Source organism: Mytilus galloprovincialis, chromosome 2, assembly GCF_965363235.1.
Source record: "Mytilus galloprovincialis chromosome 2, xbMytGall1.hap1.1, whole genome shotgun sequence".
Taxonomy (NCBI): domain Eukaryota; kingdom Metazoa; phylum Mollusca; class Bivalvia; order Mytilida; family Mytilidae; genus Mytilus; species Mytilus galloprovincialis.
In genome coordinates this window covers 76,946,358-77,018,446 of record NC_134839.1, presented here as the reverse complement: position 1 = coordinate 77,018,446, position 72,089 = coordinate 76,946,358, and the positions used below count along the sequence as shown (strand labels likewise).

At 31.9% G+C, this 72,089-nt stretch overlaps 1 long non-coding RNA gene across 1 annotated transcript; it reads right to left on the bottom strand.

Annotated features, from left to right (window-relative positions):
* Positions 1-20,843: 20,843 nt before the first annotated feature.
* LOC143062417 (uncharacterized) lies at positions 20,844-24,727 on the bottom strand. The gene is made up of 3 exons (XR_012974741.1): positions 24,510-24,727; positions 22,417-22,512; positions 20,844-20,975 (listed from the first exon to the last, which is right to left on the bottom strand). It is a non-coding gene; the product is annotated as an uncharacterized LOC143062417 (long non-coding RNA).
* Between the last annotated feature and the right edge of the window lie 47,362 nt (positions 24,728-72,089).

Sequence of the window (72,089 nt, the reverse complement as noted above, 5' to 3'; positions counted from 1 at the left end):
CTTCACCAATGAGTTAAACCCATACCGCATATTCAGTTATAAAAATGGCCCTGCAATGACAAATGTAAAAACAAAACAATCAAGAAAACTAACGGCCTGATCAATGTACAAATTAATGAACCAAAAGCAAATATGGTATACAACAATAAGCGACAATCTCTAAATTACAGGCTTCAGAATTGGGACAGACACATACAGAATTAGGCAAAGTTAATCACGTTAGCGGACACCTACCCATCCCTTAACCATGGGCATTGAAAAAACTAAAAGCAAAACAATTGAAAGGGCCTAACCAATCACAATGATACAAATCAATTTTGCATTGTGACGTTTACATCACCACTCATTCATAAATATCAAATTTGATTTTTAACAAATTTGAATTTTAACAAATTTGATTTTTAACAAAATTGATTTTAAACAAATTTGATTTTTAACAAATTTGATTTTTAACAAAATTGATTTTTAACAAATTTGATTTTTAACAAAATTGATTTTTAACAAATTTGATTTTTAACAAATTTGATTTTTAACAAAATTGATTTTAAACAAATTTGATTTTTAACAAATTTGATTTTTAACAAATTTGATTTTTAACAAACTTGATTTTTAACAAATTTGATACTACATTAAGAAGTATGTCTTTCAAAAGGTAGCAGTCAAATTAAAAAAACATTTTAATTATATTTGTACATACCATTCACTTTCTTGTGTGTATTAAGAAACAACATCCACAAGAAAATTACTTGAATGAATCTGCTGTTCATTTTCGCCATCTTCTTTCTTCCAGTTCTTTACTACTGATAACTTGATGTTACCCGTACAGAGCTTATATATGTATATGGTGCGTAAATGCATTATGGTTATTATCCAGTTCAATATGTTTTCAGCGACAATCAACTGAAATTATGCTGACAAGAATGCTGTTTACAAGAAGATGCTCTTTTTGTTTAGAATGAAACATAATGCATAAATACTTGTACCTAATGCAACCCTCTAAAAATCAATATCATGGATTTATTTTTATAAAAATTCAAAAGGTAACATGTTTGAAATATTTGTTTTTGTATCTTCATAGTTGCATAAGTCTTTGTGTAGGTGTAGAGAGATGTTATTAAGTAACATTTCAAAGATTTAAACGATAGGTATAAAAAGGGGAAGTAATGCATTTGTGTTGTCAAACATTTTAAAGCACTTCTCCCTGTTCATCCCTGTTCAAACTTTTAGCTAGAACACTGCTTAATTCAAGGCTTGGACCAAATAAAATAGTATGTGTGGTTCCAGTTACATCTAAAAAAAAATTAGGGTACGTAGGTAGGGATTTTTTTTATTTTATGTTATTGTTTTACATTGAATCATTTGGAGCAACATTCTGACTTTAACAGTGCTTCATGGAAAATGACAAAAAAATCCTTAGGGTAGGCTATTTTTACGACTAAAAAGTAGGGTAGGTAGGGTAACTGGAACCACACATATATTTTTATTTGGCCTTACATGTATAACATTAAATAATGAAAGAAATGCTTAATTTATTATTCAGGTACATGTTCAAGTACAATATTTTGGTCGTTATTTTTAAGGCAGATTTAAAACTTCAATACCTATGCACGTTTCGTTTAAAATTGGTGGCATTTATTTCGGCGATTATGTTGTGTCTGCGAACATTAAGGGGAAATTTTCACCCTGTGAAAATAACCCCCTATATACAGTATTTGTAGTGAGCTTTAACACCAAATAATGGAATGTTTTTTAATTTTTTTTTCTTATATTGGCCACATGTGTGCATGCAACCTTTGTTTACATGAAACAACAATATAACGACTGAAATACTGTAAGACCAAATTAGTTTTGCCCTGCGTTAGGGTTCCTCAGATAAGTCTGAAATGATCAGGTTAGGGAATCGGGGAAGTACATGTATTGCTCAAATTTATTGGCAACAATGCAATATGTGAAATGTTCCTTTTTTATGCCATCTATTAGTTTTACACAAGTTGTAGATGCTTGCAGGTAAAGGAAGGGCATACATTTGTATTGGTACAGAAGTACATTGTGATTGTTTAAAAAAATATTAACAAGCTAAATCCTTCTTCCTTGAGAGACTGATTTTGTGGTTTGGGAAATTCTATTTGCAGCCTTTCATTTAAGTAACATTATATTGTCTCATACAATCCAGGACTATATAAAAGAAGATGTGGCGTGAATGCAATGAGACAAATCTCTACATGAGACCAAATGCAACAGAAATTAACAACTATAGGTCACCATTCTGCTTTCAAAAATAAGCAAAACCCATACTGCATAGTCAGCTATAAGAGGCACACCAAATATAAAACAATTCAAATCAGAAAACTGAAGGCCTAATTAGTGTACAAAAAACATGAATGAAAAACAAATATAAATATGTATGGCAACAACAAACAACAACTTGCTCCTGACTTGGAACAGGCACATACATACAGAATGTGGCGAGGTTGAACAAGTCCTGTTAGTTGGATCCCAACCCTCAAGCCCCCTATCCAATGGGACAGTGGTGTGACAGTAACAACATAAAAACAAGTTATAAAAATCGATTAACAAAAGGCCTAACTCATCAGATTGATACAATTAAAAATAAATCTAACAAAACTGGGCACTTACAGTTACACATTCAAGCAAGAAAAAGAACATGTATATACAGAGGTGTTATGGTTGTTGTTTATTTTAATAAGAGGTTAGTCTTATAACCGCTATCAGTATTTGGCTAACCTCTACAAATACTGATGTTAAATTAATATTTTATTCGAAGACACATGTGCATAAGTTAACAATTTTGACATATATGTTATTTTTTTAATTATCATGATTATAGGTAATATCCTCTCTTTTCTTCTTTTTTTTTGTTCTAATTCAAACTTTTCCAAGGATTAATGGTCGGTCCCTAATTGCTTGTATTCTTATTGCCAGATTAAGCTATTTTTGAACCGAAATACAGTTACAATCACTTCAGTTGTGTTCTTTGAGGGAATAATTTTCAGCAATATTGAAGTAATGAAGATGATGTATTTTACCAAAATTACATTTTCTCCAGTTACTGAAGAAGTCAAAACGACGATGTATACATAACATAATCATGTGCTTTGCATCCCATTACTTCTCACCTAAATCTACAGAGATTTTCATGTTGATTTCTGTTGTTGTCTGCTGTCATCTGTCAATCGTCTGCTTGTCATCTGTTTACTTCCGGTACATAATTTACAAAACTGACACGGATTTTTTACAACAAAAAACGTCGATTTTGTTATTTTTCACTGTGGCTGCATGCGAGTTACAAAAGGAAACTTCGCCAATATCTTCCAAATAAAATTCAAAAACTCTCCATCAAATATTATTCTGTAACTTGCATGCGGCCAAATTCAAATCGGTTGAAATCATGGTAAAATTTCCGGATAAGAACGCATTCCGGCTACAAATGCACAGTTAATTTCGAGTTATCTCGCTTGGTACAGGTTTGCATATCACGATTAACGTAATTTTTGACGTGACGGATATATAATCTAAAACTTTGTAACATTGTTTTTACTCATAACGCTTATTAATTGTGAAGGAATCATTGGGCCTACAGAACCCTCTAATGACACTTCTCCTTTAAATTTATCGGAGGGTCAATACCTAGTCTACATCTGTGATATGTTGATATTCAAGAGCCTGCAGCTGCTACTAAGACTTTGAAAATCGTCACCAGTGTCTGAGCAGAAAGGTTTTTTTTATCAGGAGTATGTATAAAACCGTCTCCTCTTTTTTCTAAAAAGGTTCATCAATACCTTGTTGATTAATATTCCGTATCAACGTCATAAATAATGCATGATGGTTTATACAGATTAAGTACTGACGGTGTTTATTTATTTTAATAACGTGTTATTCATGTACGAAAATTATTAACTCATTAGCCGCTGAGTATCGCCGTGTGAATTATTCGAAATACCAAGGATTTTCTTATTCCAAACATAGATAAATTAAGTAGTATTTGGCACAACTATTTTGAATTTAGGTTCCTATATGTTATTTATCTTTATACTTGTCTGGCTTTCTAACTGTTTTGAGCATCACTGATCAGTTTTATGTAGACAAAACGCGCCTATCAAAGAGGGATGAAAGATACCAGAGGGACAGTCAAACTCATATATCGAAAATAAACTGACAACGCCATATTATAAGCCTGGTACCTTCAATAACAAATTATAGTATTCTTGTATTTGTCTTTGTAAATTACTACTTTTACTTAGTATTTTTGGTAGTGTCTATTTTACGTGGCTCGGTACTTGTACATCCCGTTCCTGTTTTGATTTTCCCTCGGAGTTCAGTATTTTTGTTGTTTTACTAATTCGTTAAAAGACATAATTTAAATAAAATGTTATTAATATTTATATTTGCAACTAAATTTATAAATTTCGTATTGTATTTGCATTCTGTATGTCGTTCTTTCAAATATTACCCCTGTTATTTCATTCCAGGTAAATCATATGTGCCTTTATCATCTACAATTGATTAAAAATATAATCAAGAAATCGAATAAAAAGTATTATCTATTAATTCAGTGTAGCAGAGAATATTTTCAGCTCAATATTGTAAGCAACAGCATAATACTGTATTGTATAAATGTCATATCGAGAACATAACAATATGCAAGCGTCTTCTAGAACTATTTCCGGACCGGCATGGTGATGTGAATTTTTCATGTGCTGTTTCACAAAAAACAGAACAAGTCATTAAATATATCTCAATTAAATGCTGGCGATTTGTCTAAACAGGACTGATTTTACCGTAGTGGGTCATAATAAAATAAGACGCTGTGGTATAATTTCCAATGAGACAATTCCCCACTAGTCGAAATTACATAGACAAAAACAACTGTAGGTCACTGTACGAACTTCAACTATGAGCATACTGCTTTTGCAGATATAATAGGCCCAGAAATGACATAGGTTAAACTTTTCTGTTTTTAGGAGAGGATCTAAATATTATTTTAATGTCCTTTATTGTCATAAAGGTCTAAATTGCTAACGCATTTTAAGTTAAAGAAATTCCACATTATTAGGTTTGAGAGTTCGGTAAATTCTAAAGAGTGTCGGACACTTCAAATTTATATTTTCTTTAAAGATAAAACTTGTTCGATACAACTTTTAGTGTCTGTTATCTCTTTTTTGTAATGTATCGTGTTTTTGTTTTAGATATCCGTGGATTTCAATTATTTTGCTTTGAGCATTCCTAATAAAGGTTAAACAAGAAAAGCGCTTTGGACATATACTTTTTATAGTGTCTTTTTTAAGACCATAACAACAACTCAGATTGCTGACTTTTTTGTTGATAAGAATATAACTAGACAAGAAAGTTTCAACTCTTCAAGGCAAACATTTTATGAGGAAAGCAAAGAATTCAAAGTTTAATTCAAAAAAGGAAATCCATAAACAAAACAAAACCCAGTGTATTCAAAGGATAAATTAGATTTATAGGGGGAGGGTTGTGATATAAAAAAAAATCATGTTTAACCCCGCCATTTTTTTTGTGCGTGTCCCAAGTCAGTAGCCTCTTAGTCTTGTATGATTTTGAATCCTTTTATAGGCAACTAACTATACACTAAGACTGTACGGTAGCCTTTTAATGATTATACTCACTTCATTTGAACTGTTGTTAATAAAGGCAACAGTAGTATACCGCTGTTCAAAACTTGTAAATCTATGGACAAAAAGACAAAATCGGGGTAACAAACTAAAACTGAGGGAAACGCATTAAATATAAGAGGAGAACAACGACACAACATTAAAATGTAACACACACATCAACGGACTAAGCATTAGACAAAATCCGATGAGAATAACCAATATTACATCAAAACCAAATACATGAATTTGGAATAGTTGTTTCATTGGCAATCATACCATATCTTATGTTTATATAAATTGTATATGGTCTATCCTTATGTCTGGTGCCATATGATAGGTACTTTTCATTGTATTCATCAAACTTTGAATTATTCAATGAGAGAAGATCATCTTTAAAGCGGCTGTAAAGTAAAAGGATAATGCTGGCTTCTCGTTTGTCCTTATAAACTTTTTATATGAAGTCTGTATGCCAAACGAGGAGCACATTTAGTTTCCATTGGCATGCTGATTGTGTACGTTTAAGATGAAGACATAATCTTTCAATCAGTTTAAATTAAGGCCTGGAGTTGACATGTCAGTAACTGCTAGTAGTCCTTTGTTAATCTATGTCTCATTGTCATTTTGTTTAGTCTCTTTTGATATCTTTTCTGACTTCGAACCCGGACTGAGTTTAACTTTGCGTATTGTTTTGTGTTTGTTTTTTCTACATTTGTTAGATTATAGGGGGAGGGTTGTGATCTCAAAGAACATGTTTAACCCCGCCATTTTTTTTTGCGCGTGTCCCAAGTCAGGAGCCTCTTAGTCTTGTATGATTTTTAATTTGTTTCTTTTATATATGTCGGAGTTTAGTATGACGTCCATCATCACTGAATTAGTGGCCCTCGGCTGCCATCTGCTCTTTGGTCGGAATGTTTTCTCTTTGACACATGCCCCATTTCCATTCTCAATTCTAAGATGGTCATATCAAATTCCATTTAAATGTGAAATAGATTTGGGAAAGTCCATAGTTATTTATCTAAAGTGTTAGGCATTCACTGTTAAAACCATTTTATTTTTGCTGCTACACAAAAAGTGTTGCTTTGCTAACAATTTAGAAGTAAAGCGAATGATGGTGTGGTATAAGAAAGTAATAATGTTTTGTGAAGCAATGGCTTTGAACTTACCGGTATTTGCGAACTTTTTTTCTGTCTTTTTTTGTTAGTATTGTTTCACATGTAAAACCTTTTAGAAATTGTTGTATGTGACTCGGACATGACAGCGTATTTATAGTCTAGAAGATGTGATATGATTGCCAATGAGACAACTCTCCACAATAGACCAAAGCACACATACTTTTACCAATATATGTCACCATGCGCGGCCTTCAACAATGAGCAAAGCACATACCGCATAGTCAGCTATAAAAAGCCCCGATATGACAAATGTAAAACAATTCAAACAAGAAAACTCACGGCATAATTTATGAACAACCAACAAACGACAACCATTGAATTACAGGCTCCTGACTTGGGACAGGTACATACATACAGAATGTGGCGGGGTTGAACATGTAAGTGGGACCCGCCCCTTCCTCCATACGTGGGACAGTGATGTAACAGTACAACATAAGAACGAACTATAAAAAGGAGTTTGGTTTAAACTCATAGTAATTGAGTATTCATGTATCTAACCCATGTAAAGGTAAATGTGGTAATTTGGTTTATTTTTGTGATACATCACATTAATTCTATTTCCGGAATTAAATTTCATTCTGTAACTGGTGAACCTGCATTGCTTACTGTCAAATAATCGCTCGACATAATTAGTTTATTTTAGAAAAAAACATTTTGCTATAAAATCTCAATTACTTTATTAAAATTGAAAGAAAAACTTAAATCTGATAAGGTTTACTTTCTTTTGATATATTCCAGCAGGAATAAAGTATCTTTTGATAAGGGTGCATGTTTATAATATGTTGATGGTAGTCATTGACAATACATGTGTATATGGGACGCCGAAACTGTCTTGTTATGACCATTTTTCATTATATGATGTGCACTTGTCATTATATGATATACACTTAACTTTATATGATGTGCACTTGTCATTATATGATGTGAAAACACCTTTATATGACGTGCAAATATGCTTATATTATGTGCAAGTATCTTTAGATGATGTCCAAACATCTTTATATGATGTGCAACTACACTTATATGATGTGCATACCTACTTATATGATGTGCATACATACTTATATGATGTGCATACATACTTATATGATGTGCAAATGTACTTATACGATGTGCAAATATCCTTATATGATGTGCAAATGTACTTATACAATGTGCAAACATCCTTATATGATGTGCAAATGTCCTTATATGATGTGGAAATGTACTTATATAGTGTGCAAATGTCCTTATATGATGTGCAAATATTCTTATATGATGTGCAAATATCCTTATATGATGTGCATTTTCCTTTATATTATGTGCAAACATCTTTATATGATGTGGTTGTGTCATTATATTATGTGCTTGTAATCTTACATCATGTGGTTCGGTTAACTTCATTATATGATATCAAAACGTCATTATATGATGTGATTTCATCGTCGTTATGGTCAATGAACATGATTACGATTAGAATGACAACTGTCTACGTCATAACTGATTCCGATCTGCTTCTGCAGAATTGATATAAACCCGGATCAAATCTTAAGTTATTTAAAAAGAGAAAAACCTTGACATGTTTGTTCCTCGATTTAAGATGAAAAAAAATCACACCAAATATTGATGGAAAATTGTCAAATTATGAATTTTAATCGATGGGTCTACAATAATGAACATACGGGATCTACAATAATGAGCATACAGTTAACTCATTACGTTTTAGAAATAAATCTTTAATCTTTTAAGCAAAAGTGCATTTTTAAGATAAAGTGAGACAGTGCATTTTAACAAAAATTAACGTTTTATACATTTCGGCGGAAGATTAGATCAATTAATGCAGGAAGTAGTTGAAGAATTTCCCGGCAGCGGCGAAAATAAGATAAAACAAATGGTGTGGCTCTTATTTATAGCTTGCTGTTCGGTTTGAGTAAAAGCTCCGTGTTGAAGGCCGTAATTAAACCTATAATTTATTACTTTTTACGCATTATGACTTAGATGTAGAGTTGCCTCACTGGCACTCATATCATATCTTCCTAGTTCTATTCATTGCAAAAGACACCAATGAACTCAGTCAATTTTAAAAATATTGTGTAACGATAGCTACAAAATTATCCTCTCTTACATATATATAATTATACCGGTATGGATGACTGGTTGATTAATTTGTTGATTTATTGCTTTTTAACGCCACTTTCAATACTATCATGCTAATTCGTGGTGGTGAGTTTATATTGATGGAGGAAGCCGAAGTCCTCGGAAAGAAACACCGACTTACGGTAGGAAAAACTAATAATTCTATTCAATTGAGATTGGAGTCGAGCTTACTTGCCACGTGTGGGATTCGAACTCACAACCTACATGTAAGTGTTGACAGACTAGATACTTGGACCACTCGGCCACCGAGCCCCCCCCCTAGAATAAAAAAGGGAATGAAAAGAGATATGGGATGACCTTCAACTCGGTGCATGACATTTGCTTGCATCTTTTTTATTATGTTTTCATGCATTCATTGCACACTTACATGATTATGAATGTATGCTTGACGTCCAACGGAAAATTTATGTATAAAAGACACGTGGTATGATTGCCAATGAGACAACTCTCCACAAGACGCAGAAATTAATAACTATAGGTCACCGTACGCCTTCAACAATGAGCAAAGCCCATATCGCATAATCAGCTATTAAAGGCCCCGAAATGACAAATGTTAAACAATCCAAACGAGAAAACTAACGGCATAATTTATGTACAAAAAATGAACGAAGAACAAATACCGGTATGTAACACATCAACAGACGACAACCACTGAATTACAGTCTCCTGATTTGGGACAGGTGCATATTCGTACGGGAACATATTAATGTGAAATGAATATTAACCCTGTTTTGTAATAGACCGACACCCTGAGTCGGATTTTTAACATGCTACTTCGTAGAAATGATTAATCCATTTCACCTTACGGTGATACCCAGACAGATTATTCTAATTCCGATCCGAACAAGTCTTTGATTTTACTCCTTAATTTAGCAGGGAAGCAGCAAATACCAATTTTAAATTCTTTGGTTTTGAACTGGCCCGAATTCGAACCTACGACCAGCAACACTAGAGACTAACATGCTACCACGAAAGCACCGCCACTAGACAGTTACCCGTAATATAAAAGGAAAGCCGTTCAGATATATAACTCCGTAAACAGGGCTAACATACTGACCATTGATTTTTTTGGGGTGATTGCGGGGGAAATGGGGGCCTGTTTTTTTGTAAATGTTTGATTCCAAGTTTCTTGAAAGATATTTTATCTTTTTCAGGAGGGAATCATAATAATTGTTTCCATTGAAATGAGAGAAAAAATAAAACAATAATGAAATTAAAAATAGATTATATTATTTTTAAAAAAAGAGTTTTTTTATTAAAGTCGAAAAATATGTTTGTCCTGAGACAAGGAAGTACACGTCTTCATGCCCACACTTTTTGTTTACATCACGATGCCCGTGAGGGCATTCCGATGTATTATCGCAACAGAGATTTGACTTTCGATTTTGACTGGTACATGTAACCGATCGATTAAAAACGCAGACATAATCAAGAGCAAAATAACATTTTTTGTCGCTTCAAGTAATACTCATAAAACATTTTGTTTAGAACATATTAAACTAATAATATGAAAATGTTGCGTCGTTAGAAATATATTTATACATTTGAAAGTAATATATATGCACACGTACAGAACAATTGTGTTCACGCATGCGGAAATAATATCTCAAGAACGTTTATGCGGGGAAAATGAATGCCTACATAAATCCAAACTATTAGAAAATCCGAATTATTACAGAAGAGTTTTCACCATGCACTTGCACTGCACTAGTACTATTATTAGAATAGTAGAATAGAATGCTATAGCATTTGGATCAAAATTATGTATACATGTAACTGTTATATACAAATATTAATTTAATATATAACAACAAACCAGAGGATACTGATTTGTATCACTACACTATAATTGTGATTACGGTGAGGTTGAATTCTTGTCATTTATTCATCATCCAAGCACGAACTTGTCTCCGAAAAAAATATATCTCTATAAGTTAATCTCACTTTTAGGTATTGAGATGTTATTTTCTTTTAGACAAGTGCGTGTGACCATCCACGAGAACTTGCGGTCATCCGATATTCAGTACTTCAGTCCTTTGATACTGTTTGTTCTAGTAAATATTACATCAGCCAATGAAATTCAGCCTTCACATTTTTGAAGGTGTATATAAATCCGACAAAACCGAGAATTCAAATGGTCTTTAAACAGAAAATAGAATGGAGCGTTTTCAGATCAGCGTAAGCATAGCTTGGACACACAATATCTGTAATTTGATTAGATTTGTGTCTGAATGAACATAAAAAAACACTTTATTTATTTTTTGTTTACTGAGGCCTGGTGGTCTCTGACAGATAGAGAGTTGTGTTTTCAATTTTTCTAAGTGAAGATTTACGGCGGTGACTTTTAATATTTAGAGTTTACAATAGATTAAAAAAAAATAATAGTGCAATGTGTCTGAATATATTCTATGGTAAATGTTATGGTCCCATTTTGGGCAATTTTGGCTCTTATGAGTTTTGTTGTTTTATTGCCTTTTATCTTGATACTCTTTTATAGAGAAACCTTTTCTGAGCAAAATAGTTTTCTCGTTTGATTTGTTTTACACTGTCATCATGGGGCCTTTTATACTGTTATGCGGTATGGGCTTTGCTCATTGTTGAAGGCCTTACGGTTACCTATAGTTGTTAATTTCTGTGTCATTTTGGTTTCCTGTGGAGATTTGTCTCATTAGCAATCATAACACATTTTCTTTTTTTTTTATGTTATAAGAACAGATTTAAAAATAAGTAAATTATAATTATTGTCATTTTCAATTTTCATCATTGGTGGTGGGGACGGGGTAGGAAAGATGGGAATTCCTCTAATTGTTACCGTGAAATAAGGAAAAAAATCATTTCTAAGACACAATCTTTACATCCCCCCTAAAAAACCCACCAGAGAACAATTACACACACCTTTCTCAATACATTTGTTCGTAATAACAAAAAAAAAAAAAAAAAAACGAATTAAATTCCTTTTGCATTATATAAGTTTAAAATAGCACGTCAATAGTGAATCTAGAACTTCAAGTGTGGAAGTTGTTTGCGACTTGGAATTTAATTTGGATATGCCGGTTATGGTCTCTAGGCGTAAAATTGACGTCTTTCGAGTCAAAACTATTAATTTTTACTGGGGGGGGGGGGGGAATACGATGAAGGTCGAACCCTAAACAGTTAGGGCAAGTATGGACATAATCATTCCAGCTTTATACAGGTCTGAATTTGAATTAATTCTTTATTCAATATCTGACACATCAAAGGTTTGTGACACATTACCTATAATATTGTCCAATATCCGAAATCTTAATATATTGCTAGATTCAAAATATCAAGGAACCCTAAGAATTGCTTGTTTTAAGAGCCGTTTTGGCTCCTTATTTCTAAAAAGTTTTTGTCTGGCATCAAAGTATTTACGGACAACGAACACATGGCCAAAAACATTATACTGCGTCAAATTTATAAATATAAACAATTGAATACCCCCATTTTATTTAAAAAAAAATCAAAATTAAAGGCTCCCTTAAATTTCTTCCTATCCCCTCTTTATGGGGGTTGCAAATGACCGGTCCATTATATTGGTCATTACCCAGTTTTGTGTCTTTCTTCAGAAAAGTGATATATAAAGACAAACTTCCACACAACTAAAATGATTAGCAAAGCAAACTTTACAAAACATACTGGAAATTCATGTACTTACTTCTTTAAAAAAAAAATCCGCTAACGCAAGATATTAAGATATTGTCAAATATACGCCTAGTACAATGAGAATAGAGCATGGCATCAAAGAATCATTTCTTTAATTTAATAACTTTAACTGTATGCCCATTAGTGCAGACCTCATATGTTCATTAATGTCGATTGATTAAAACTAAACTTTGCAATTCACAATTTGTCAATTTTCCAATAATATCTGGTTTGATTTTTTCATCTTAAATCGAGAAACAAACATGTCAAGGTTTTTTCCTTTTTACATCTCAACCATTTTCCAAACGATAGCTACAGATTTTATCCGGGTTTATATTAATTCTGCAGAAGCAGATCGGAATCAGTTATGACGTAGACGGTAATCATTCTAATCGTAATCATGTTCATTGACCATAACGACGATAAAAGCACATAATATAATGACACAACCACATCATATAAAGATGTTTGCACATAATGTAAGGGAAAATGCACATCATATAAGGATGTTTGCACATCATATAAGTATATTTGCATATCATATAAGTACATTTGCACATAATATAAGTATATGTGTACATCATATAAGGATATTTGCACATCATATAAGAATGTTTGCACATCATATAAGTATAATTATTTGCACATCATATAAGAAAATTTGCACATCATATAAGTATTTATGCACATCATATAAGTATATTTGCACATCATATAAAGATGTTTAGACATCATATATAGATACTTGCACATAATATAAGCATATTTGCACGTCATATAAAGGTGTTTGCACATCATATAATGACAAGTGCACATCATATAATGACAAGTGTACATCATATAAAGGTAAATACACATCATATAATGACAATGATCATAACAAGACAGTTTTGGCGTTCCATATGTGTATGAATATATAACTTATCATGATATAAACTTAGGGACGACATCAAAAGTTCAATGTAGGATAAGAAACTTAATTCACATAGTTTTTTCACTGACCCCCCTCCACCCCCCTCTTACCTTAATTTGGGAAAAATTAATTTACCAATAGGGATATAGGTATAAATCGATTTTAGATATACAAAACTTGCAGAATTTTACCCCCCCCCCACCCCCAAACTATTTGATTTAAGTTTGTTTTATCCTACATCGATCTTTTGATGTCGTCCCTTATTGTTCTGTAGTTTTGTGATGCACTCTCAATTAAAAGATCAGAAAATGGTATATGGTAAACTTGTAATAACTTTACTTGTTTGTTCACAGCTAGCTTGTGGCTACAATAACGGTATGTATATAAACAATTTTAAAGGAAAATGTTTTCGAAAATAGTTTTATTTCAAGTTTCATTTAAAAAAAGAGAAAACGATAAGTAACTATTTGAACGTGTGACTTACATTTTAAAATAATAAAGAATAATAATAAAAAAAAGATAGATAATTTTTGCTTTTAAAGAAAATCGGATTATATTCATATTCCTTATGAGATTATAAATGCTTAAAGACACCCATCGCCTGTATGTACGTGATTTAGATATGAGAATAACAAATAGAAATCAATGCTTCAATTCTTTAGTTCATTGTTTCTTGCTAGTTTTTAACCCTGCATTCACTGTCGCTTGATTGTAAGACTTTCTTTTTCAGAAAAGAAGATAGTAAAATATGTAAAGGAGAGAGAACTTTGCAGTTTCTCAAAGTACTGATGTCTCCATATAAATGTCCAACGAACACCTCATAGAACTCATTGACAGACAATGTGATCAAGGTACCAATACAATTTTTCAATAATTTAATAATGCATGAATGTAAGACATTCATCGTTCATTTTCAGAAACAGGCTTTGAAAATACTTGAAAATACATCTTAATAGTCTTAAATTGTCATTATCACATCAAAATTATCTGATAAGTGTATAAGTAAAACCGTTGCGTCTTTTAAAGAGTGTCGTTATATTTTAGATATCGTCTTTGTGGTTAATTCATTATTGTATATTTGTCTTACAGAAAATATAGGTTTGTTCAAGACATTTAAGGAATTTTCAGAATGTTGCATTTTTGAAAATAAATAACGGTAAAAAGCAGTCGGAAATAGATCGTGACTGAATGGTGGGGAATTTTCTGAATGGTTCTGAATTTAACGCAGTGGATAAGTCTGAAAATCGATAGAAATAAAGAGTATAACTTAAAAAATATCGATCAGTATTTGAAGAACTCTTTAGATCCAAATGATCTTTACAGATTAAAATTGGGCTACTTGGGAGAGCTAGAAATACTTATGGTTAAATAAAGCAATAACCGTGAGCCTCAAACGTCACAGTATTCATGTAGAGATATATTATTAGACACAACTGTAAATACATTATATTTTTTTCATCAAAACCCCTCCCTCTATTGTTAAAAATCTTGAGACACTATTCAATGTGCGTATAGCGTCTTATCAGTAAAATAAAATTGAGAAAGGCTTTGATTCCAAAACGTTTGCTCATTTACAGCATCTTAATTTTTAAACATACATACATCGACCATCTAGTCAGAAAGATTAAGATTATACACAATCAGATATAACCTTACGTACACCGATTATCAAACTTGGCGTTGGAAGGATTTGCCTATTTTTTGGCTATTTTCTTTTCATAAAGCTTCAACTGTATCGTTACTTATATATCTTCTGCTTCCAAATATTTTGAATGTTACTGATCAATGTTAATCCAGGAAAGCGCCTCAAACGCATGAAATTATTCAATGTGATGTTTTTACAGCACTGAATTGATACCTTTATTAGTACACTATCAGTTCCTTAGGGTATAATCAGATCACTAATCAGTACTTTGGTACTGGCATGATTTAGAAATCTATCTAAATTGCCCGTTTATAAATTTTGAAATTTTTAAAAAACTAAGGTATAAACTTCCTCATGTACATTTGGCCTTAAATGAATTTGGCTATTAATTTGGTATTTTTTGTCATAAAGTTTTTCAATTATATCAGTGCCTATACATTCTCGGCTTTCAAATATTAGGCTTTAAGCGTTCCTGATGTAGATAAATCCAGATAAGCGCTTCGAACGCTTACACTTATTCAACGTGTTGTTTTAATTTTGTTTCATCTTTGATACGTTGCGTATTTTAATAATATCTTATAAATAATCACACCAACAAAAATTAGAATTTACTATTGTTTAAAAGAAATACAATTGCCAGAGTCTTTATAAGATTAAAAAAATATCTTTAAAGTTAAATGCAATTCAAAAATGTATTATTTCTAAAAAAAATTAAATAAGTGAGCTGTATATCATACACATACATTAATTCCATGAATATAGGTTACAAATTTGAAAAATGAGAAAATATAGTTTGTAACGGCTTTGTTATTATGTTGAGACTATGTCACTGCTATAAATAATGACTGTAGATTTATATTTCATTTACATCCATATGATAATTTATACATACCAGTTTTATAGAGTCACATTTTCTGCTTAGAAACTCGTAGACAAAAGAATGATGAACATGAAATACAACTTCAGCAAATACAATCTTGTCCTGCGGGATACAAGTACGTTGAAGGTGAAGGGTGTGTTATCGACTTAACAGGTATGTTTGTGTGTAAGTTAAGAAACTTTTATTGAAATCATTAACGTCATTGATTTATTAAAACTTTCTATAATTTATTTGGAATTTATTCTTTGTGATATGACTCTCAATAAAATGTGATGCCTTGATTGTGTATTTCTCCTGTACTATTTGATTTAAATATTTAATAGTATGTTGTAATAGTTTCTTTTATAAAAAAGATGTTATCAATAATTTCATTTTTTTTTATTCCATTTCGAACGTATTTGTGTTCTTTGTAATTTAGAGCTTGTATTCAAGTAAACAAATAAAACACAGCTGAACAAAAGACCGATCGTAATGCATTTGTTTTTATTGATAGGTAGTTCAAATATGGGCAGTGGCGGATGTTACAATCAAGGAACTGGATGACATATATGTCTCTCACAGAATTCACGGAATCATCAGTGTTGCTTACTTGATCTTTATCTTGTATTATTGTTAATTTATTTTTGACAAATTAAATCCCTAAAGAAGTGAAACACCAGAAAATTTATTCTGAATAAAACATGCCAGACGTTTAACACATACTATAAAACATCAATTATATTAATATTTTCAAAATTGTAAATATTGATGCTTCGTCCTTTTCGTTGTCGTTTTGAAATATAAATCTTAAACATGATACTTGCAGTAATGGATAAAAATGTAAGACTTTAAACTAAACATAAGTTTTTGTTCATGATATTATGTACTTACAGACGGGGTCAGTAACAACTGAATATAAACAAGTATCAACTATATCCCTTTATATTTGAAACAAAGTACAGTTGTCTTTGTTCAATTAATGTTTTACGTTCATTGAAATTGTTTGAGCATTTCTTTAGACGCCTACATTTTGCACTGTAATTTTAGAAGACCAACTCTGAACGCCTTATATTTTGTATTTTCCTCTCTATATTAAAAAAAAATGTGTTTAGATTCGTGAACAGTTCTATTATTTGCCTATGCCCGTAAAAACATGCTGTTGTTTTATGTCCATTTGAAAAGTTTTATTGTTTTGAAATAATTGAAATAGCATGATCGACCTAAAACATTTGTGTCTAAAATCAACAAATACAATTGGGAATGGAAAAGTGGAATGATTGTAAAGAGAAAACAGCTCGAGCAAAAACCAGAAAACAGCCGAAATTCACAAATGGGTCTTCAACACAGCGATAAAATCTGGCACCCGGAGGCGGACTTCAGCTGTCCCTTTCAAAACATATACTGTTCAGCAACATTTTCGTCATTCGTTAACTCCGAACATTAGAAAAATAAAACAAAATCATTCAAGACTAACAAAAGCCAGAGGTTCCTGGTTTTCGAAAGTCGTAAAAATGCAGCGAAGTCAAACATGTTTAGGGAGATCTGAAACCCTCCTTGTATCTGTAGCTAATTCGGAATCAAAGAACACACAGATATACGCACAGTTAAACTCAATTAAGAAGACGTCCGAGTCCGATGTTAGGTACGGTAACAGATAAAACTTATCAAACTGACAATGATGAACAAAAATAAACAAGACTCAAAACAGTTACTGACAAGCCAACTTTATACCTCAATTAAACTGATTGAACGATGAAGTCTTCATCATATGAAAATCAAGCACAATTCTTCCCGTATTTTGTTTAGTATCATATCATCATAAAATATACAAAATGAAACTAACAGTTATGAAGACTATAACTGGCTTAAGAATAATGTGTGTATTTCCGACGCTAAGACCCTATCAGTACACCAATATTGATTAAAGAAATATCATCTTTCATGACTCAACAACAGTATTGTAACTATGTCCCTTCTGAATAAGTCTGTTTAAATGTTGATTAGTTTTTTTTAGGTGAATGACAATATTGTTGTGCTTTGTATAGAGTATTTCCATAACATATTGGATGTGAAATACCTTAAAGTATAAGATGTTTGCATATTGATTTATATTTACGAATGATGTTCTTGTACCGATGATGAAATTAAGTTAAAGGTTTGTTAAAACCAAATACGTTGTGTCTTACCCTAGCGAATTGGTTTCTTTAGTTTTTCACGTGGTTAATTTGCTTTTGAGTTAACGTAGCAATGCAAAATTCTTAATGGGAAGAAACCACAAAGAACAATGTATATAACATTTTTGAAACAAGACCTTTTCAACTTATTCCGATACTCAGCCAATTTCAAAATTTACAACACATGTAAGGTAAAATAATAATGATAAAATTGAGACCCCTATATTACCCCTTCTGTTACTTACGAAATTTGTATACCATTAGTTGTGCGAAAAATATGTAAGAGCCATTAAAAGAACGTATAGGATGTTATTTGTACCGATTTGAAAGATCAAATTTTGATAGCCAAACAAAATTCTTACATATAGACAGATAAACGCTTATTTTCTTTTAAGTTCTTTGTTTAGAACACCACTTCATGAGACTAATTATTAATGTTATGCTGTTCAATGAGTACAATTATTGGTGCCACTAGGAGAGCATGAAACTACCCAACACGTGTTTTGAAAACGAGGTTTAAGTATCATCCTTATCGGCTATACATGTGTACTTTTTTTTTTCAATATATGTGTTGATCATATCTGCTGCAATTGTTTTACGTTGACATCACGTCTCCCTTTCATTGTTCTATTTTTTCATGTATGAAAGGGCGATAATACTCATGTGCTGAGGTTGTTTGTATTATGATGTGAGTTAACCTTATCATTTTCCCAATCCGCTATTGTCTTATGTTTTTCGTGCGATATATCGTATCCTCAAATTAATTGATTACGTCAGCTACATTAAGACATGTTTTAGGAATAATAGGTAATCAGTATTCACATTAGAAGCTAACAAAATCTTTAAATAGACTTATTTAGAAGAGACATAGTTACGATACTGTTGTCAGATCATTGCATATTTTGGCGTTAATATTGATTCACTTATATGGTCTTTGCTTCGGAACGAAACACATTTATTTAAAACCAGTCATTGCTATGACACGGGTTATGTTCTTCTCATATATTTTATGATAGTATGATACTAAACTCTAACGGGAGGGATTGTGCCTGATATTCATATGATGAAGACATAATCTTTCAATCAGTTTAATTAATGTCTGGAGCTGGCATGTCAATTAACTGCTAGTAGTCTGATGTTATTTATGTATTATTGTCATTTGTTTATTTTCTTTGGTTACATCTTCTGACATCAGACTCGGACTTCTCTTGAACTGAATTTTAATGTGCGTATTGTTATGCGTTTACTTTTCTGCATTGGCTAGAGGTATAGGAGGAGGGTTGAGATCTCATAAACATGTTTAACCCCGCCGCATTTTTGCGCCTGTCCTAAGTCAGGAGCCTCTGGCCTTTGTTAGTCTTGTATTATTCTAACTTTTAGATTCTAGCGTACAATTTGGAGTTTAGTATGGCGTTCATTATCACTGAACTAGTATATATATATTTGCTTAGGGGCCAGCTGAAAGACGCCTCCGGATGCGGGAATTTCTCGCTGCATTGCAGACCTGTTGGTGACCTTCTGCTGTTGTCTGCTCTATGGTCGAGTTGTTGTCTTTTTGACACATTCCCCATTTCCATTCTCAATTTTAGTCAAGTACCCCAAATAAATATTATATTGTAATATTTTCTCGAGTATCTAATGCGTTCTTTTAGGCGAAAAGTGATAATGTTTGAAGACGTTTTATATAGTAGTGACCAACTGGAGGTAGTTATTTATTTAAAGGAGCTGTCTGGCCTGTTCGACACTGAATATTCGTACTTTTGGTCGTAATTGCATTTTGATTAGGTTGAATATGCTGTTGTATTTCTTTTAATTTGGAAATGTCTTGTCTTCTTTTTTCTTTGAAGAGTAGTTATCTTCCTAATTTTTTATTGATGTAAGCGTATATAATTTGACTGGAATTTGCTTGTCAGCAAATATTTCGGTGGGATACCATCAATTATTATTATTGAAATAATTAAACAAACATTTATTGTAACACTGCTGTATAATCATTCTCTTCTTTCTGCTGCAGTTAAATTTACCTTAGTTATATAGGACTAGGTCCTTTTGATCATTAGTATTTCAACTGTTTTGGTTTTAGTAAACCTTCAAATATTTGTCTTTGAGCATATGTGATGACGGTTCATTCAGAAAAAATCTTCATGAAGTTTATTAAGTTGAGTTTTCACGTATTACTGTCTACAAACAATAATTGTTTACGTTTGTTTTGTTTGTCAGTTATCAAGTTGAAACAGTATAAGATACATTTTAACGTTCAATTATGGTACATACCGATTATTGTACGGAAATTGATGAAGCTTTATAAGGTACTTGAATTATATACATGAAACCGATGTACGGGACTGTTAGCGCTGTGGCTTTTATAAAACAGCAAGAGGTGGTATGTTAAATCTCATTATATAAATAGACATTTTATTAATATAAAAAAGAAGATGTGGTATGAATGCCAATGAGACAACTGTCCACAAGACACCAAAAATGACACAGAAATTAACAATTATAGGTCACCGTACGGCCTTCAACAATGAGCAAAGCCCATACCGCATAGTCAGCTATAAAAGGTCACGAAATGACAATGTAAAACAATTCAAACGAGAAAACTAACGGCCTGATTCATATAAAATAATGAACGAAAAACAAATATGTTTATTGTTTATTGTAAATGTTTCTTTTTGTAATTAACGCTTGTACGTTGTATTTGCATTTTGTTTGTCATCCATCCAAATATTACCCTATTGGCATCCCAGGATTATGATGTGAACTGTCGTCATCTACAATTGTGTAAATATTATTATCAAGAAATAAAATTAAAAGTATGTTTCATGGAAATACTGCAGCAGAATATATATTATATTCAATATCGTAAGCAACAACATAACACAATATCGTATAACATGCATAATTATCATTACGAGATAACATTATTATGACCATTAACCCGTCTTTGTGCTAGACCGGCAAGCTGAAGCGATTTGCAATGTAATGTTAACAAAAATATTTTTACGGTGAGACATACAAACATATTTTTTAAATGAAAGTAGCTAAGTCTAAACTTTACCTAATTTACCGCAGTGGATAATGAAAAAAATCCGCGGATGTGGTATAATTACCAAATGACATTAGAAACCACTTATAGTTCCCTGTACGACTTTCAACAACGGGCAAAAACCATACCGCATATTCAACTATACAAGGCCCCGAAATGACAAATGTAAAACAATTCAAACGAGAAAATTAACGGATTATGTAAAAAACAACAATGAAAAAAAATACAAATATGATATTTAGAAAACACGACAACCATTGTATTATAGTTTCCCGAATTGACAAAGGCACATACAGAATGTGGTGTGGTGGAACATAGTTGAGATGTTTAAAAGCATATATCTACATATTGTAGAACCGTGAATGTGCATATTTGTATGTTTATAACAATAATAAAATGTTGGTTTTAATTTACAAAATCAATATTTATACCAATAAAAACAGTATTTTCATATCTAATTACAGTGTTGAATTTGGTAATTTTTTAGAATAAGTTTATTGAGAGGATTGATTAGTTTACCCGGATGGTATCTGAATCCGGGCTTTGTAACAACATCTCCGTTAGAATAAGGATATGCTATCTCGTTTGAAATAAGGTACAGCTTAACTTACAAATCATATCTTTGTATCGATGGAAAAATTTAGTAAGTTTTTTAAAAGTTATTTGTTATAACGAAATCCCTGACTTAATAATTTGCTCAAAACGTCACATAAACACGAGCATGAATATGGACTGAATGACTGAACACGACTAAAACATATTTGTTCAGATGATGTTAAAATCAAAACGATCATCTAAGACTACAAACTCATTTTACTTGTGCAAGCAAACAAATGAAAAGAAAAAAACACAATTCATATGATTTTGTTACAACCGAAATATATCGAATTTTTAATTGTTTAGTCACACATTTAACAAAATGATTCGCACGTTAACCTCGACCATCACTGAAAAGATATGACTTTTCGAAGTGCACATCTGTTGCAATATAATTTGTTACCGTTAATGCTGTAAGCCGATGTTTAACACTGATTGATCATAATACTCTATCTACTGTTTAAACTTTGTTATACATTTAAACAAATCAGCATTTAGTTTAGACTTGACAATGTCAAGTAAAAATGAAATGATGTTTATTAATTATTAGATAAACGAAATTGTCTTGCCTTCAATGCACATGTTGGTTGCCTCGTCACAAACTAATCCCGTTGAACATACACAGGTGTTTGGATTGGTACCATCTTGAACTGGTATAACAGAACCTGACAATGATAGTAACGTCGATCACCGATATTTTAAATGTATTCATGTAAAATAGCATATCGTTTATTTACTATAATAGCTATATGTAATACTTTCAATAAAAAAAGAGATTTTACTCATAACTTAAATATTTCATTTATATCTCAAAGGTTAACTGAAGTAAGCAAAGTTTGCATTATGTAAGGACTTGCTACACTACGACTGAACCAATAATCAGATCATATCGAAAGAAAATTGCTTTATTTATAAATGGCTCGTTGATACTTTCAGTCATAAACATCTTTTCTAATTGTAACTATGGCTAGAGTCAACATTTCCATGGGCTATTACATTAAGGGTATACGATACAGTTATAGGGGAGGTAATGATGTTGCTAACGTAAATTGTTATTTTCGCTACGTCAAACTCCAGCATCACTGAAGAGACATGTATTGTCGAAATGCGCATCTGGTGCAAGAAAATTGGTACCGTTAATTTTATTATCGGGAAAAGATTCAGTTTTCGACTGATTTTTATCATTCAAACTTATTTAACTTGAAAACGAGTTCATTGACCCCTCTTTTTGAAAAATGCCATTTGGTTTGATTACAGGAGAAGATTATGTGTGCCAAATTTCATGATGCACGTAACGTAAATAGTGCATTTTCTTAAATTTGATAAATATACAGCAAAAAATGATGTTTTTCTACATTCATGAACATTCGATAAATATGAGTTATTTCTGATAAAAAAAATGTATGAATTTTAAGGATTCTTATAAAATACAGAAATTACAAATTATTTAACAAAAAAAGAAATTGGGTTTATCTTTTAAAATAAAAAAGAAATTGTGTTTATTTTTTAAAAACAAAAAAGTTATGTCTTTCTTTCGAAAGGGAAAATACGGCCACAAATCCTACTTTGAGCAAATATACAAAATTTCGACCTCTTTTCACTCAAAAAGTAGCACTTGAAGGTTTATTTTTTATTGCATATTTGATTTAATCAGGTCAAAAATAGTATTTATGGAAATTTTTTTTATCAAAATGTATAACCAACTTTTTTTTCTTACTACCCGTGTCAAACTAAAAAAAAAATTTATATCAACTTTGATTCAAGGCTGCATTTTAAAAACATTTTTTTACGTCCACACTTTCCATGTGTCTTTGAAAATCCCATAACAAAAAAGGAGAACGACGACACACAGCGGCCAACAAAAAATCATCTATCGAATTCAAACAAATAACTTGTGACAAAAAGAAAACCCAAGATCACTGACAACAAAACACTATTTATTGAACAGAACATAAAAAATAGGACTAGGGGCTTAGAATGAGGAAGGGATTTTTATATTGCAAATTACAGATCTTTAACATTCTATGTGTCAACACTTGATCAAACTTACTTAAAGCATGAACTAATGGTAATTTTTTTCTTATAAATGTTGCGATTTTCTTTTCTGATGTTATTATATAGAAATAAGAAGATGTGGTATGATTGTCAATGAGACAACTCTTCACAAGAGCCCAAATGACACAGACATTAACCACTATATGTTACAGTACAGCCTTCCCAAATGAGTAAAACCAATACCGCTTATTCAGTTATAAAAATGGCCCCGAAATGACAAATGTAAAAACAAAACAAACGAGAAAACTAAAGTCGTGAATTATGTACAAATTAATGAACCAAAAGCAAATATATAGAAATAAACGACAATCTCTAAATTACAGGCTTCAGAATTGAGAAGACACATACAGAATTGGGGCAAAGTTAATTAAGTTAGCGGACACCTACCCAACCCTTAACCATTGGCATCAAACAAACTATAACACCAATTGAAAGTGCTTAACTAATCACAAGGATACAAATCAATTTTGCATTGTGACGTTTACATCACATCTCATTCATAAATATCAAATTTGCATTTTTATTAAATACTAATCAAGAAGTATGTCTTTAAAACGGTAGTATTAAAATGAAAACAATTTTTTTTTAAATTATATTAAGTACATACCATTTACTATCTGGTGTGTATTAAGAAACAACATACACAAGAAAAGAGCTGGAATCAATCTGCTGTTCATTTTCACCCTCCTCTTTCTTCAAGTTCCTTAATAGTGATAACTTGATTTTATCAGTACAGAGCTAATATATATATATGTGTATATGACGTGTAAATGCATTAAGATTATAATCCATTTCAATTATATTTGATTATGGTGACTTGAAAGCTGTTTACAAGAAGATGCTCGTAATATTTAGAATGAAACACAATGCATAAATACTTGTACCTAATGCATCCCTCTAAAAATCATTATCATGTATTTATATTTAAAAAAAATTCAAAAGGTAACATGTTTGAAATATTTTTGTTTGTTACTTCCCAGTTGGATAAGTCTTTGTTTAGGTGCAGAGAGATGTTATTATGTAACATTTCAAAGATTTGAAAGAAATTTAATTTATCGGAGTGTCAACACCTCGTCTTCATCTGTAATAAGTTGCTATTCAAGAGTCTGCAGCTGCTACTAAGACTTTGAAAAACGTCACCAGTGTCTAAGCAGAAAGTTTTTCTAATAGAAGTACGTCTAAAACCGTCTCCTACCTTTTCTCAAAAAGTTCATCAAGACCTTGTTGATAACTTTTTCGTATCAACGTCAAACACCATGCATGATGGTGTATATAGATTGAGTACTGTCGTTGTTTGTCATCGTTATGACGTGTTATTCATGTACAGAAATTATCAATTATTAGCCGCTTATGATCGTCGTGTGAATTATTCGAAATATTGAGGATTTTGTTATCGCAGGCATAGATTACCTTAGCCGTAAATGGCACAACTTTTTGAATTTAGGTTCCTAAATGCTATTTATCTTTATACTTGTTTGGTTTTCTAACTGTTTTGATCTGAGCATCACTGATGAGTTATATGTAGACGAAACGCGCCTATCAAATATAAGCCTGGTACCTTCAATTACATATAATATTCTTTTATTTGTCTTTGTAAATTACTATTTCTACTGATTAGTCTTTTTTGAGAATGTCTAATTGATGTGGCTTGGTACTTGTACATCCCGTCATTATGCTGTGGTAATAATAATACAAAACTGAAATACGCAATGTTTGCATTATGAAATGACTTGCTACACTACGACTGAACCAATAATAAGATCATATTAAAGTAAAATTGCTTTGTCTATAAATGTTTCTTTAATAATTTCAGTCTAAAATATCTGTTCTCATGGTAAATCTGGCAAGAGCAAGTAATTTTATAGGCTATAACATTAGTTGAATATTACTGCAGAAATGCACATTTCTAAAAAAACATATCTATGCAGTGATGATCGATATCGATACAAATATGTTGAAAATCCAAATATAAAAGAAGATCAATTTTAAAATTTAAAATCAAAATTAAAATGAGAATTATACTCAAAATTAAAGTTAAAATTTAAATTAAAATTAAAACTCTTTGTTTCGATGTAAGAATAACCGACCATTTTGTTTTTGGTCTTGTGTCGAATTTAAAACAAAATATCAACTTTTATTCAAGGCTGCATTTTATAAACTTTGTTTTACGTTCACACTTTCCATAATGTCTTTGACAATCCAATAATTGAGAAAGAGAACGACTACACCAAGCGTCCAATAAAAAACATCTACATTACGAAGTATATGAAATGGTAGCATAAACATTCAAGCAGTTTCTTTATTATGTTATATACATACCATTAACATTTTGGTGTATATCTAGAAACAACATACACAAGAAAAATGCTTGAATCAAATTGCTGTTCATACTCGCCGTCTTCTTTCTTTCAGTACTTTACTAGTATATAACTTAAAATTGTTCGTACAAAGCTGATATCTGTAGATAATGCGTATATGCAATATGGTTATAATCCAGTTCAATATGTATTCAGCGACAATTATCTTAAGTTATGCTGACTTGAATGTTGTTTAACATATGTACATAATGTACAAATACTTGTACCGAATGCATCCCTCTTAAAATCAATATGTTTTTATTTTATAAAAAATCAAATGTAATATGTTAGAAATAATTATGTTGTATAAGTCTTTGTGTGGATGTTGATAACCTTTGTTTGGTTATTTTTTCCCCCAAGAGTAATGATTTTGTTTGTGTGGCCTGTTTATCTGCTCCATATCGTTGGCAGTTCCGATTATCCTTTTTATGTATTGTAAATATTGTTAATTTTTAGTTGTAATCCCTGTGGGAAATAATATATTTCTTTGGATTGTTTTAGTGTGTCATACGAATGGCAAAAACAAACTTACACAAGATGAGAGCGTAACACATTGTATAGACAGCTGACAGTTGTTGAAGCTCTTCAGTATTATTTTAATTGAATTTTAATTTAGTCGCTCTCTCGTTACCCTATATTTCTCGTCGCGTTTCTTTCATAAATGATTGCTTAGGATTTAACTGTGTCCTTCTTTCTTATATCTATTAAAGTAATAAGATATAAGAAAGAAGGATACGGTTAAATCCCAAGCAATCATTTATGAAAGAAACGCGACATAACTGAACGGCTGATGCCTATATTTTCCAGTTTGTTTTTGTAATTGGTAAACTATACTTTTCAAATGAACTTACTTTTGAGTGTTATAAGTTGTCATTGATTTAGTATGCTTACAATAATTTACCCTTGTAAAAATACAAGAATTGGTTTCTATAACATTTCGAAAGATGTTGTTTAGAGAGACAAAAGAGAGGCAAATGATACTAAAGTATAGTCATGAATTTTAATGTGCGTATTGTTATGCGTTTACTTTTCTACATTGACTAGTGGTATAGGGGACATGTTTACTGCCCCCCCCCCCCCTTTCGCATTTTTACGCCTGTCTGAAGTCAGGAACCTCTGGCCTTTGTCAGTCTTGAGTTATTTTTAACTTTACTTTATTGTATATAATTTGGAGTTAAGTATGGCGTTCATTATCAATGAACTAGTGTATATATTTATTTATGGACCAGCTGAAGGACGCCTCCGGGTGCGGGAATTTCTCGCTGCATTGAAGACCTATTGGTGACTTTCTGCTGTTGTCTGTTTTATTGACAGGTTGTTGTCTCTTTGACACATTCCCCATTTCCATTCTCAATTTTATCATACTCAGCAATTGAAAACGAAGTCACAATGTCATGAGATTTAATTGTGCTGCATATATGAATATCTGAGTCCTTTATTCTCTTATTTTGCAGACCATTTTTCTATTTTGTATCCCTTGAATCTGTAATGTTTACTAATTATTCTGTTTCTGTCAACTCAATCACGCCCTAATAAACAGGCGACATAGGAATCGAAAGTTCAGAATTGACAAGTTGAAATCATTTAATTTGTCGTAAAGTTTTGTTTCAATTCATTTTGATTATAAGTCAGGATTTGAAGCAGCAGACTTAACTGTCGTTTCCATGGATACATATTGGTTAGATAGATGCGTTTAACATATTCATTAAACTTTGAATTTTTTAGTGAGAGGACACCATCCATATAGCGGGACAGGAAGTTAAATTATTATGCTGATTTCTTTTAATACTTCCTTAGATGCTCCTGTTTTAAGTCTGTCTCATAGATGCAAAGGAACAAGTGGACAAGAAGGGGAACACAGTTGGTTTTCATGCAAATTCCGAATGTGACATTGTCTGAAACTGTCATTATGAATTCCTATTAAATGTGAAATAAATTTGTGATTTGTATTCATTTTTTTTAGGATGTCAAAGTATTTCAGAGCTCATTTTTAAATTTTGTTTTTACCTACAGTACGCATCATTTATTAAAACGAATCTTTACGTTTTTCTTTCTGTATATAGATTGTGCACACAATTTTATTTTTACTATTGCATAAAAGGTTTTCCTGTATTCTTTTCGAATAATTAAGAAGCAAAGCTATGATTTTTACCATTTTGTTGCATGTGATACCGAATTGATTGCGTTTTTCTGACCTTACAGTACTTGAATATTCATTTATATATCTTGATTAGTTATGTGATGCTACGGACTACAAATTGGGCTCATTATTATAAAACTTATCTAATGTGACACACGTAACAGTAAATTTGGAAATTTGGTCTATTTTTTTTAAAACATTGTATTAATTCTAGTCCCCAAGTTAGATCTGATTCTGTACCAAGTAAACCTTTGTATTGAATGCTGTCCGATAATCTTAGGACACAATTGGTTTATTTTAGGCGTAAATGTGGTTACAACAACTTAATTTCTCTATTAAATATGAAATAAAATAAACTTTGATAATTGGTACTTTCTTTCAATAGATTCAAGCAGGAATCTTTTGAGGACGATGCGTGATAACAATTTGTAAATGGTGGTCATTGACAGAAGATGTTTTTAATTTTTAATTAACATTTTGTTTAACATATTTTGGCAGATTTAAGATAGAATATCAATAGAACATAAAATTATATCTGACAGACTTGTTATACTTTACTTGTTAATTTTCAGCTCACAACAATAGTATATTATATAGTATCTATATAAACGTTTTTAAGGGGAGGTCTTTGAAAAATCTTTCTTTTCTATAAGTTCAAGTAACACAAGGAGAACATGATGAAACATATGTTTGTTGATTAAGTATTGTGTTCTGTTCATAAAGTGGGATTCATTTTAACCAATTATGAATTAGAAGAAAAACCTGATAAACAAGTTTTTCTAATAAAATTGAGTATGAAAATGGGGAATATGTCAACAGAAAACAACCCGACCCAAGTACAGAAAAAACAGATAATTCTAACAGTAATATTTGCATGTATATCTTGTACAATATAATATATTTGCTTGCCAATCAAAGTTTCTATCGGACACCATCAATTGTTTCTAGATTGCATTAATATTGTAATAATAAACAAACATACATTGTTACATTTTTATTCTTCGTGCCACAGCCAAATTGTTATTGAGAGGATTTGACTATTGTTTTTAGATCGTTTTTTGTCATTTAGCACTTCGACTGTTCGTGTCAAGAAAACTCCTTGACCCCAAATTCGTTTTCTTGGTCTGTCCTGATAAATGTTATTCCTGGAAAGCCTTATGAACACATGAAATTTATAGTGTTCTTTTATTTTGTTAATGCCTATAGTATAGTGACCTACCGAATTAGACTATTTACCGGATTTGTAATAACATGAGCAATAGTTATCTAACAAATAAGACTATTTACCGGATTTGTAATAACATGAGCAACACGACTGATACCACATGTGGAGCGGGATCTGCTTACCCTTCCAGAGCACCTGAGATCACCCTAAGTTGAAGGTAAGGTTCGTGTTGTTCAGTTTTTAGTTTTCTGTGTTGTTTCTTGTGTACTATCATTTGTCTGTTTGTGTTTTTCAGTTTTAGCAATAGCTTTGTCAGTTTATTTTCGATTTATTGGTTTGACTGTTCCTCTGGTATCTTTTGCATAGGCGGATCCAGGGGGACCTGGGGGCCCAGGCCCCCCTTTCGTTGGAAAAATTTGGTTGATTATATAGGGAATCATTGAAGCATGACTGGAGCGGGTCCCCCCTTAGAAGAGTTCTGGATCCGCCACTGTTTTGACCCTCTTTCAATAACTGTGGAATGTTATTTAGATTTTTCAGTCATTACTGTGGAAAGTGTATATGCTCTAAAAATCCCGAACTCCATTGCAAATTAAAAAGTAGAGGTCCATAAAAACTGAAAAAAATCATACGCTATCAATCAACGAAAGAAATGAAATCAACTGACATATTCCTGACTTGGTGCAGGTATTTTCAAAAGAAAATGAATGGTTCAAACTGGTTGTATGGATGATTAAGTTTATAAACTCATGAAATAATAAAAAGAGCAAGAATGATAAATCCATGAAAAAAGATCAATGCGACTGTAACCACTGTCGCTTATAAAATACTTCAAGAAGTGTTTCATTAAAGTACACTACTTAACAGAATAAAATAACAGTTATTATTGCATACAAAGCTTGTACTTTGTGTAATTTTATTTGAATATTGCCTGTCGATCGTCTTCGTACCAATTATTACAATGGTACGCTATCTTCCAGTAAATTGAACGTTATGTCCATCTCCAGCATTAATAAATGCACCGCCATCATCTACAAAAAACATTATCAAGAAATCGAATTAAAAATATCGTCGATTTCAAACAATTAATTTTGTTCACCATTGTAAGAAACAACATCAACCACTATCGTATATAGATCATTGCGAGAACAGGTTAATCTGAAAATGAAGCCGTTTTTTTTTAAATAGACCGTCATGCTGAGGCAAATATGTAATAGTTACGAAAGACAAGTTCTTCTCGAATGTATTTGTCTTACTTCGTGCCAACCAGTCTTTGTCCTTGCTCCTACATACAGCGTCCGGGGAAGCAGCAAATTCTATGCTTTTGTCATTCGTTTGACACGATTTGTATTTGAACCATTAAACTCTCAAAATCGATACCAGCACTTTTATTAACGACACCATCGAGGCAGTTTAAGACTGGTATAGAGAAAGTTCCGAGGTTACAAATGTTGTAATGAAAACCTTTTCCTAACCTAAAATGGCATTTAACCAAGAAAACATAATAACAAACTACTTAATTCTGCAAAATAGGTTCGACCCATATAATAAAAAACATAATGCATTTAATGAAAAGACAGAATCTAGATAATTGCTCGCATTTGCTAAAAACTTGTTCAAAGCCAGATTCAACAAAAAAAAAATAATCACTATATTGTCAATAAGTTTAACTCAAATAGGAATAGGAGTTCAGAGATAATAACCTTTTGGAGAAAAGCTTGACCTTGTTTGAAATGACATTACAGGTTAAATCAGATGCTATCGTAACAAATTAATACATAATTCCTACAGAATTTATATTACTATAGCTTCGAAAGTTTTTAAGTTTCATAATTCCTAAGAAACTTAACTCCGAATTGCGCTAAGGACGATTCAAATTTATTGCATGTTATTATTATTATTTGTTTGTAGTTCCTGCTGTTAAATCGTTAATCAGGGGAGTTTTATTGGCTCAAAATCATTGCTGCTATACCGATTTGATTTAAATAAATATACTGACCGGCTTTAGAAACGCAACACTAGATTATTCTTTTCAATTTTCATTTTTAATTATGCATTTTTTTGTAAACAAACTTATGAATAGAAAGTTCTGTCATTACTTAAATGTTTGGAAAAAAAATGCAGTTCGAAAGTTGAATTGATTACGTCATTTTCGATGTTCAAATATTGTGGTATACACCATTTCTGTTCGGCACGTTTTGGTTTCTGTTTTGCACCTTCTGATTTTGCCGTTGTTCCACAAATTACAATGGGTTTTAACAATTATGCGGTTTACACTTTAAGGCTCTAAATGTTTTCTGCAGTCGATTCTTTGCCAGTTCAGTTAATGGGAAACATTTATGGCATAAATCTGTGCAAAATTTCATTCATCAATTTGGTTAGCAGTTGACGTTGCGACCGTAGATCTGTCTCACAAATGACGTTGTCTAATCAAATTCTATTGACGTTGCATTGTCACTACATGTTGATCTATTCTTTGATGGTCTTCAACAAATCCAGTCTACCGGTATCATTGTTGGAAGGACAGTTAGACGAGTTTCTGACGTCAATTTTTTGTGTTGCTGCACGTTCACGTTTTCTTGTTTGCAGAATTCTAATGAGTTGATTCAGCTTTTCAATCCTGAGTTTTGGCAATATGTAGATGCAACATTTTTTAAATGATTAAAGTGTGTCTAAGGATTAAACTAACTGTTTCACAAAGAAAAAAAAACAGAAAAAATCTTTTATTGGCTCGAAATTTCTCTTTCTGAAAATTCGTGCGATCTAAAAAATCTGGTATGTTCAATAACCACAGGTAAGTCAGATGTTTATTTTTCGAAAGGGAAAGACATATGATGAGCATGAATAGTAGTTGTATGAGGATCAAACATTATTTGGTGAAAAAAAATCTACAAAATGAGTGTTGCGTTTCTAAAGCCAGTCAGTATAGTATTATGTTCTTTAAATTACGCTAGCATTATGTTTGAGCGTTCATTACTTCGGTAACTTTGGAAAAGAGCTTCGGGCACTAAAATCTGTTTATTTCTACCACAGGATTGACTGTGTCTATTAATCCTTTTTGGTAAACGTTTTCGGTTTGATACATGTATGGTTGTCAAACTTTTGGATTTTAGCTTTGTTTGGGGGTTAGACCAGAAAAGTGCTTTTAATAATATGTGTAGTGTTGCTTTCTTTTTTTTTCTTTAGAGGATGACCACTACTCAGAAGTCAGTGCGTTGGTAAATGTTGATTCTATTTAGTCACCATACTAAATCTACCTTTATACAAAAGATCAGAAAACATTGAAATACATTTAAACAACATCAACATATGTTTAAACTCAACAGTTTTAAGTAAAAATGAAAAGATATTTATGAACGAAATTGTCTTCCCTTCGATGCATAATGTGGTAAGCGGGTCACATTTGAATCCCTCTGGACTTGAACAGGTTTTTTGTGAAGCTGTAAACCCTGGAAAATATATTTACGTATATCACTAATATTCTAAAGAAATTATTCATAAAATATGATTTATCCTTTATCTAAAACAATAATCAAATTTTGTACTTCCAATGCAAAAGAGATAAATACTGAACACGCCCCCTTCTATTGTTAACGTTATTACTGCAACGACCCTAAGTCTAGCTGAGTCTTTGATATTTGGTGACTTTCCTCATTACCCTTAAACCAATGATATAAATCGATTGAAAGTTCATTGTTTTATTCATAGATGGTTCTTTGATCTAGTGATATAAAATGTGTGATAAGGAAAATACTATAAACATGACACGGTACTAATGTCACTGCGCAGATGCACATCTCCAAAATTTATAAGACTTCAGATGCCAAAATGTTATATTATCTCTCAAGTTGAAGAACAAATTTAATCCGATGAGTTACATTTGACCGAAATGAAAATGCTACCTTTCTCGTTTTTTATTGTGCGTGTTAAAATGTCAACTTTTATTCAAAGCTACATTTTCACATTTATGTTGTACAATTCCAAATTTGTCTTTCAAAATGTGTTCGTCTAGAAACTACAAAGAAGTTACCAAGCGGTAAATCAAAAATTCATAAATCAATTCAAAGAAGAAAATTTGTGATAAAAAATAAACAAAAAAAAAAAAAACGACCAACAAAAAATAAAACCCGCAAACCACTTAACAGAGTGAACAGATTAACTATAACTATATCAAATTATAATTGTTATTTGTTTTCAATACACTATGATCACATTAAGTTTTCTTGTTAGATTCTTCAGGCATTATTGACGTCATATCAACATCCCATTCATAAATTACATTATAAATCTGTCTAATTATACCATTTAAAGAAGTCTTTTTAAGAGAGGATAACGTTACAATTTGGCAGGTACTTTCAAGCCACAGAAAAAAAAAAACAACATTCTTTATTCTATTATATACATACCATTCACATAAGGATTAATCTGTAGCCTCACAAGACACAAAAAAAATGCGTTTGCTACAGTATATATTCGACATCCGTCTAATGTATTCCTAGCGATACCATGAAACTAAAGCTGCTTCGCATCTGTATTTGGACTTTTTAATAAAATTGTATACTTTTATCATCAAATTTTATCTTATCCCCAAAGTTTTCTATATATATTAATTTCCATTTATATGTTAAAAGGGGGATAACTCTTAATGTTTATTATGTGTATGCAGCTGTTAGTCCCCAGTTTTCCAATGTAATTTCTATTTTCATATTATATATAAGTTTTGATAAATAGTTTTATTAGCACTGGATCTTTATTTAGTCTGAGGATAATTATATTTCACATTGAAAAACAACACATAGATACATAGTTACTTATCACAATACTGGATATCATAGGAGATGCGAAGATAGTTCTGTCTTGGAAACTTAGGACTTTATTAAGGTCAAATACAGTCTTTAACAATAAAGTTATCTTCGATCTCTGTCTACTTAAGCATGAATATAAACAATATAAATATATACCAATCCAACAAATAGATACTCAGAAACAGCTAGTACACTGCATGTACTTTCAATTTGTTATTAACAATAAAATGCAATCAATAAATATATGCACTTAAACAATTGTGATGACGTCAGCTTATTCATTTACCGTGGATTCTTTTTCTAGAATCAACGCTTCCTAAATCTGTCGCTGAAATGGTCAGGGCAAATTATATTCATTGTTTCCTTTGTTTGCCTAATTTCATTAAGTTTGAATTGGCCAATTTACTGATTTCTGTTCACTAATGGAATTATTCTAAAAACTTACCTTTTATTTTTTGTAATTTCTATATGCCTTCACTGGGATTCGAACCCGTCCATGAATTTTGTGTCGTTGTTCTGACATCAACATGTCGACGAAACCTTACGGCTACCAATGGGTTACGATCTAAATGTCTAATATATATATATATAAATGAATATGTAATATACATCGGACACACAGTGCTTGTACCTTTTTATATTCATAATAGGCAATCGTATGGTATGAGTTGGTAGCCGCGAGGTTCCATGGTTAATATCAATAAGTTAGCGGTAATGATTTGTCGGTTTAGGGTCGAATCCCTGTAGTTTCTTTGTTGTCCCTTTTCTCTAGTTTTCCTGTTTTTTTCTCCTTGTTTTGTAAGTTTTTGTGGATATTTTGTGTAGTAAAAGCGAGTTTGATTGTTTATTATCGTATCATTGGTGGCTATTCCACATGTTTGAAACGAAAATCATTACTTTCTATTTGTCCATTTGTGTTTGTAAATTAATATAGTTTGATTTTATCTATTTTACTTTATAATTTATAATATATATTCGCAAATCCCTATTCTAGAAAATCGTCATGTGCTTATAAATAGGCTTCTTGTTAGAAGTTTCCGGGAAACATACGTAATATACATGTATATATACTATAAATATGCTCTTTGTCGGGTTGTTGTCCTTTGACATATTCCCCATTTCTATTCTCTATTTTATTAGAAATGTGATCGAATATGTCTTTAACAGATAAGATATAGATGGCCGATAATATATAGATATTTAAGGGCAGACGTGTTGTGTTATATTTGTATTATTTCACCATTTCATTGTGATATTTAATTTATTGTAATGCATCGTTTGACACGATGACATGGTTATTTAAACTCACTTACAATACCTGCTAATTAAGAATATGCTAATACTAACAATGACCACTGCCCTTTTCTCGATCTTGATATCTATATCTCTAATGGAAATAAAAGGGATGATTTTTCATTTCCTATCGTTAATTATCCGTTTTTAGATGGTGACGTTCCCTTGTCACCATCTTACGGTGTTTATATATCTCAACTTGTACGATTCGCTCGTGTATGTAACAATGTTTTAGATTTTAACGAGAGAAATTTATGTATTACTGAAAAATTATTACACCAGGGTTTTCGATATCACAAACTAGTCAAAACATTTACTAAATTTTATCATCGGTATAAAGACATTATTCGTAAATATAGTTCAACATGCAGACTTCTAATACGTTCAAGTATTTCAAATCCAATTTTTTATGGAAATATTCTTTATAAAGCACAAAGGTGTCAGAATTCACCTCAGAAACTTACAAAACCTTTGAATAGACTTATTAAGAAGGGATATAATTACGATACTGTTGTCAAGTCATTAAAGATTGCATATTTTGACGTTAATATTGAGTCACTGATAATGTCTTTGCATCGGAACTAAACACATTTATTCTAAAAACAGTTGTTGGCATGACACGGGTTATGTTCTTCTCATATATGTTATGATGGTATGATACTAAACCCCTAACGGGAAGGATTGTGCCTGATGTTCATATGATGATATCATAATCTTTCAGTCAGTTTAATTGAAGTCTATAGCTGGCATGTCAGTTTAATTGAAGTCTGGAGCTGGCATGTCAGTTAACTGCTAGTAGTCTGTTGTTATTTATGTATTATTGTCATTTTGTTTATTTTCTTTGGTTACATCTTCTGACATCAGACTCGGACTTCTCTTGAACTGAATTTTAATGTGCGTATTGTTATGCGTTTACTTTTCTACATTGGTTAGAGGTATAGGGGGAGGGTTGAGATCTCACAAACATGTTTAACCCCGCCGCATTTTTGCGCCTGTCCCAAGTCAGGAGCCTCTGGCCTTTGTTAGTCTTGTATTATTTTAATTTTAGTTTCTTGTGTACAATTTGGAAATTAGTATGGCGTTCATTATCACTGGACCAGTATATATTTGTTTAGGGGCCAGCTGAAGGACGCCTCCGGATGCGGGAATTTCTCGCTACATTGAAGACCTGTTGGTGACCCTCTGCTGTTGTTTTTTATTTGGACGGGTTGTTGTCTCTTTGACACATTCCCCATTTCCATTCTCAATTTTATTTAATTTTGAAAAGACATTATCACAATAGTTTAAGTTATAGATACAATGGATAAGCGTTGATTGATGAAAAACAAACCATTCGCCCACCGGGCTCATGGTTTCTTTTTCAAGAATCAACGCTTATCCATTGTATCTATATCACATCAACGCTTATCCATTGTATCTATATCACATCAACGCTTATCCATTGTATCTATATCACTGAACATGTACTAAATACTCCAAATTGCTAGAAACAGCAGATTAATTCACGAAATTTGAGGCCCCAGGGGCAAAATACATAGAAAATTGCCTAACCCCAATGGTCATAAAACAAATAACCAAACTTGTAAATGCTATGATTTTATGATTTTTAAGTTCTTGATATAGCAAACAATAACTAACTAGGCTTGGGAGTTATGAAAAATCGGATGTTAACAGTCATCTCTATAACATTTTAAGTGAATTTATGTCTCAGACTGGTATCTGCATACATACAACTATTGCAAATATGGCTTAGTTTGAACACTTCTAGTATATTTATTAGGTAAATTGTGTCAGATATATGGTTACAGATGATACTGTTGCGACAAAAATTCTAAATTGACCATTTGAGGTAGAAAATGTGAACTTTAATTGAGAAGTAGGATGTGTACTGGAGACAGAGGCAGGATTGGATACTTTATATAATCTTGAATGTTGTAATGATTGACTGCTAAACATTACATTAATAGTATTCTGATAAGCTTTCAATGTGTTATCAAAACAGGTTCTATGCATTTTTATATCAGAAAATATGCAAATAGGGTGAGCTGGCAATAATTAAAGTTTTGTTTTCAAATTCTTTTAAAAAATTGAAAAAGAGCAGGGGGCATAAAATGTTCAGTAAAAAAAACTTAGATTATACACAATGATTTCTTTCAGGCTATAATTTTGATAAATGAGTATTAATGTGAGAAAAACTGATTTTAGAGAGATTTCTATTTGATTTTGAAAAAAAAATCCTTCTTAACATTCCTGTGTTATTTGATTAAATGTTTTTGTGTATTTGTGTTTAAATTCTAATAAAAGTTGTTTTGCCGTTTGATTACACTGCACATGCATTTTATTATTTTATCAGAAACCTATACTCGAAGTTATAAATGGGCACAAACCAATAAATTTACAATCGATTATTGTTTCTCACTTTATCACACTAGTAACCCGAATATAGCTTGAACGGACAAAAACGTGTTAACGCTATTTAAATGAGATTGATCGTTTATTGATAAAGATTGACAAAAATTAAAAATTATATTTAATTCATATCAATTCATATCAATTCATTTTAACGCCAGTCAAATAGATTTCTCTGCGGTGAATCAATTGAAATCAAGTTGCTGGTTAGTTGCGTTAAACTAATAGGCCACGCCCCCGTTAAACTATTTCAAACATGCATTAATTCGTTTTAAACATGGATGAGACCCGAGCTTTTTACAGGTAAATCACCAAAGCAAAACGACCTCGATGTATCTATCGTTTTTTGTTTCAAACTTTAAATGCGTAGTCTTATTAAGTCACATGCTCCACAATTTAATTAAACGAACGTATAATACACGTGACATTTTCATATATAAGGCATTTAAATAAAAACATTAAAATATATATGCACGCGTGGTTTAAAAATGTCAAACTAGGGAATCTGTTGAAAATAAAATAGTTAGATGGATAACATAAATTTAATTTGCTCAAATGCACTAGATCTTTATCGCACATATATATGTGCGTTTCAAAAATTACTGAATGCTATGAAACCTCATGGCATGTAAGTAACATGTGCTCCTTTGCAACTATTTACGAAACTTTATGTATTCCTGTATATTTACCGTTTCTCTTTTCTCTTTTTATGTTTACTATATTGTACACGTAAATCAAATGTAGACATGGAAACTACACAGCAATTATTTATTGTGTACATAATTTAAATCGATGTATCTTATATTTCCGGTAAGCAACAAATATTCATTCTCTTGCCGTATATTGATATACGGAAAAGCTTGTAATGAAAAACAAGGTTTTGATGAATTGAATAATAAAATTGATGAAGACAATGTTGACGTATGTTGAATATGATAAACAGAAAGTCATACCCAAAATTATAAATGAAGTAGCAGCCCACTGAACTTTTAAAACTGTGTTAAATTGTAATACCGGTCACTGGCCAAATCGGGCGTTAATTGTGGAAGAGAAGCAAATATCAAACAAAAATATTGTTCTTACGATTCTGTAAAAAGATTATTGTGCTGTCATGCACCCTGACGTACTTGTAATAAATGAAAATATATATATATGAGATAAATTTTAGTCTGCGATAACGATGGGTAAGTTGATTTAAGTTTAACGACCTAGACTGGCTATTTATCGGCATACTCTCACGTTTTTTAATGTTTTAAAAGAAAACATATATTTACGTTTTGGGCATTAAATATAAGTCTACTTACCAATTGAAATGAACATAAACATTGTTAAAAAAAAATGGAAAAGAAACATTCTGCATTGTTGTTTTCATATAATTTTTATTTCCTATATATTTGAGCGGAAATTTCTAAGTTAAAACTGATTGTAGTATAGATAAAATATTTCATCTAGGTGCTCTCGTTGAAGTTCGCGTTACATATTAAAATGAATTTCATTGGTCGGAACGTTTGCAAACTTTCAATTCAATACACAATATAGAGTTCAGTTCGGCAAAAAAAAAATCAAATTAAGACTCTACTTTGTCCGATTAAACAAACAGAATTTAGAAAAATAACACTTTTACGATTCTTTCAACCATGCACGACCAAAATATCTATCTTTTTCTCCGCTGAAAATCATTACTATTGATATTAGAACAAGTCAAAAGTTGCCGGAGCCGGTTGATTTATGATGCATACGAAACTTTAATGATTAATTATACGGTTTGTATTTTTTCCAAATAACTACTATATCCGATAAAAATCGAAAAATAAATTATCGGTTAAAACTACCGATTTTTCTATGAGACAAACATTATCCTTATATGAGTCAAAGTTGCAATATAGATTCATAAAGGACAAACCATATCCTCATGTTTTTTTATGCAACACTAGTAAGCATAGTTCGTCTGTTCTCGCTTCAAACCAAGCCATCATAAATACACCAGAGATGACTAAAATGAAAGTCTTTTCGCTCATTGAGATTTTTTGGTAGGTATTAAGCTTCAATTCGACCATTAATTACCGTAAATTTTCGATTTTTGCAAAATTACGAAAAATATGTTATAATCCTTGACCTTCCCGAAGCTTATACTTCGTTTAGTCGATTGTATGAAAGTTTTTTTTAAGAAACCGGTCTTTTACTGCAAAAAAAAAAAAAAAAAGAAAAAAAAGATAAAAGCGATTTTTGTTTGAAGTAACGAATCTCATTCTTACAAGAAAATGAAATTTTTCGTGTTTTAGGTTGTGCTGAAGCAAACGTAAAAGTTGAAATAAAAATTACACTCCGAGATTACACTAAAGACATTTCGCTAGCAAACATGGGACTAGATTTATTAATTGTTCATTTGCAAGTCAAAATTAATAATCATGCAAAACAAATGATAAAACTTCCCAATTTAAAATTGAGAAAAAACCGACAGGAAACCAAAGTACAAAGGTACGGCATTTATTTAAAAACAATCTCCATCCAACTTCAAAATGTGAGGTAAATCGATTAGCTTACGCTAGCCAAGCAACCAACAGACAAAATAAATCTTGACTCTCCTATCAAGACTATCTATAGACACGGAATAAAAAATAACGGAAAATAATAGCATGTTAGAAAGGTTACAAACACATTTATACAAACATGAAGCAGCTGTTTTTTTACTGAATTGGTCAGTGGTAATACAAAACTAGGGTTTCAAAAAGATGAAGAAAAAGAAAAAGACATTTAAACATGCTAAAGTTTCTGAAAAAGCAAATCAGACATAGTGTTTAACTGAAATTGAAAAAAAGGATCATGATAGTCTATAATATGTAAACATTTATTTCAGAAAGCCAACAACAAAATGAAAGGAAACTATGTATTGCTTAAAAACATTGACCAGGGCCGTAACAGCCTCATGTTTGAAATTTTAAAACAAAGTCACAGTACAAAGGCTTGACTTCATATCAAATTGTTTTCACGGCGAATGTCTTGCAAGAAGCAAACTCCCATTACTCCGATGTCGCCCCTGCTTAATTTTGCGTGATCCATGCATTCCCTATTTCCATTCTCAATTTTATGTTTCTGAATTACTTGTCTTTTGTTCATTTACTTCCCTACTAAATGTCTATAGTCTAAGTGTTAATTTTCATTTGTAAATGTCTGGTTTCGCAATAATGCATGTCCACCAATATCCAGACATTGTGCGAAAAAATATAGTTTAGAAGATATTATTCTATGCTGAATACAGAAAAAATATAGTCGTTTCTTCATGAAGATTTGAACTCTAACATTAAAGAGAACCAAACTGGCTGTCCTTTTTGAATATTTCCATCTGGTGTCTTACATTTAAGGGTTTAACTAGTATTAACATGATTAAGTCGTGTCAACTTACTGTCAAGACAGACGCCTTTATAGAAAATAAAGGAATATGGGGTAAACATACACGGGACCTAATCGAACACAAAGTCAGAGCTTAACAAAAATACAAATTATCAATGGTCAGCGTTTGTATTCCTGTTCATCTTTATAGTCGCTAGAGGGTCTTCAACGATGAAAGAATCTGAGAGTACTTAAGTTTCTGACAGCTAGTTCACACTGTTACGTTTGGAGTCTTCCTGTCCGTCATCCCGCAATCTGATAATTTGATTATCTGTCTCAGGACCTGTGCATATATAAAATACTTGCCACTGAACATTGAACCAAGTAAAATCAATACACATCGTTTCATATATAAAAATCAATCTACAGATGATTATGCATTTCTTAGTTGGTTAGATTCCCTTTTGTGGGAGTTGAACACTTTGCGGGACAATTTTCTTCTCATGGGAAGATATATTTTTCCCATGGGAATATTAGTTTTTTCTTTTCTTTTTTTTTTTCAGAATTTGTAAAAGTGCTATGAAATATCGAAATGGACTGACAATCATGCACTAGTAACCAATGACTGGAACAATATAACAGGCATTTCAATAAATTAAAAGTATTTCTATCATACTTTTACACTCAAAAGTCTTTTTATATCGTTGAATGATTGATAGAAATTCTACCGTTCAGCGAATGATTTTACAATTTGAATCTTTCACCTTTGTTTTCGGTCAATATCATCGTGCATTTCATGTAATAGTGTTCCCTGAACTGTCACGTATCAGAAACATGCCTTTTGAATTTCAGAATTAAAATTATAATTTTGTTTTAATCTATAATTATACATGGGGAATGAGGAATCGTGTTTTTGATTGTTTTCTAATTATAACCTTTTAATTTCGTGAATTTACATCATAATTATTATGAATGTAATTATTCTTTTTCGTCTACGTAACTCGATATGCGTGTTTTTCGCCACTACAAAGATGAGCACGAACTTTTTTTGTTCAAATTTCCTAATCATGCTTATGCAATGTTGTAACTCGTCTACACAAAAATCTTTTATTTCAATTCATTTTTGGTCTTTTCTAGATCTTTTATAACCTCTCAGGTAATTTTCAAAGAAAATCCAGAGTTTTCGGCATTTACAAGGACGCGTACGGATGAGGATTAAATATAATCTTTTTGTGATATATTCACTTGAACTTTACCCGTAGGCTGTCTTCGTGTACTGCAATTTATGGTTTACATGTTTAAAGGAATACGAATACTTTATTTCTCATAAAACTTCAATTATTAGTTGTCAAGAACATACATACACATAACTATAAGGTAAAATTAGTACATGCATGTGTAAACGATACAATTAAATTAGCTTGGAGGACTGACTTTCACATTTATAACATTTACATAGTTTTTCTAATATTACAATATTTGATGAGTTTAACTGTTGATCAGCTTTAAAGATATAAGGGTTTGACTAACAGTAGTTCCTTAAACATTTCCTTCTTTTTCTATAGTTTATATGTTCTACAATTCATAATGTAATGGTACTCATCATCAATGTTGTTTGTGTCACAGAGACGACATATTCTGTCTTCTCTGTGTAAATCCTGAAACCTTCTGGACTCAATCGGCAACTACCACATCTATATCTGCGTAATATATGAATTTAGAAATGTAAAAAGGAGTTTTCTAATTGATAATTCTTTTTGAAAATATGACAGCATTATGTTTTATGCGATTCTGCATAAAAGCAAAGAATTCTTCTTGAAACTGGTCTTTGGGTTTCTGTTTAATACATTTTGACACCCATTTATCACAAACTGTGCACAAGGACGGAAAACAAATATACGTCCTTGCTGTGCACTATAATTCGAAATAGTTGTAAATTGCAATTTTTTTTAATTTCTATTTTTTCCTCACTAGATAGGTGAAAGTATGTATAACATTTATTGTAAATTGCGAAAATGCATTACGAGCATAAATTTATAATTTCAAGTTAGAATTTAGAGTCTCAACTTTTTTCAAAATCTCTGTAATATTACTCATGTATTATTTATGTTTATGTCAAAGGCGTTTGATTGGATAATAGGTAAAGGTAGGCGTGGTTTTTGGTAACTTTCCTCCAATCAACTGCCCCATTCAAAAACCTGTGTGCGCTGATGCGTGTAAACTGGGTATTGTAACGGTACGTGTCTTACATCAGAACCTATCGTGCGTGACCAATGTTTATTGTATAATTTCTTGTCACGTGGTCAAATTATCTGAAATACAAGTTCTAAGGTGCACTTCAGCAGAATTACAGTTTCAGTTGTTATAATTCAGACACAAATTAATATGGTTATTTTGAAATCTGCTGCATGGTTTATTCCATTGGCAATCATATTCACGAAAAGTTGTAAATCTTGAATATTCTGTAATATCTTTATGAAGCGTGATTGAGAAGTAGATTCACACAGATACTGCAATCATTGTCATCTTTAAAATTTACTTTGCATGCACTAAATTTCTAATCCATTTGTTTAGAACAATAAAATATGTTTAAACTACTAAATATCTAAATGAGATTACATAGGAATAACTTGTGGTGTATTCATGTATACTAGTATGTAATAATAATAAAAAGAAACCAACAGCACTATTTGACGAAGACGAAGACGAAATAAAGGATTGAATTTTAACGTTCAGTGACATATATTACAATGATGTCGAAACAGAACTTGAACTTGACAATAGGTTTTCATAGAACCGTCGCTTTTCCAAAGTACGCTTAGTTGCGATTTCACAACTTCGGGTTCGCATTATAGTTATACATGTACAAAATAACTTACAATAAACAAATTCTGATGATTTCTTCAACTGTTCGAGGACTTTCTAGTTGTAATATAAATCTGTGATTTTTCTTTATTCGTACTTTTGACGAAGCAAAGCAGTTCGATCTAGATCTGGACATGTATCATCATTAAACATTTACAATATTTTTTTTGGTACATGTAGAACATGTAGAAAAATCCGTCTTTTCGAATAAAATCTTAATTTACGTACCATTGTAAAATTTAGAATGGAAAATGAGGAATGTGTCAAAGAGACAACAACCCGACCAAAGAAAAAAACCAACACTGAGCAGAAGGTCACCAACAGGTCTTCAATGTAGCGAGAAATTCCCGCACCCGGAGGCGTCCTTCAGTTGGCCCCTTAACAAATATATACTATATATATGTATATATATAGTCCAGTGATAATGAACGCCATACTAATTTCCAAATTGTACACAAGAAACCAAAATTAAAATAATACAAGACTAACAAAGGCCAGAGACTCCTGACTTAGAACAGGCGCAAACATGTTTATGATCTCAACCTCCCCCTATACCTCTAGCCAATGTAGAAAGGTAAACGCATAACAATACGCACATTAAGATTCAGTTCAAGAGAAGTCTGAGTCTGAAGTCAGAAGATGCATATACGGACCCTGGATTTAAATCAGATATGATCTGGCGGTTTTTGTCTTTTTTTTCAAAATACATATTTTTAATTGTGACTATCTTTAGTTGCGAATCTTTCTTTCATTCTAATTAATTTAGTTTAAATGAAAATAAGGAAATTGGAATTAAAACACTGTTGAAGAGAAACTACATATTCGGGTTAAATTCACCTTAGTTTGTTAATTCAAGTTTGACATCTAACATCTTAATCCGTAATCCACATTTACCCGACAACCTTAAATTGTTTATTAAATTTTATCAATCAAATATCCTCACACAGGAAACTAGACAAAATAAGTTATTTGTAATGGTATTTATCAAAACTAAAATGATTGAAAATATCTTTGTAGAATATGAATTTGCCTAATAAGCGAATAATTATAATACATATATTTCAACATCTTCAATAGAGAGATTACTGATAAGATGCCCAAAATATATGTACATATTGCGATTAGTGCTATATAGTATGTCAATGATATCGAATGCCCGCTGAGTGTTAAACATGTTTGACACTGCTGGTTTTAATTTTCTGAATCAAGTATAAATTTAAGAAAAGGTAATAGTTTCTGAATATTTTTAGATTCAATATTTTATCATTATTATTATTTTTTAAAGTCTCACCACATACAAACATAAAATGAGAATCACAGAACTAAACAAAACATTTAAACATTTGCATTGTGTGCATCAATCTTTAAAAAGATAAATGAATCGCGTATAAGACACAATATATAAATATAAACAAATTTTTACTCATTTACATTCAAAATTTACAGTGTCCGTATATAACAAATGAAATGAAATATCTTTTTATTTAAGAACAAGTGAAATAAAATGCCGTTTCTTTTCAATAAAATATTGTTGATGTTTTTGGCATCTATTGCAGCAACATTGTCGTTATTGAATAAATATATAAATTTTTCGCTATTTGATATTTATAAATTGAAATGTTAAGCCTAATGTATTATTATATGTCTATAATGGGCATTTTAAAAGGACAGGAATATAAAAAAGAAGATGTGGTATGATTTCCAATTAGACAACAGTCCACAAGAGACCAAAATGACAGAGACATTAACAAATATAGATCACCGTACGGCCTTCAACAATGAGTAATGCCCATACCGCATGGTCAGCTATAAAAGGCCCTGATATGACAATGTAAAACAATTCAAACAAGAAAACGAACCGCCTTATTTATATAACAAAAAAAAAAATGAATGAAAAATAAATATGTAAAACATAAAAAAACGACAACTACTGAATTGCAGGCTCCTGACTTGGGACAGGCGCATACATAAATAATGTGGCGAGGTTAAAATTGTTAGCGGGCTCCCTATCCTCACCCTAGTCTCGATCAGTGGTATAACAGTACATGTACAACATAATAAAAAAAAGAGGGTTTGGATGGGGTTCAATGATTAGAGAATAATGCTCTTGAAAAATGAAGATTAGAGAATAATGGGCATAAAAAATAAAGATTAGAGAAATGTGTGGTCTAAAAATATAATGAACATTGAATGATCAATAAAAGAAAACGCTAAAAGATACCTGAATTTTATTGAATGATTAATAAAAGAAAATGCTAAACATTATCTGGTAACAGAATTTTCTCTTCTTAAAATTTAAAGAAAATTATCAAAGTTATCATTGTAAAAATATGATAAAAGTGAAAACAAACTTGGTAACTAAACCTTTTTTGGTTTCGTGGTAACAGACTATAGGATTCAGTCAATATGAACTGGTTTCCGATACTTCTACTCGGACTTTAAATTCAGTGGCGGATCCAGAGGGGGCGTAGAGGGCGTACACCTCCCCTTTTGCTTGGACTTTTTTTTTAAATGATTAATCAGACTAGACTTCGTGAATTAATAGGGAGATGCAGCATCTAAAATGTCCAACCCTTACACCTTACCAGCAACTACAAAATATGCATGCCCCACGCCAGGAACCGTTTAAAAAGTGCATATTTCACTTATTTTATGTTTTAAGTCCTAAAAAGGGGCAAAAAAAAAAATTTCGCCTCGCTCCCCTCGTTACAAAACTACAGCCCCTCTTTCAAAAAGCCTGAATCCGCCCCTGTTTATATCTGACTATGCGGTTGGCTTTAGCTCATTGTTGCATGCCGTACAGTGACCTATAGTTGTTAATTTCTGTGTCATTTGGTCTCTTCGAAGAGTTGTCTCATTGGCATCTTCTTATGTGTAGTCAAAATCACTGGAAAGAACTGATGAAAACTTGGACTTGTTACTTCATAGAACTAGCACTTAAATCATGCAGAACAATACACACCAACACGTCATTGTTGAGTAACAAATGAAAGCCTTGCTGTTGTTTGGAAATCACCGTTCTCATTCATTTAAAAGAATGATTTTTACTTTTTTTTTTAAAGATTAAAGAAAACTGGGGAAAAATTAGAGAATAATGCGTTAAAAATTACTTTTAAAGAATAGACTTATTTTTTGAAGATTAGAAAAAAAGGGGTGAAAATTAAATGTTTACAGAAAAACAGCCCCTCCCTCCCCCCCAACTCAGACCCTCCTATAAGAATCATTTTAAATAGGATGGACAAAAAGATGGAGGGGTAGAGTGTAATATTTGTAACTGGGCGTTAAGCAATCATGAATCATTTAATCTATTCTTTATATTTTCATCTCTTTATTCTGTAATTTAAAGTGCTTATTCCACTATCATCTTTATTTCTGTAAACTTACTTTCATAGCCTCATATATGTACATGTACATGGTATTTGATACAGGAACAATATACCGTCGTATATTACAAAAATTGAGAATGAAAATGAGGAATGTGTAAAAGAGACAAAAACCCGACTATAGAGCAGACAAAAGAGGAAGGCCTAAATTACGGGTCTTTAATGTAGCGAGAACCTCATGCGTATACATACATGTATTATTGTATGCACATGCTTGTTCCAGAGACATATAATACAATTATATGTCTCTGGATAAACATAATTATTTAGAATTAAAAAGTGTATAGTTATCAATAAGTTCATTTTCAAAATCATTTATTTAAAGTGAAAAATCGCGAATTATCCCTTTAAGGCTTGTTGAAGATCTTCATCAAATAACGAATGAATATATAAGAAGATGTGATATGCTTGTCAATAATTTAATTCACCGTACATGTGGAATACCGTATGATAGTTTTTTTGGTCTAAAAAAAAAATACATCTACTACATGTCTTTGATTTAACAAATGATAAAAGATCTGGCATAAAAACGTGATTCTGCATATAATCTAAAAATTGAAGAGAAAGCCAGACTAAGACGTTATACAATTTAAAGAATACAAATCTTAAAGTTTTATTACTTAGAGGTATACTGTCCCCTTCTTTTAACCTGCAAGAAAACTTCACGAGAGCCGATGATTAAATATCCACCTTGTTTTTCCGTATATATACTGAGCCAAAAAGGTTTAGCAACACTTTTTTTTTATAATTTTTTTTTTTTGTTGTTTTTGGAAAAAAATATTTAAACATCATTGATATAATCCTTAGTTTTACCTGTAACAGTCGTACTTTTTTCCTGCTGATTGATTTCGCGCCATTTCAGCTTTGCACGTGTCAATGATGTTTTACCTTCTGTACCTGTAATTTTAAAACGATATTAAAAAATTCTTTTTCACTAACGTTCAGAAACACACCATTGGTAAGAAAAACACAAACACCGTTGAAAAATTTGCTTGGGGCGTCAACCAGGCCACCCCGAAAATGACAGTCAGAAAGGTCTTGAAACGGTTGATGCCGGAATGAGGGTTGTTGACATCATGGCTCGATTTAATGTGCACTAGGCAACAGTTCAGAGACTAACAAACAGATATCGACAAATTACAACTGCATAGGATAGGTCGATATCTCGTAGACAAGAAAAAACTATCGTCAAGGGAGGAGCGCTTCCTTCGCTTTACGTCAACACGTGACAAGTTTTTTTCGGCTAAAAAAGTACTGCATTGACTAAGGGAAGTTGCTGGTGTTCCTGTCAATCCTTCATTGGTGCACTAAAGGCATGGCTGAGAAATTGATTTTGAGAAACACTATACTCATTTAAGCATTTTGACCCTCCCGCGCTCCATACAAAGAAAATCCTAATTAATGTGAGTGATAAACATTCTTGTTGCTTCTGACATATCATAATTCCATTTTTGTGTTATTAAAATTATATGTTTAAATTTTATGATTTTGTAATAAAACAAAATTTCACAATTTTGTTGCTAAACTTTTTTGGCTCAGTATATATATTAAAATAACTTAAGAAGCAATTCAAAGGATATTCAATTTGTTTCAATATTGCCGAAAACTGAGGCTACTATAAATTTTATACATATGGTCGTCTCAGCCGAAAACAATACATAATATTGATAATATAAGCAAGTGTGACAAACCAAATTGAATCACAAATTTGTTGTTTGGGATTATTCATGGTTCACTAGTATTCCTTTCACGAATTTGGCTATACTTTTGGACCTTTTGGATTATAGCTCTTCGTCTTTTATATTAAATTTGGTTTTGATTTCATATATTTTGGCCTCGAGCATCACTGAAGAGACATGTATTTTCGAAATGCGCATCTAGTGCAAGAAAATTGGTACCGTTAATTGTATTCTATATTAACCAGTGACACGTGTCCTAATTTTTAAGAAAAGGGATAGAAAAAGTATGAATCAAAAATATCCGGTTTTTCAAAACTATATTTTCAAAATGCATTGCATAATTTAAACCGATTTAAAGTGTTTCATTTTATTGTATGTTTGTGCGTATACGAAAAAATGATAGAAAGTTAAACTTCAATGTTCATGACTTACAAGTATTATAATATTTTTTGTAAAATTGATAAATGAGCGGTTTTCACAAATACTGAACATTAGAATATATCGTAAACGTCAATTAATGAACAAGCAACCCAACGAGAAAAATATAATTTCAGAGGCATCTACATGTACATGTATAACTAGTTTTGAGTTAGAGAAATCATTCAACATGTTCATTGCCATATGATTCTATTCAGATTTGTGAGTTTTTTTCGATTTACGAATAAGTCTATAAGATACAAAAAATTAATTGAAGCAAAAAAAAAGAAAGAGACATGAAATAACGAATTAACATAAGTTTACAAATACATACCTAGGTGCATTTACCAAAACAACATTTGAACTTATTAATACATTTTTTCATATTATTGTAATTTTATGTGTATGTACCCGATATGGAGTTCTTCTGAAATTAAAAATCACTTGAATGGGTATTTCTGGTGTATATACATGTATCACACTTGCTATCTACATGTACAATATACGGAAATGACACGGCTGGGTATTTTAAAGTTACTGAATGTAGATTACTGGCAGGTGTATATCCCCGGGCGAAGAATTTACTGATTTGTCAAAACGGTTAGGTGTAACTTGTCATATTGTAAAGTTTTGAATCGCGCTCATCTCTTTTTTTTATTATATGAATTGCGCTAATAAATGAAACTTGACACATTCCCCATTTCCATTCTCAATTTTATTAATTGTGTCATATTTATCTCGAAACTATTAACCTATTTACACGTACATGTAACATTAGAATACCTACTTCAACTGTTGAATAACTTTATAATTACAAAAATTCAAAATTATGTACTTCTCCTTCCGTATGCTATGTTTTTTTGTGTCGATTCTATCTTTCCATCAGGTCCATAGTGCACTTTTTTTGTCAGTCTAAGTGCACTAAGGAGGCCCTTTCAGTTTGCGATTTCTGTACCTACATGAAAATACATTTTTTGTACCTAAAAGGACCGCCTCAGTGCACTAAGAAGAAACATTTGAAAAGAAGTCTATAATATTTGCGCAATTAAATGATTGTTTTATTGGCGCTAATGAATGTTGCAGTTTTTATGATAAAGTTATGCAAAAAAAGAATTCGCGTAATTAACTTGTGGTGCAAATTAATTCTTTTTTAGCCAAACTGGATATCGGCCTTCAAAACATTGTGTATACACAAACAAAGCAAGATTTATCTTTTGCGCAGTCTAGCCGGAGAATACAAGTTTTTGCAATTTGTGAAGGATTTTAATTTTAGAATGTAATGAACAAGTAAGAAGATCGTATGAAAGTTTGGTGCGTCGATAAAAATTTCATGGATTCACTTGATAATTGTAAAGTTTCAAGTCTTTAAAAATAACACCCATTTGTAGAACTGATAATTTCGATCCTTCAAATATGCATGTGTAGAATAATAATAAAAAAATATATTATTAAGTCTCTTTCATATAGATACTGTAGATTTGTATTTGAACATCGATTGCAAACATAACGTTCAGTGAGAAATATTTTTAATGTATTCGTACAGAAAACAAATCAACTTCTTTCAGAATACAATTGATTGGTTATTGAAGTAAATGATTTGCGACAGAATCAGTGACACTTGGCCAGAAGCTTACCTCTAAAATAAAGAAATATAAAAAAAGGTAGAGTTATTTTTAATTCTGTATTTTACTCATAAAGGACTTAAGCACTTTTTACAGTCAATGCCGAAAATATGAAATACATCGATTTAAATTATGTACACAATAAATAATTTTTGTGTACATAGTTTTCCGTGTCTACATTTGAATACGAGTACAATATAGAAAACCATCATGTTATATATTTAACTATTTTTTTTTCATCAGATTCACAAGTTTTGCATTTTTAAACCGCGTGTGCATATATAAATGTTTTTATTTTAATTCCTTACATATGAACATGATACGTGTATTATTCATTCGTTTCAACGTTTTAAATTATGAAGCATGTGACTTTAATAGAGTATTAGAGTATTTGCATCAGTCACGTTTATGGATACGTGCACGGATCGACGTATACGTATCGGGCAGATTTGTATAAAATAATGTTTTAGTCCCGACCTCAATTAAAACTAAACATATGTAAAATATGAATCAAATGTTGTTGATATATAGTTATAACACTAAATATTTATTGCTTTTATTAGACCTGGAACATACATGCTTCGTATTTAATAACCGTGTGTGATAAGTGTATCTTTTTCATATACAAATATGAAAGGATCAAATCGAGCACACCTTCGTTACAAAAATTTACAGGAACATTTTGTGTAAATAAAAGTGTGTTTATTGCCAGAGGCGAGCTAAGAGGGGACACAAAGGGCCCTGTCCACCTTATCTACGATTTATTTAAAATTCTCATGGAATTTTATGGTCCGGGCCCTATTTCAAACTGCTTATAATATCGTAAAATTAAGCGAGACTATCCCTAGTACCTACCTCCCATGTAAACAAAAATCTGAATCCACCACTGATTGCTACACAAGTTATGTTTTTTGCTTTACTACCCCAGTTAATATTTTTATCTGTTCCTGTACCTGTTAACTCTAAATTCCAGCTATTTATTTAAAGTTATTTCGACACAAGGGTATTGATTGGGGTATGTAGGGCTTCATTTTTGTACGCTTTATCTTTAAAAAAAAAAGTGGCTATTGTAGAACATCATTTGTATATTCTACACATTTTTTTTTAATTAAGTATACTTTTACCAAATTATTCATATTTTGCAGTCATTTAGTTTAAAAAGGAAAAACATATTCTAAATATAATAATAACATTATCTTATTGAGGTCTGGAGCTGGCATATCAGTAACTGCTAGTAGTCCTTTGTTAATTTATGTGTCACTGTCATTTTGTTTAGCTACTTTTGTTGCATGTTCTGACGTCGGACTCGGACTTCTTTTAAACTGAGTTTTACGGTTCGTATTTCTGTGTGTTTCTTTATTCTAAATTGGCTAGAGGTATAGGAGGAGGTTGAGATCTATCAAAACATGTTTAACCCCATCACAATTTTTCGCATGTCCCAAGTCAGGAGCCTCTTTGTTAGTCTTGTATCATAGTGTTTTTTTTTTTAATTTAAGTTTATATGACGTCCAGTTTCACTGAACTCGTACACAATTATATTTAGAGGTCAGCTGAGGACCGCCTCTGGGTACTGTAATTTCTCGCTGCGTTGAAGACCTATTGGTAGCCTTCGCCAGTTTTCTGCTATTTGGTGCGATTGTTGTCTTTGACATATTACCTATTTCAATTCTCAATTTTACACGGACGTTATATCCGCCCCAGTCAGCCTCCCTTAAACTATGTTATTTTTGTTAAACAAATGAAATATCATCAACCCCAATCACCTAGCTGTTAAGTTCGTTAAGTTCGTTCCGTTAACACTAAATTGAACAAAAAAATTCTTGTATATTTTTTTATATTTAATACCAATGTACATTATTCCATGGACTCAGAATCAGAAGAGCCTGAAGAAGAGATTCCAAAGATATCATGTCGATGTTTATAAAAATACTTCAACATTTTGTGCCTCAAAATTTCATTTTTCCTCATCAATTGTCTAGTGGATATCTTACGGGGTCTTTCAATATTTCTGGCCATGCGTCTTGCCATTCCAAGACGCACATCATCGTCTGAGGATTCTTGAAGTTGCTGATCTGGCTGAGCATCTTCACCTACATTCCTTAAATGTCGGCGGACTCTCTCGTTGATATTTTGCCTAGGGGCTGGAAGTCTACGAGACGATGGTTGTTGTGGCCTGATGTGAGATGTAGAGGACTGAGAGGCGGAGGACTGCTTGCGAGATGTTGACGGTGGGTTGTGAGATGTTGACGGCGGGTTATGAGATGTTGACGGCAAGTTGCGAGATGTTGATGGCAGGTTGTGAGATGAAGACGGCGGGTTGCTAGATGTTGACGGCGGGTTGTGAGATGTTGACGGCGGGTTATTTGATGTTGACGGCAAGTTGCGAGTTGTTGACGGCAGGTTGTGAGATGAAGACGGCGGGTTGCGAGATGTTGACGGCGGGATGTGAGATGTTGACGGCGGGTTGTGAGATGATGACGGCGGGTTTCTAGATGTGGACGGCTGCATACAAGGTCCAGACTGGTGATTTCGAGAGGTAGACGACTGGGTACCATAAGTGTTCTGAGAAGTCGATGACTGGACAAGAGAAATTAGCGGCTGTCTGTGTGAGATGAAAGACGGCTGGTTTCTAGTAGTGGACGTTTGGTTACCTGTTACTGTTTGGGGAATTCGGCTTGCAGTAAATGTTGGGTTGCTCTCCGCATTGAGATGTGAGGAAAATGATTGTATTATAGGCGAATCAGACATTGGTGCAGGTATGGAAGATCTACGAACATGTTCAGAGGCACGAAAAGACGAAGCGGTTGGCATAGTAAGTGTTGCAAACGGCCTGGTAATGGTAGTTTTAGAGATTCTTGAATCAGTTTGGACAGAAACCTGCGAGGATACTGGATTAGCGTTGAGTCTCAGATGAGTATAAGTATCTTCTGGCAAAGATAATGATGGCCGCCTGTTGACAACAAGTTGTACAGGGGATACCGGTGACCTATTATCTGTTTTGGCCTGTCCTAATGTTGTTGGTGTTAGCGGAGATGGCGAAGGGAGAGGCGAGATATGCGAGTCTCCAGAAGAAACCTGTGAGTCCTGTAAAGACCTGGATGTAAACTGAAGTACCTTGGGTATAGGTCCTTTTGACATTTGCTTTGAATTTGTCTTTGAGATGAATGCACTTTCCTTGGCGACTATTGCGTCCAATTCTTGTCTGAAAATAAACCATATTTTTATAAGCGGGACATTTAAATGAAAAATATTTCACATTGCAGGGTTCCCATATAGGCGTGAACTAGTGTTTTAGTGAACAATTTCAACAGATTATGATTGACGATTTTTTAACTAAGGTCCGTGTCGCTCGCCTGTATCTTCTGTGGTTTTGGAAATCATTTAAGGTTAAAATCATAATAAATAGTTTTAGATACCCCAGTTATGTCTGAGACCAGCTGGTTTGGTTTAATTTGGTTCAGTAGTTAAATTAAAAGCAGGTCATCCCAGTGAAGTCTTACAAAAGTTACTGGAGACTCCTTCATTATTTAAATTAATAATTAGTTTTCAAGTTGAGACCATTTGAAATTGTTTTTCATAATAATTTCCCCACGTACTTCACATAATATTAAAACCCCTATGTTCTTTTTTTAACCCTGGTGACCAAGTTGGTAGGTGGGGTTATCGGACACTTTTAAAAAAAAAAACTAGATCCCTTTATGATGATTGTGGACAAGATAGGTTTAATTTGCATCAGTTGTTTCAGAGAAAAAATTAGTAAAAGATTACAAAATTAAGAAAGGTTAATAATTGACTTAAAAGGGCAATAACTCCTGAAGGGGTCATTTGACCATTTTATCCATGTTGACTTATTTGTAGATCTAACTTTTTTGTACATTATTGCTGTCTAAACTTGATGAACATTTTAACTACGTCAAATTTACTCCAAATACGTAAGGCCAAAAACTGTATATACCCGCCTATGTTCTATTTAAAAACTACACACCCGAATGATGATTGTGGCTCGTTTTGTGAACTTTGAATCAGTAGTTTTAGATGGGAAACGTTTTGTAAAAGTTGACGGACGACGACGGACGCCAAGTGATAAGAAAAGTTCATTTGGGTTTTTAGGATAGGTTCGCTTAAAAAAAAAAATGGAACCCCCATAATCAACAGCTTGTTGTGTGTAAGCCATAGAATAGCCATTGGACTGTTCGTCAATTAACCATTACAACTCAATCGTGTTAGAAATTCTTATAGATTACCATGGTAGGCCCATACGAACAGAGGAGTTCTATTCACTGGTTTATAAACACTGGAAATCGTGTGGTGAATTATAATTGTTAAGTTTTAAATTTCTTCGTACCCTTGTTATCCGAATTGATTTTTACTATATGCTTTTTTCTTTTGTGTACAAACAATGTCTTTTTATACATTACATGAGCTGATTTTTAGTGCTTTTCTGGTACAACTGACTTAAACTTGTTCCTATGAAACCAATGTGGTAGATATCCCTATAGTTTGACAATGATACTATATTGTCATGTTGTGCAATTTCATTTGCGTATATATACATATATTATATTAACACTACAACTAATGTGTTACGATATTTATTATCTCTTTAGAAAGTTAAATTTTAATATCTAAAAAAAAGGACGAGGCTTGTGGAGCTCTTTGAATTATTAAAATTTAACTGTTGATAGTTGAGAAATGGTATACACGAGTTATAGTTTTGGAATCGGTTTCTTCCCTTACAAAGATTTTCAGAAAGTTGGGGTCTTTATATTTATAGTCACGTTTTTTTCATAACGTCACTACAGCTATTTCAGAAAAGAAAGGAAGAAAATATTTAAATTTCGACCAACCATTTGCAGAAAAAAGATGTTTCACTTGCGAGAAGAAATATTTTTCTTAAACTATCAATCAAAGTGAAAATGGAACAAAAATTACAGAAATATATACCGTATTTCCGAATCTTGTTCCTTCGCGCGATTGGCAATCATTCTTGAAAATTTTTCTCTAATTCTTTGCTTCTCCTTTTTAAGCTGGTCATTCAGATATAGCTCTCTAAGAGCAGGAGACAGTAGATGGACATTTTCTATGATGTCTGCTATGATATCATCGAAAGAACCATTGTGGTTCCTGTACCCTCTTGCTATAAGGAGAAGTTCCATTCTTTCGAAACGTTTGCTCCGTCTGACGGATGAGGCAGCTAAAACACATACATACCAAATGTAGCAAGCACAATATATCAATACAAATGGGTATTTCTATGTTGTGTGATGTTATACTATTGTTTCAGAAAAGGGAGAAGGTTTGGTACCATTAAAACGTTTAATTCCGCTGCAATTATTTGCACTTGTCCTATGTCAGGAATCTAATGTTCAGTGGTTGTCGTCTGTTTATGTGGTTTGTATGTTTATCGTTTGTGTAGGTTTTTTTCCTCGATTAGAACGTTAGTTTTCCAGTTTGAATGGTTTTACACTATTAATTTTTGGAGCCCTTTGTAGCTTGCTGTTTGATGTGAGCCTAGGCTCCGTGTTGAAGACTGTACCTTGACCTATAACGGTTTACTTTTGTAAATTGTGATTTGGAAGGAGAAATGTCTCATTGGCACTCATACCACATCTTCCTATATCTATTTATCAATCAGACGGAAAAACAACTTTGATAACAATTTCGCAATGTCCAAATAATGGGATTAACCGTTTCATTGGTGTAACTGGCACATGTTGCTTGCATAGTTTAATTTTCCTGTTTTCTACTAATTAATGTTCATCTCTTTCATATATTTTTCAATCGTAACAGTGTGAAAAACAAGAACTACTTTTGTGGATATTCAAGGGCGTTGAAGGTTTGCACCCCCGCTTTCCCTATCAGAAAGCATTTAATCATTATTTTTTCAGTTTTTTTTTCTCGTTTTATTATCTTCCTAATTTGTTTTATCCAACATGTATATTTTCCATGGGCGCGCACCTTTAAATAGCAATCATGCTTCCGCCCCCTGTATGCTATTTCGAAGATCAGGGTTTTTATAAAAATGCAACTCGCTCCCTTTTAAATAATATGATCAATTTGTGGAGTCATTTTTAATTCCTCGATAATGAGAGACGATAGAGACGGAAGATGTTGTTTTTTTTTCGTGTTTTACAAAATAAAAATAAAATACAAGTTGCCGGAAAAAGGGGTTGGGGTTGTTCACCTCGACAACTGAATTGGACTGAGAGTACCAATCAATCAATCAATCAAGTCCAGCACACCTTTTCTTCACTTGAAACTGTATTTAGCACCAATTATGGTAAGTACTGTTAACTTTTATATTGTTAAGTATAATACATATAATACATAAAAATCGTAAATAAAGTACAGTTAATACATAAAATACATACGCATATCTTTATTCGACATTTTTCAAGTTGTCTACGTCTGTAAGGTGCACTCGTTGTGACAGTTTCTGATACGTACGCGGATACGTGTAAAATGGGCGCACGAGGACAGTTTCTAACTTTTGTCAAACACTACCATAAATCAAGGATCTTTTCTTACGAAAAAAAATTGGAGTATATTATATCGCTAGTAAAAAATATTTTTTTTATTAAAAACTCGGATTTTTATAACTTCTTCAATATAAATTGATCAACTCAAACAATCAGACACAGTTAACATTCAGAGCCTCATATGTCATATTTAAGAATGATGGGTGTACTCGATTCAGAAAAAAAAGTATCAAAACGCTCAATGTAATGCCCCATTTGTTTCAACAACTGCGAATAAAAATATATTTTGATCAGAGAGATTAAGAACATAAAAGCTATGTGTATGTTTTATAGACTACTTTATAATGTGTATTTACATTTTCCTTATTGTTTTAGGATCAACGTAGAATGGTGTTTGTTATATTTTGGTTCCTTCTTCGTTCTTCTTCTAGAAATGATGACGGTATGGACTTCGTTATGCAAATCCTTGAAATCTTCCGAAACTTTTCAGCGCCTATTGATGTAGATTTGAATGAATTGTTTTCGATGATTTCCGCTCCACCTGAACGTTCCATGACAAATTCTAGAAATATATTATTTTGGGATGATCCTCCATCTCCACACCGCCAGGGGAGAAATGTGTTTGGATCATTAATTCTGCGACGTCGCCAATTTTATAATTCGACAGGAGAAACACCAGAAACATTTTTAGATATTTATCACTCATTTTATCAAAATATGGTTCCTAATTCCCGACGTAGACCCTCCCGGATTGATCGCCGAAATCAGTTGTTGATGACATTTATGTGGCTGAAATCATACCCATTGATGAACCAACTTTCTCTGATCTTTGACTTAAGCATTTCCCAAACATCACGCATTGTTCACGCAACCTGGCAATTACTTGCGGCCCATTTATGCCATACTATTACTTGGCCAAGCAACGAGGAATGGTTGGGTATGCGGGGCAGATGGAGACATATTCCCCAGGTCGTAGGTTGTATAAATGGAACCTCGCACGAAATATATCGCCCGAACAACGAAATACAACAGATGTATTACAGTGGTCATCGTCGCTTTTATTGTATACATACGCAACTTGTTATTGACAATGAATTGCGAATACGACATGTAGAGTCAGGATTTTTAGGACATACCAACGATGCTCAATCGTTTGCTCTGATGACGGAGATTTCCGAAAATGGACAGCTCCCTATTCCGCTACACTGTTTTTTACTTGGCGACTGCATATATCCATCGAGACATCCCCTGATTACACCATTTACTTCAGCTCAAATCAATCGACGTCCATTTGCCCGTAGACGCAGTTTAAGACATTTTAACCGTGTAGTGAGAAAGTATCGTGTATATGTAGAGCATGTTATTCGGTTACTCAAACTTTTTAAAGTTGTAGGAACTTTGTACAGACATCATAGGGATACTCTAAGTAGGGTTGTTTGTTTGTGTGCAGCTCTTGCGGCCAGAAGAACCAATTTGTTTATTTAATTTCATATTGGGTTTATTAGTATTATATGTATGTGACTTTATATATATGATTGATTCTTCTTATTTTTGTATTTTATGCATTATAAAATATCTTCATCGGGACCAACTTGATTTAATTTATCCTTTCCTCATATACGTGTTATACGATACGTCGATACGGATACGCCAGCAAATACTTGATTAATGCAAATACTCTATTAAGACTATACGCATTTAAAGTTTGAAACAAAAAACGATAGATACATCGAGGTCGTTTTGCTTGGGTGATTTACCTGTAAAAAGCTCGGGTCTCATCCATGTTTAAAACGAATTAATGCATGTTTGAAATAGTTTAACGGGGGCGTGGCCTATTAGTTTAACGCAACTAACCAGCAACTTGATTTCAATTGATTCACCGCAGAGAAATCTATTTGACTGGCGTTAAAATGAATTGATATGAATTGATATGAATTAAATATAATTTTTAATTTTTGTCAATCTTTATCAAATAACGATCAATCTCATTTAAATAGCGTTAACACGTTTTTGTCCGTTCAAGTTAAATTCGGGTTACTAGTGTCATAAGCGATTCGTCAAATTTATTTTAGAGGAAATGTAGCCTATCTAAGTGATAGATATAAGACCTTTTGATAAACATTAAAAAAAAAACATCGAGTCGAACGGAAATACTCCCGATGAGTTCGGTGCATGGATGTAAAGCTGTTAAAACTTGCAGAGTTAACAAGCTGATGTTTCTGAAACGCAACCGAAAGCAACATTAGCCCATGTACCAAGAGTAAAAACATTAGGACAATGAGAAGTGATGTTAAGACTAGGATTCATATTCATCGAGACAATGATATCGTGCATATTCAATGAGAACAAACAAAACCGTTAAAGCAATAACTTACATATAGACGATAGGTCAAGTGTGATACAGGTTATGTACTTATACATTGAGGAAAGTTTGCACATACACATGATATTTTACAAATTAATTGTAGATTGGTAGCACGGATGAGTAAGAAGCCCTAATGTCTGCATTATATCAATAAGAACAGAAAGAGGAGGAAGATGTGTCAACTTGAAGTTGCAAGGTTAAATATTGTATGAGAAGAGCGTCATTAACAGGAAAAGTAATAACACGACGAGATGTCATATGCCAAATGGCATGCTTTAACACATATATATCAACTATATCCCTTTATATTTGAAACAAAGTACAGTTGTCTTTGTTCAATTAATGTTTTACTTTCATTGAAATTGTTTGAGCATTTCTTTAGACGCCTACATTTTGCACTGTAATTTTAGAAGACCAACTCTGAACGCCTTATATTTTGTATTTTCCTCTCTATATTAAAAAAAAATGTGTTTAGATTCGTGAACAGTTCTATTATCTGCCTATGCCCCGTAAAAACATGCTGTTGTTTTATGTCCATTTGAAAAGTTTTATTGTTTTGAAATAATTGAAATAGCATGATCGACCTAAAACATTTGTGTCTAAAATCAACAAATACAATTGGGAATGGAAAAGTGGAATGATTGTAAAGAGAAAACAGCTCGAGCAAAAACCAGAAAACAGCCGAAATTCACAAATGGTTCTTCAACACAGCGATAAAATCTGGCACCTGGAGGCGGACTTCAGCTGTCCCTTTCAAAACATATACTGTTTAGCAACATTTTCGTCATTCGTTAACTCCGAACGTTAGAAAAATAAAACAAAATCATTCAAGACTAACAAAAGCCAGAGGTTCCTGGTTTTCGAAAGTCGTAAAAATGCAGCGGAGTCAAACATGTTTAGGGAGATCTGAAACCCTCCTTGTATCTGTAGCTAATTCGGAATCAAAGAACACACAGATATACGCACAGTTAAACTCAATTAAGAAGACGTCCGAGTCCGATGTTAGGTACGGTAACAGATAAAACTTATCAAACTGACAATGATGAACAAAAATAAACAAGACTCAAAGCAGTTACTGACAAGCCAACTTTAGACCTCAATTAAACTGATTGAACGATGAAGTCTTCATCATATGAAAATCAAGCACAATTCTTCCCGTATTTTGTTTAGTATCATATCATCATAAAATATACAAAATGAAACTAACAGTTATGAAGATTATAAGTGGCTTAAGAATAATGTGTGTATTTCCGACGCTAAGACCCTATCAGTACACCAATATTGATTAAAGAAATATCATCTTTCATGACTCAACAACAGTATTGTAACTATGTCCCTTCTGAATAAGTCTGTTTAAATGTTTGATTAGTTTTTTTTAGGTGAATGACAATATTGTTGTGCTTTGTATAGAGTATTTCCATAACATATTGGATGTGAAATACCTTAAAGTATAAGATGTTTGCATATTGATTTATATTTACGAATGATGTTCTTGTACCGATGATGAAATTAAGTTAAAGTTTTGTTAAAACCAAATAAGTTGTGTCTTACCCTAGCGAATTGGTTTCTTTAGTTTTTCACGTGGTTAATTTGCTTTTGAGTTAACGTAGCAATGCAAAATTCTTAATGGGAAGAAACCACAAAGAACAATGTATATAACATTTTTGAAACAAGACCTTTTCAACTTATTCCGATACTCAGCCAATTTCAAAATTTACAACACATGTAGGGTAAAATAATGATAAAATTGAGACCCCTTTATTACCCCTTCTGTTACTTACGAAATTTGTATACCATTAGTTGTGCGAAAAATATGTAAGAGCCATTAAAAGAACGTATAGGATGTTATTAGTACCGATTTGAAAGATCAAATTTTGATAGCCAAACAAAATTCTTACATATAGACAGATAAACGCTTATTTTCTTTTAAGTTCTTTGTTTAGAACACCACTTCATGAGACTAATTATTAATGTTATGCTGTTCAATGAGTACAATTATTGGTGCCACTAGGAGAGCATGAAACTACCCAACACGTGTTTTGAAAACGAGGTTTAAGTATCATCCTTATCGGCTATAAATGTGTACTTTTTTTTCAATATATGTGTTGATCATATCTGCTGCAATTGTTTTACGTTGACATCACGTCTCCCTTTCATTGTTCTATTTTTCCATGTATGAAGGGGCGATAATACTCATGTGCTGAGGTTGTTTGTATTATGATGTGAGTTAACCTTATCATTTTCCCAATCCGCTATTGTCTTATGTTTTTCGTGCGATATATCGTATCGTCAAATTAATTGATTACGTCAGCTACATTAAGACATGTTTTAGGAATAATAGGTAATCAGTATTCACATTAGAAGCTAACAAAATCTGTGTTTAAGTTGGCTGCATAACAGCTTTATCGGTTTGTATAAAAGATGCAGTTTTGCCTAATATTCTATGTTTGTAGCAAAGGTGTTTTCTTTATGCGGTGTAAAAAGACATCATTTGCAGTTTAACTTATCTAATTTCTATTCAAACTAATGATTTTTTATGGTCACAAATAAGTTTAGCCTTGTTTTTATAATAATCATTATACATATCTGCGAGCCTTTGTTGAATAAGAAATGTTCCCTATCCCTAGTTTTTTTCGAAGTGACACCTTGAACTTATTAACTTATTCCTATAGAACTGAAGTGATGCGTATATACAATGTAATTATTCCAGTTCAATGCATATTCAATTTCAATAACCTCTAGTAATCTTAGATAGAGCACCATTTTCAATACGCTATTTATCAATGTTAAAGTGAGAAAATGGAGAACAAAGATACGTTTGAAGTGAACCGTTATCAAATCAATAATGAAGGTATGTTTATATAAAATGAATTAGTTATACATTTAATATAACTTTCCCTACTACTTTTCTATAATGTATTAGGTATTATAAAAACACATAAGAAACGACAATAAATGTTTGGAAATGATTTATACTGAATTTATCAACTCCTCTAAATAATAATATTGTAGTAACACCCTCTTTATATATGCTCTGGCATATCGTTTAAACAAATTTAAAATACTGAAATGCAATGGAATATTTTCTGTTCCAACTCAAGAATGAGTAATTGACGATTGAAAAACTGAAATAATATTTCAAGTTGTATCTGAAACAGTAACACAATCATTTTTGTCATTAATAACGTTAAATAAAAAATAACAACAGTCTTATTTATGATATTACAACAGAATAAAAAAATATGCCAAACAGCAACCAACGACGACAAATGAACCACAGGTACCTGACTATCTACAGGCACATATTGAATGTAACGAATTAACATGTGTGTGTTTAATAGGGCTAATATGGGAGCCTTATTACGGCCGATTGAAAACCAAATAACTAAATAAAATATAATCACATTCTATTGAAAAATGTACTAAATACAAGAAACGCATATTTTAATATTGTATCTATGGTATTCAATGATAACATAGATTGAAAAAAAAAAGATGAAGCGAAACTCTTATTGAATACTATCACGAATAGGTGGTTATGTGTTGTACCTGCGTACATCTTCATTTTTTTAAGATTTTTTACAGTTAATCATAACACACCCGTGACAGTTGCTGCCCACTTCTTATTTTAGCCTGGATTGTTAGTATTCGTATTTTCATCTTATAAAGACATGCTGATTATAAGGTGCAAAGCTTTACAGGCACCCCAAATTTATTCTCTTATAACCCGTTCTTGTTTTCTTGCTAAAGCCAGAACGAATCAGGTGAGTGGATGTGTTCGTATGTTTATTGTTTATTGTATTGTATTTATTCATGTTTTGGAAAGGTTAACCTTTTAACTTTTTTGGAAGTAAGTCCCGTCACTGCTAGGCTTGTGAAATGAGTAGGCAAATCAAATTAGTGCCGGTACAGTGTGCTTATTGTCTTTATTCACACGACAACTCATGATCGTGCTTCTAATGAAAGCATGATAAAACTTATCATACATACTACACGTGACATATACTATTGTTATCGGTTACAGATTTGACCCGGACCTTACTAATTATTGGTAATATCTAGTAACAAAAGTGCATTAAATGGTGTATGTATAATACTCACCACTGCCCTCAATAGTAATAAAATTATATAAAGTCGAATTTATTGATTCGTTGTGTTTATATCATGCCTTTTAACAAGTTAAACATCGTTATCTCAGTAGTATAGATGGTTTGGTTAAACACACAAATACTTGGTTGGATCCGTATTGACATTTTAAGATATGTCCCAAACATGTGCAGTTATCTCAATCGATAAATACCGATAGTATTTTTTTATTTTCATTTTGAATAAAAAGTTATTTCTGCCTACTATAACATGTTTTGTTCTGTATAAGTAGCAGCATTTGTTCATGCTGTGTACTAATGAGATATAGGAAGATGTGGTATGAGTGTCAATGAGACAACTCTCCATCCAAGTCACAATTTATAAAAATAAAACATTATAGGTCAAGGTACGATCTTCATCACGGATCATAGTCTTACACTGAACAGCAAGATATAAAGGGCCCCAAAAATTACTAGTGTAAAACCATTCAAACGGGAAAACCAACGGTCTAATCTATATTACCATCATTACCGAACTGAACAAAGTAATAACACGACGGGTGCCGTATACGTTGCAGGAAATGCTTACCCTTCCGGAGCACCTGATTTCACTCCCGGTTTTTAGTGGAGTTCGTGTTGTTTCTTAATTATTATTTATAACTGTTGATGTAAATGTCCTTTGATTTTGTGAGTCTTTGTTTACTCCTTGGTTTTGATTGTTATTGTCTATATAAAAAACTGTTTTTAATCAAATGTGTATTCAATCTTTATATAAAAGAAGATGTGGTATGCTTACCAATGAGACAACTCTCCACAACAGACCAAATGACACAGAAATTAACAGAAGTCGGTTACCGTACGGCCTTCAACAATGAGCAAAGCCCATACCGCATAGTCAGCTATAAAAGGTCCGGAAAATAAAATACGTTTACATATTTGTTACGAAAACGTCGGGTTTTGCTTATACAAAAACCGCAAAACTGTCCTACTCATATTGCTGCCCGGGGCAAAAAGTAGGTATTGGTTATTTTGCCCAAATTAAATGACGTGACATCATTGCGTCCATACTAACGACAAAGGCTAACAATGACGGTGTTTGTAATAAAAACGATCATTCTGCTATAATGGTCACTAGTAACAATGTCAAACCAACTTTTATCGATTGAGCCCCAGTTATGTCAAATTCTCGCTTTTGTGTATTACCATATTCAAAAATAAGGGAAATGTTACAATAAATGTTTTTGTAGTAAATGATGAGTATTACTAGAAAATGTGTTCAATCATTTTATAATTGAACATTTTTCTATTTTTTTGCAGAACTTAACATTTGATAAAGAAATTATAATATGTCTTTTCCATATTGGTCCTGGTATCATCCCTCGGCTAAAGCCTCGGGTTGATATAGGAGTTTCGGATGAAACCAGAGCCTATATTTAAAAGGGCATGTTATAATCTATAAATACACATACAACCTTTGTTGATAGAATAACTGAAAAACAAATATGGCTAACCAAAGACAACCACCAAATTTTACACTCCTGGTTTTTACAGATACATCGAAAAAAGTGAAATAACAAAAATACTGAACTCCAAGGAAAAGTTATAACAGAGAGTCATATCAATTGCAAGATTAAAAGCTCAAACACATCAAACGTTTAGGGATTAAATTTCTAGCTTATTTTTTACTGTAGATGAGATCTATATCAGATGCAGGATTTTTCAGATTATAAATTGTATTGCTTTACCAAGATTAAAACTGACGAAAGTAATTGTTGTGATGAATAATTTTACTTGATCTCTTTTCGGTTTTTCTATGAAACTTCGTTTAATACTAGTTATGAGAACAATATTCTATGAGCAATGTTAATATCAACTGTGTCGCCATTAAAGTTCTTATCGGTAAATGACATAATAAAAATAAATCCTTTCAAACAGATTAGAATTACAGCTTTATTTGCTAGTAATATTTGTAAATAATGTTTTTCTTGTCGTTCTTCTTTGGTACTAAATGTTATCGTTTCCCAGGAGCACCCGGAAGGCAGCAACCAGTACTATCTGAAAGTATTTATATATGTTATTTATGTTTTACAATACAAATTTGCTCCAATCATTTCAATGTGGAAAAGTAAATGAATTTATAGAAAAAATACAATGTATTTCTTAAAATCCCCTTTTATATCGCGTCAATGTTTATGTAATTGTTTAAAAAAAGATCAGTTTGATAACGATTGTGAGTGTCTTTTCATAACCGGTTTATGCGCTATACCAAAGTTTTCAAAAATAGCAAATATAAAACCAAAAGAATCTTTAGAGACCATGGCCAAAACAAAGCGATGACAGCTGTATCTGGTGAGTTGTATTAACAAGTACGTTATGGAATACAATACATTTACAATCATTTAAAAATATTCCAAATTTTCCATTACTTCGGGGTTGTATAATGTGTATATATCATTTCGTTTCTGATATGATTAAAAGTTTTGATTTATCAGAACATAATACATCCATCAGTTTGTCATCCTATAATCAATCGATTTCGCATTTTTCTTAAATGTCTTTTGTCTCAATAGAATCTTAAAGAAAGGTATTGTAAGATTTTAAGTTAGGTCCCTTAAATGACAAAACATTTTCAGAGTTGTGTTAATTATATCAATAAATGAACAAGTTATTCTAATCGTGACATTTTAGTTTCGAAATAACACTAGTATTGTACCCTTTTATGTCATTTTTAAAAATGTCAAGATAAATTATTTGAACTAAAATATTATGTTTCAGATGTTTAATGACAAAATAAATATAAGCTAAGCCTAATTTTAATTAGATAATTAACACATGTTAAGATCTCCGTCTAACGACTTATAGTAAAATATCGTTCAAAATCATACTTGTATGGCAGTGTTTGCTGTATATTGTGTTACATATATGTAAGACTAGATTCAAAATGATTAATACGGATATCTGACAAGACTAAAGTCTTCAGATCATATGAAGGATTGTCACTTGGTAGATATATAAGCAACTTACCAAAAGTGTGACCTTATTATACCTTCTCAATTATCATCTTTATTTTGAATTTTATATACGGTATGCAAAGGGTTTCCTGTAGTTTTGATTTTTTGATGTTTTGTTAACTCTTTGGAATTTTGGGTCCTCAATGCTCTTCAACTTTGTACTTGTATGGCTTTATAACTATTTTGATCTGAGCATCACTGATGAGTCTTATGCAGACGATATGCGCGTCTGGCGTATGAATTTACAATCTTGGTACCTTTGATAACTATTTAAAATATGTATTGACAGGCAACCGATATATATTATTGTCTTATCATATATGTAGAATCTGTGTTGTCAACAAATATGCATATCGGTAATAGATAAACTACCTTTAACACATGCTTGAACTTCCTCGTGCCATTTATATCCTTTTATACATTCACAAGAACTTGTGACCTTATTATATTCCATATATGCTGGACATCGTATTATAAAACCTAAAATAAATACATATTCTTCATTGTTTTCAGAAGCAATGTCCAAATTAGCAATATGTTGTTCTACAATGATAATTTAACAATAAGAAGTAAATGTATATATCTGACCTCTCTTTTAATTGTTTTTTGTTCGGTTGATATCTTAGTGACGATTTAATTATTTTGATATAAATATGATACAAGTCTAAGATCTTCTGATGTGTTCTGATATTTTACGATTTGTAGTCTTTCCAATTGCATTTGAGTGGTGGCTTATATTTAAGACATCCTAATGACCTTGACAGTACAACTGAAATTTGGATTTTGACACAGACAGTAGGGTTTATAACCAGGGTAATCATTTAAGTTTAACTATTGTCAACTTCTGACTATTCACTTGTAAAATAAACTCTCCGTTATCGTAAGGCAATTACATATCTCAATTGGTAATTAAGGTGCGTGCATGGTCACATAGTATGGAAGTTTTTAGCGTGATGCATTTAGGATGTGAGCTCCTTTTTTTAAAAAATAACAAGCACTTTTAAAGACTGTTAAATATTGGTAATTTATAAACATATGAACAAAAATTTCAAAAACTGGGTAAAGGTATGCGTCCTTGATTTTAAGAATTAATCAATTTAAAATTAACGGAAGTGATTGTCTCTAGATTTCTCATACATTAAGTATCACCCACCTTTTGCTAGTACATATAATAAGTATTTATTAATATTTTCAAGAATATCTTTATCTCTAACTATATATCATAAAATTATGAAAACAAAAGTCAAGGTCAGCAGACATTTTCTTTTATTGGCCCTGACATGAATAAAACAAGAAGATTCCGAATATCTGCCAAAAAAATCAAAAACCAAAAGGTGCACCTTGTATACACATCAAAACCTTCCATTTGTCGATTTTTTATCTGCATCTTTCATCTTTCATTTGAAAATGCCTGTACCAAGTCAGGAATATGACAGTTGTTTACCATTCGTTTGACGTAGATTATTATGTGATTTTGTCATTTGACATCAGATTTAACGTCAATATCCTAACTTGATGTGGATTTGTGAAATTTTATGCCACACAAAACCCAATTGTTTTCTCGGCATGATTTTGAAAGGGTGTTTGGGAAAAAACCCTCCATACCATGATATATCTGTTTAATTACACCGAATAGATTTTGATTGAATCTGCCTGTGCATGTGAAGGGAAATCGTAGTGCCGCGTGAATAATACATGAACTTATACGCATTACTGCCATTTGATTAGGGACTTTCCGTTTTGAATTTTCCTCGGAGTTGAGTATTTTTTTATTTTACCTTTTTTCAAGGGTTGTACTGTCTGTTTTCTTTTCATTCTACTGGTACACTTGAGAGCGTTTAGGACGTCATTATCAAACCCGTTGATATATATACTCATTGAAACATAAACGAGTTGTTTTACCGATGACAAGATAAATGCAGTAAAACCAATATGTTTGTTTGAGAAAAAAAAGAATGGTTGATTTCGGAAATTCATGTATAGCAAAATCTTAAATTGATAAAATATGCGAAACAAAATGTTAGTCACTTAGGGCTCGTCATTTCTATTAAATGGGTGAATTAGCATATAAAGAGGTTCAATCAAAACTCATTTATAATCTTATAATCTATTTTAGTCGTAAATGTGTAACAATAATAGCTTTAAATCATGTGATTTTTGTTTTGAATTTACATATAAAAAGACTCCTTAGTTAATGCCGTATCGTCCAATTAGGAACGAGTAGTCTATAGTACTGCTACTATGAAAAAGTAATATATACATCAATTACAGTTCTAAAGATAAAAGTACTTTTTGATTATTTGTTTCTAAAACAATGACTTATTGCTGTTTGCTCCCCATTAAGTGACATAAACTTCAGGCATATTCAGGACGAGTAAAACAATGTTATTTCTGTTCAAATAGGCTATAAAATGAATCAAATTGCAGGATGAAAGCAGTATATCTAGAATTCTTTTGAATAAAAAAGAGAATAGTAAATGTGACAGAAATTGTGAACCATTTGTAATTACAATTAAGTTTATCTCTTTTTGCGAAATGTAAGAGAGATTCTCTATACATTAAATATCAGTTATTACATCAATATCCCAACTTGATGTGCGTGTGTGAAATTTTATAACACACACAGCCAAATGCACGGTTCTTTCAGCATGATTTACTGGAAAATTTGATAAAATTCGTCGAATATGTGTTACAATATATACCTCAGTCAAAATATTAAAATACCATACCAACATATAAATAAGAAAAACCAAATCGACGTTCATAGGACAATACAAGGATGACACAAGTAAAGTTAAAAGGAGAATTCACAGAAAAAAAAAAGAATTGAATAAAACTTAAACTTAAGGTAGTAAAAATTCTCTGTTAATCTAGAGTATAATATGGAGATTTAACTTCATCACTGTTTATTCGCCAAAACCTTTTTTATTTTGTTCTTTGGTCTGATCCTTTCCTATGTATCAAGCTCTCTTGTAATATATATTAAAAATCAAAAAGAAAGAAAATAATATAAACCAAACAACTTTTGCGCTCGATTTAATTTCGCAACTTTCGAAAGTAGAAAAATATCGCAAATATAAAGCGTCAAGAATATATAATATATATATATATATATATATATATATATATATATATATATATATATATATATATATATATATATATATATATATATATATATATATATATATATATATATATATTAACTTGGTATTATAAATACGTCAAGACAATTATTAAATCACAATAATGAAAAGAGTTAAAAAAAAAGTATACGTAAAAATAAGTTGATTTACTGTAAACTTTTGCGAATAACTGCCCCAAACTAAATCATTATAAAAGTATTTTGTTATATTATATACATACCATTCACATTATTGCGCATCTGTATACCCAAAATAAGCAAGATTAGAACGTTGATAATACAGCGGTTCATATTCGCAGTCCTCTGATCTACAAGTTTTTTTAAGCGACACCTTGATCTTGTTGATACAGAATTGATTTGATTCGTAAATGCAATATAATATAACAGCCATTTCAATATATATATACAATTTCAATAATTCTAGTAATATTGAATGGACTTTTAAGAATGAGAAAAAAAGAACAAAGACACTGTTAAGAATGATCAAGAATGAATCGTAATTAAATCAATATAATGTAATTATCTTTTTATAAAACGAAAGTAGTAACATGTTTGACTTTTCCCTGAATTCAGTCATTCCTATTTAAAGTTTGCTCATGATTAGATAAAATTCTAACATTTTGTGAAAAAAAACAGTGTACTAAAAGGACATAACACATATGTTAAAGGTCTGGTATATTTCAAGGAATAAAAATAATTGAAATTGAAAATTAACGTTCCATTGTTCAACATCGGCAGGAACTGACGCTTGTCATTCTAGATGTATTAGTATCGATACACGTTATTTGAATTTGTTCTGATTATACTCAGGATTACACTTCTTATTTCAAATATTTGATGAGCATCAACAACAGAAAAGGTCGATCACATCTTAGAATCTTTGTAACATTCAAGTTTCACCGACAAAAAAATTGATCAACACAAAACATCAGGACTACGAAATGACCTCACAATGAACTTTCCCGTCATAATTGATTTCAATTTGTAAAGTAGTTCTCAATAAGAAGATTTAAAACAAATATTGCCAGTAAGTTTTAAAAAGAAACCGATAGTCGATAGTTGATCAGCCTACCTGCATACTTAGTAGTAAATGTATTTCATGCAAATAGTGCTAACGCCGTGTCTCTCAAGATTTCACCGTATTATCTTTTTTGTCTGTTTAAAACCGACGTCCGCTGTTCTTCCACACGTTTCATATTATAAAAAGTAAAATCCCAAAAATACCGAACCCCAAGTAAAATTTAAACGAAAAGTTCCTGATCAAATGGCAAAATCAAATGCTGAAACACATCAAACCAATGGATAACAACTATCATATTCCTGACTTTGAACATGCACTTTCTTATGTAGAAAATGGTATATTGAACCTGATTTTATAGCTAGTTAAACCTCTCACTTATTTTTCTCATTCCGTGAATTTGTTATTGACATACGTTTGGCAAAACGTTTCTCTATTTGTTTTGGCTATTTTCACATATCTGACCGGTGTGAGAAAAATATTTCTTTTTAATATTGAAAATATCTGTTATCTGCGAAAGATTGGCTGAAATTTAATTCTGACGTTAAATTTTCTTGTTCTCTTCTGCATTTTCTCATTGTGACGTCATGAAAAAAGGCGACCATGCCTGATCATGTCA